Below are 62,900 nucleotides of genomic sequence, written 5' to 3' on the forward strand. Positions count from 1 at the left end.
GAGACAAGATTGTGTCGAACACAGATCTGGGGAAGGGTACCAAAAAAGGTCTGCAGCATTGAAGGTCCCCAAGAACACAGTGGCCTCCATCAATCTTAAATGGAAGAAGTTTAGAACCACCAAGACTCTTCCTAGAGCTGGCCACCCGGCCAAACTGAGCAATCGGGGGAGAACGGCCTTCGTCTAGAGTTCCTCTGTGGATATGGGAGAACCTTCCAGAAGGACAACCATCTCTGCAACACTTCACCAATCAGGCCTTTGTGGTAGAGTGGCCAGATGGAGGCCACTCCTCAGTGAAAAGCACATGACAGCCCACTTGGAGTGTGCCAAAAGGCACCTAAAGACTTTCAGATCATGAGAAACAAGATTCTCGTGTATGATGAAACCAAGATTAAACTCTTTRGCCTGAATGCCAAGCATCACGYCTGGAGGAAACCTGGCACCATCCCTACGGTGAATTATGGCAGTGGCAGCATCATGCTGTGGTGATGTTTTTCAGTGGCAGGRACTGGGRGACTAGTCAGGATYGAGGCAATGATGAGCGGAGCAAAGTACAGAGAGATCCTTGATGAAAACCTGCTCCAGAGCACTCAGGACCTTAGACTGGGGKCGAAGGTTTGTCTTCCTACATGWCAATGACCCTAAGCAAACAGCCAAGACAACRCAAGAGTGGCTTCGGGACAARTCTCTGAATGTCCTTGAGTGGCCCAGCCAGAGCCCGGACTTGAACCCGATCTAACATCTCTGGAGAGACCTGAGAATAGCTGTRCAGCTACGCTCCCAATCCACCCTGACAGAGCTTGAGAGGATCTGCAGAGAGGAATGGGAGAAACTCCCCAAATACAGGTGTGCCAAGCTTGTAGAATCATACCCAAGAAGACTTAAGGCTGTAATYGTTGCCAAAGGCACTACAACAAAGTACTGAGTAACGGATCTGAATACTTATGTAAATGTAATATTTCTTTTATTTTTTTATGAATTAGCAAAAAATTCTAAAACCTGTTTTTGCTTTGTCATTATGGGGTCTTGTGTGTAGATTGATGAGGGGGGGAAACKATTTAATACATTGTAGAATAAGGCTGTAACCTAACAAAATTTGGAAAAAGTCAAGGGGGCTGAATACTTTCCGATGGCACTATATGTCCTTCATCCATTCAAAACCTTGACTTGACTATTTTCCAGCAGTTGGTGCAGCTTCAGCAGCAGCCTGCTCTTCACCGCTGCCTTAGCTTGAAAGGGGTGCGTCCTTACATCTTACAGACCTGTAGAAACAGAGAGACAATTCCACTTGCTCTTAGCTTTCTTTCCTTGGGTGCACATATACTGTATGTCTACATATTGTGAAACAGACAGACATGCAGACATTTTAGGTGTGTATTTTTGGATTTCAGTTTCCTCRCTGACATGACAATGACTTACAGAGGGGTTGGGGTCCGCCAGCCTGGCCTGCCCAGAGCTCTGCAAAAAAGAATATAAATCAAGTTCAGTTCTTCAGTCTAAATGGTCCTAATATAATGTATGTCTTAAAGTAACTGTCCAAATAAAATCTAGTATTTGTATTTATTTATTCTGTTGAATTGACTCTTACCCAAATAACGTTGTTAACTTTTATTAAGTCATATATAATATCAATATAGTCCACCACCAAATGCATATTTCAAAGTTATTGCCTCATTATTACTTTGACCATAATAGTAATGCCTTCACTTAATCAGACTTGCAGGTRGCTGTTTGGACTCCATCTCTTTGCCCTGTGTAGAGGCTTCCTGTGCTGCTCRCTGGAAAAACACTTTWATTAYAGACTTCCCTCTCACAAATGAGATTGCTTGRAATTGCCCAAATCACATTTTTCAATTCAATCCCATTCTGAAAAGCCATTTAAAATGTGCAGGGCAATGGCTTTATTAAAGTTTTGTAATTTAGCTCAGCGGATGTAATAGGGCTACCTTTTTTGTTCTTAATGGTTGAGAAACAAAGATTTTTATAAAAGTATTAGCTGTTTATTTTTTAAAGCTATTTATTTAGGTAATTTCTGATATGTAGCCTAAAGRTCAAAGGTCAAAAGGTTAGTTGCCACGAACATAAGCTTTCCAATGATATATGATGAATGAATGTGTAATAACTGTTTCTCTACTGCCATCATTTGTCCTAGGGTAAAATCCTATGTGAAAATGAATGGGATGGAGGGATGAAAGAAAGAGTGATAACACACAGAGAGCTACCACTGCTGAAATACTAGGACACATTTTCCATTTCTAGGGACATAGACCTTCAAAAGAATCACTATGAGACATTGCTCCAGATGGTACTGACGGTAGTAAGTTAGTGGTAAGTTAGTAGTCTGTTGATATCCCTTTGGTGGTGTGGGGGCTGTGCTTTGGCGAAGTGGSTGGGGTTATATCCTTCCTGGTTGGCCCTATCCGGGGCTAACTTTGGACGGGCCACAGTGTCCTTTTCTGGGTCTGGTCTGAGCTCAAACAGGGTTGACACTAGCTTCTATTGCCACAAARTCATAAAACCCGCCCATTTCTACAATTTATCTTCTTAAAATGTGATTTTAACCCTAACCGTAACCATAACCTTAACCACACTGCTAACCTTATGCCTTAACCTTAAATTAAGTCCAAAAAGCAMATTTTGGTTGCCAATTTTGACATTGTGACTGTGGAATGTGACTTTGTGGCAACATAAAACCTACTGAAGAAACACCTGTGTGAAACTAGCCACAAACAAGGATGATCCACAATAGTGGAATTTGCTGTTCAACTTCAAAATAAAAGTTGCCAAATGAAACTCATCCAAACGGATACAAATAGTGGAATAATGCCATATTTGGACTAGATAATGCCAAGCAAGGTTGGAATGTGATTATGTAAATTGTTCTAATCCCACTGTGGATGTATTAGACTGCATAATTGCATTGGGAACATAAAGATCCAGTGCAATCGGAAAGCATTCAGACCCCTTCACTTTTTCCAAAAACAGGTTTTTAGAAATTTTTGCTAAAGTATAAAAAAWYTAAAATATCACATATCGATCCTGATTARTCTCCCAGTCCCTGCCGCTGAAAACCATCCCCACAGCATGAGGCTGCCACCACCATGCTTCACCGTAGGGATGGTATTGTCCAGGTGATGAGCAGTGCCTGGTTTCATCCACACGTGACCCATGGCATTCAGGCCAAAGAGCTCAATCTCTAATTTCATCAGACCAGGGAATCTTGTATAAAAAATGTGGCACATGACAGCCCGCTTGTAGTTTGCCAAAACTAGACCATGAGCTAGTTTTGGCAAACTACAAGCGGGCTGTCATGTGCCTTTTATTGAGGAGAGGCTTCCGTCTGGCCACTCTACCATAAAGGCCTGATTGGTGGAGTGCCGCAGAGATGGTTGTCCTTTTGGAAGGKTCTCCCATCTCCACAGAGGAACACTGGWGCTCTGTCAGAGTGAACATCGGGTTCTCGGTCACCACAATGGCTTGGTTTTTGCTCTGACATGCACAGTCMACTGTGGGACCTTATATAGACAGGTGTTAAAAAGCCATCACTAGCACATAGAGGCTGCTGCCTAWWTAMATAGACTGGCCACTTTAATAAATRKAACACTAGWCACTTTAATGTTTAATGTTTACATATCTTGCATTACTCATCTCATATGTATATAGTGTATTCTATACTATTCTACTGTATCTTACTCTATGCCGCTCTGACATTGCTCGTTCATATATGTATATATTATTCATTCCATTCCTTACTTAGATTTGTGTGTATTGGGTATATGTTGGGAAATTGTTAGATATTACTTGTTAGATATTACTGCACTGTCGTTGCTAGAAACACAAGCATTTCGCTACACCAGCAATAACATCTGCTAGACAGGTGTATGTAACCAATAACATTTTATTTTGATTTGATTCGTGTGCCTTTCCAAATCATGTCCAATCAATTGAATTTACCACAAGTGGACTCCAATCAAGTTGTTGAAACATCTCAAGGATGATCATTGGAAACAGTATTCACCTGAGCTCAATTTGGAGTCTCATAGCAAAGGGCCTGAAAACGTATGTACTTTAAATAAGGTGTTTCTGTTTTTTAAAACTTTTAATAGATTTGCAACATTTCTAAAATCCTGTTTTCACTTTGTCATTATGGGGTGTTGTGTGTAGATAGATTAGGATATWTTTTTTTTAATAAGGCTGTAACTTTTTTTTAAAGTGGGAAAATGAATGGGGTCTGAATACTTTCCGAATGCACTGTATTGGGTATCAGCCTACACAGTGACACCCACAGATTACATTTCCAAAGAATTTACACAAATATTATCGTCATAGCTCTTATTGCAGGACTTTGACTATGTGAAATCACCTCACCAGTCATTCAAATGTGTGTATTGGATAACAATTGAAACATGGATTGTGTATGTGTGCCATTCAGAGGGGTGAATGGGAAAGACAAAATATTTAAGTGCCTTTGAAAGGGGTATGGTAGTAGGTGCCAGGTGCACCGGCTTGAGTGTGTCAAAAACTGCAATGCTGCTAGGTTTTTCACGCTCAACAGTTTCCTGTGTGTTTCAAGAATGGTCCACCAYCAAAAGGACAATCAGACAACTTGACACAACTGTGGGAAGCATTGGAATCAACATGGGCCAGCATCCCCATGGAACACCTTTGACACGTTGTAGAGTCCATGCCTGATGAATTGAAGCTGTTCTGAGAGCAAAAGGGATGGAACTCAATATTAGGAAGGTGTTCCTAATGTTTTATACACTCAGTGTATGTATGCCCCGAATGCAAGTATGCAGTCTAATACATACACAGTGCTATTTGAACTGTTGTTTCTTTGTTTACTGTTTGTCAAATTAATTAATTATGTATTGTATTTATTTTTAAGTTATATAACAACATTCCAACCTTGTTTAGAATGATCTAGTAATATTCCACTATTTGTATCCGTTTGGATCAGTTTCAGTGGGGAACTTTTATTTTGAATACGAACTGCAAATTCCACTGACGTCCTTATTAYGGGTAGCTTCACACAGGCCAGGGGCACCAGGGACCCAATGGGCGCTGAAATACATTTTATACAGTGAGTAAGTAGTAAGCTAGCTATATTTTCTTCACAAATCCCGGGAGYGGAACCTTTTGCACCAAGAAACACAGAGATAAAGGTCCAGGACAAAAGCTGCAGGTACATTTACTGAACATTATTAGTTGCATATTTAAGTTTTTCAGCACAACAACAAGCAGTCAAGCTAACTAGCTAAGTTTAGCTAACTAGCTTTAGCTAGCAGTGACGGTCTATGACCGTGTCATGTGACTTAGCTAGCTTTTTTAATTTAACCTTTATTTAACTAGGCAAGTCAGTTAAGAACAATTGTTCTTTACAATGACGRCCTACCCGGCCAAACCCTCCCCTAACTCGGACGACGCTGGGCCAATTATGCACCGTTCTATGGGATTACCAATGACATTTGTGTATAGAAAGCTAGTAACGTTACCGTGATKAGTTCTAAAAGTTAGTTCTCGTGTTTCCGCGTTTGGTGATCACTCAGCTGGACAAATGCCAACGTTAAGCAACAAGTTAGTTACGTTCTTCTGACTGACAGTGTCGACATTGTCATTCATAGTTAACAGTAACGTTACAGCTAACAGGCAACCGTTTCGGTATCTGCTATCTAGCAAGCTACGTTAATGTTTTAACTAAGAAATATTATAACGTTCGCTAGGTAGCGGTTAGTTACTATTTTACATCCAAAGTGAGTTTTGCTTTGTTATAATGGAATGCTAGGGTAGCAGCGAAGCCAGACCATTTTTCAGGGTTTAGCTCGCAATCAACTAAAAGTTAGCCAATAGTTTTATTTTCATTCGATAAATTAGAACGTTATAGATGGCTTCTAATTAACATGTCCTCTTTTTTTAAGATAGCAAACTACTGAACTGACTACCGTTTACGTGTCCATTATGACATTTAGTCCGGTGGGTTTTGCATGTTTTGCAAAAATCTCCACCCACCCGGGGCAACGGGGCATGCCAAACGAAATTTCCCTGTTGCTTACATTATTATCTATATGGGCCTACATATCACTAAAGTCAGACATTTATGTCAACAACACCCCCTGTTATGGAATAAAGTGTAAAACATGAAATGTAATTTACATTAATCAATTCKGATCACACTTGAATTGGTTGATGACATAGCCAAATAACAACCATATCCGTGCTTCTACACCTGCATTGTTTGGGGTTTTAGGCTGGGTTTCTGTACAACACTTTGTGACATCAGCTGATGTAAGAAGGGCTTTATAAATACATTTGATTGATATCCAACATAACCAGCTGTTTCCCTCATCCCCTCATTTGGATATATTTGCTTCATGTCATCATGACAATCGCTTCCTTCACTGAACAGGATTCATCAGCGCCCTCATTTTAAAGTAAAACATTACTTCAATGTTATGAGTAAAATGTTGAAGAGTAATGTTCTCTGTTCAGAGGTCTAAATGGTCATATTTTTTGCCACCTTAAATCTGTTTTTTTAACTTTAACTTTTTTTTAAACTTTAAATCTGTTTTCCATGACATGTATATGGTCTAATATCTGGTCATCTACAGGAAGCACTGTTTTACAGTTGGAGCCACAATSTTGTGGTATTACCAGGAGATCAGAGAGAACAATTATGTTTGCCTACAAAGCAGGCATGGTCAAAGTCATAGATTAGTAGGCCTATACATTGAGTGTACAAAACATTTTGGAACACCTACCTAATATTGAGTTGACCCCCTTTTGCCCTCAGAACAGCCTTAATCTGTCGGGGCATGGACTCTACAAGGTGTCAAGCGTTCCACAGGGATGCTCGCCCATGTTGACTCCAATGCTTCCTACAAGTTGGCTGGAAGTCTTTTGGGTGGTGGACCATTCCTGATACACACGGGAAACTGTTGAGCCTGAAAAACCCAGCCGCGTTGCAGTTCTTGACACCCTCTAGAGTCACTTAAATAATTTGTCTTGCCCATTCACTCTCTGAATGGCACACATACACAATCCTTGTCTCAATTGTCTCAAGTCTTAAAAATCCTTTAACCTGTCTCCTCGCCTTTTCTACACTGATTTGAAGTGGATTTAACAAGTAAAATCCATAAGGAATCATGGCTTTGACCTTGTCAGTCTGTCATGAAAAGAGCAGGTGTTCCTAATATTTTGTATACTACAAGTGCACTTAAGATTAAAATTACTTTGTTTCCTCCACCAGGAAGAGCGATTATGTTTAACAGTCATAAAAAGTCATAAAGTTGTGACAGAAAATAATCAGCAAGACCCTCTAGTCCTTCAAGTTTTCTTGAATGTCAGAGTGGGCTGGCTCTAGCCATTTGGGGGCTCTACATGAGATTTGGTTGAGGGGCCCCGCACCTCAACTTTTTAGTGGCCTTCCTCTTGACTGAAGAGAGACATTTTAGTTTTAAAGTTCGTGACCTGCAATTCTACACATTTTGCCATTCGGCGTAGAGAAAAAGTTGCAGTTTTAAAACAATGTTTCTGCAATTCTACACATTTTGCAATGGGGTCCGGTGGAGAACATTGCAATTTTATAACCAGTTTCGCATTTTCAGTTCTACAGCTAATTTCCTGCAATTCTGCCACTTTTTCCAATGGGGTGGAAAGACATTTTTGCATTTTTAAAGGTAATTTCCTGCAATTATACACATTTTGTAATGACTTATGCCATGTTGTGATATCTGAGTGAAAATGACTAACAAAATCAATCTGGGCCCCCTGGCAGCTGGGGGCCCTAAGCGATCACTTATGTCGCTTTTGCCTGGAATCGCCCCTGCAGACATTGGTCAAGATCCCTGCACAAACAATGATTGTGTGGTGATGAACTAGCCTATCCAGCAGCATAGCTATTCACCTAATTTGTCAATTGCCATTGAATGCAAGAATGTGCATTGACATTTGTCTCTTTGGAATAGTGGCCCAGGTTCTTTATGCCACTCTTTGGAGTTGCATTTAAAATAGTCCTAGTATTTCTTCTTAACAATAGTCAGCCTGTGTAATATCGTCACACTTATTTACTCCTTGTTAAGTCTTAGTAAAACAGAATCACCGGACAAGCAAGCSTGCCATGAGTTTAGGCTGCATTCTTTCCCCCCAGAAAATCAATAACTTGAAAGGACGGTTATCTTGTGTCTTGTGGTGTTGGCCTCCAATGCAGCTGCCTGGATCGATGCCCTCTACGTTATTAAATGTGGTGGCTGGCAGGGACCTATTCATGCCCTCCTATGTTTGTTTTCAGGAATGTCCAAAGTCAGTGTTGAGGCTGAGTCCAGGAAGGCTCCAGCCCAGGACATGCAAGTGGGTTCATCTATGGAGGCTGAGAATACTGAGGACTTTCGAAGCGAGAGCAAGGAGGATGCTCACAGCTTTGATTGTACTGACTATGTACTGAACAATGATGAAATTCCTCATGATGACAGAGCTGAAAACGACAGTGATGTTCAAAATGACAACAATAATGCTGACGACAGCGATGGCGCTCAAAAYGATCATGTTCAGAGCGACAATGAAATTACGCAAAACAGTGTGAATGCTGAGCATGATGATGATGATCCAAACACTAGTGGCAATGCACATTCTGACAATGCCGGTGCTAAAAGGGAAAACTGCCATACAGTGACTACTGATAATGATACACCAAAGGAACAAAAGAAAAATGAAGATACTCATACAAAGGTGATATTTATCTTCAATGCAGAGAACAGCTCTGGGAATCATTAATTTCAGCACTCTGGTTCATGTTGCTATATGTCACGGATATTGGGATATTGTTATTTTTATGATATCCAATGCTGATATAGCTTATGAACCATTTCTTAACAACATACAACATGAACTCGAGTTAAAGCTCTGAATCAATAATTATTGATTTTAAATTTCCTTTAATAGTTAATCCCTTTTTTGTGCCTACCCCTTACCTTTCAAATTTGTCTGCTTGGTGCAACTCTAGTAGGTGTATGGGCTAGTGCATTTGTGTTGTTGGTTTAAATTTTGCGTAACCATCTTAGTTTTATGGGGTATACTGTCTGGTTAGTTGTTGTACTGTGGTGTCTGGTAGCACCAGTGAAAATGCTGGTGATGGCCTATGCTTCCTGTGAATTCCCCTGCATGCATTCTCCGCCTAATGCCAATACAATTGTTTCATTAAATTTGTATTTTAATTGAATAACTTTAATTGAGTTGTGTTTACAGGTACAAGCCATGATGTTATGTTTGCCTTCAAGTCTCAGCATACCAGCAGYCACCTTTATGCAGTAGTGACACTATTGTCCCATCCTTGCCATGGTGTGGCCTGTACGTGTGACTGATCCGAGCAATCGTAACACGGAACCCAAACCGGCTCCACGCGTACGCCATCGTGCGCGCATTTATTTTGTCCCCCTRCACCAAACGCGCTGACGACACACAGGTTAAAATATCAAAACAAACTCTGAACCAATTACATTAATTTGGGACAGGTCGAAAACTATTAAACCTTTATGGCAATTTAGCTAGTTAGCTTGCACTTGCTAGCTAATTTGTCCTATTTAGCCAGCTTGCTGTTGCTAGCTAATTTGTCCTGGGATATTAACATTGAGTTGTTATTTTACCTGAAATGCAAAAGGTCCTCTACTCTGACAATTAATCCACACATAAAATGGTCAAACTAATCGTTTCTAGTCATCTCTCCTCCTTCCAGGCTTTTTCATCTTTGAACTTATATGGTGATTGGCATCTAAACTTTCATAGTATTACTACACCGACCGGCAACACAGTTCGTCTTTCAATCACCCACATGGTTATAACCAATGAGGAGATGGGAGAGGCAGGACTTGCGCTGCGTCAGAAATAGAAAGGAGTTCTATTTTAGCCCTTGGCAACACAGACGCTCATTGGCGTGTGGGTGCAATGATTGAATAACATAGATTTCTAAATGTATTTTGCAACGCTCAYGCACACGACGCGAGTGGTGTAGTCAGCCTATWAGAATCACACCCAGTGTTTCCTGTGTGTGTGGATACAGCACCCTGCATTTAATAGGCCTGTCACATGGCTGGGTAATTGCTGTAGGCAGTGATTTGGACTGCTGCCTCGATGTTCCCAGTCACTGTCAGATCCCCTGCTGTTGTGTTCGACCACTCCAAGCTGTTAGTTCGATGCAGATTCACTTGGGTCCTTGCCAACGTCAAATGAGTAATTGTGCATCATTAATGGAGTGTGCTTCAGGTGGTGATGCCCTCCGGAAGTGTCGTGGATTCATAATAACTGCCTCTTTTTTTTGGATAGAAAGGCTATCTTTTATGCACTCGATCTCTGTAATGGGCTGCATGAAGTAGTCACATACTATGCAATCACTTTACCAGTCTCGCTAGTAAGCCCCGGTTGCCTTACGTTCTGCCCTGCTCTTTAAGAAGCAAGCCTTGGTTTCCTCCCTCAGCTCAGCTGATCAGGAGGCTGCTGTTGTTATCCTTCCCTCCCCCCACTTGTTAGCTAGTTTCCAGGCTACTGAACTCCAGGGGCCTGAGCTCTGTCTCTCTGATATGCCAAACCTTGCCCCCATGTTCACCCTTTCAGTACCTTAGAACCATTTCTGTGTCTTTTAACCAGTCTTTGTTCTTCAGGAATTGGTACAGCTATATTGGCTTGTTACAACTCGTACTCTGGGAGGACAAGATGGATAGGAGTCTGTCTTATCTACCTCAACAGTTAGACAAGCCTACCTGTGGATGTCTCTGTTGCCTGCCTGCATGTGGGCACCTTGTGGCCTTTTTCACGTTGTGTGTTCTCTGATACCTGGTTCTCTCTGCACCGTTGGCACACTCCACTGCCAAAGCAGTCCAAATCATTTCACGAAGCTCGTTGTTTCTTATGGAGCTGGTTTTTGGCTATGTTTAAAACAAGTCCAATGACAGAGAATATCTTCATACACTGAATCCTATTGAACTATTGGAAATGCATTAGGACCTATGCTTTGTCCTAATGCAACGGAATAAGGAGAAAGTATACTGGCTTACTACTTCCCCGGATGAGCTTCCAAAATATTATTTGTCTTTATTAGGTTTTGTCTTCTGGAGCGGTTCATGCACTCATGCACATACCAAATGACACACACATAAACAAAGCAGTGCTCTGTGTTTGCGCTTGTTTATAGTGTATTTTCCCATTTGTGTGGAGTGCGAAATAATAGTAATATTTAGGCAGCAACACATTTTATGTGTATCCTCCAGATAGCCTACTCTTGGTTCATGAACTTGATCTCATCTGGTTCCAATGAAGCAGACCTGTCCCATTCGCCGGTTGATTTTGGCTCACTCTGKGATGCCATTTTAAATCTTCTTAAGGGCTTGGCTCATCCTCTCATTTTGATGTTCGCATTAGCACTGCTTGATCTCGTTAGYATGGTCTGTGAACGGAGCAGTTAAGCTTACCTGCACTTCACACAAGCATTTACGCTAGTGCTAGCCTTTCTTGGCTAGCTATCTAGTGGCGGCTATCTGCATTATTTAGACAACAGTCCAAGGCAACTGAGGGGCGGAGTTCATGTTCGACTTTGGTATTTCCAAGTAATAATAAACCCTTGACAATGCCAGGGGACCATGCCAAGTGCCAACCTCCTATCCTACCACGTTGGTTTCAGAAATGCAGATAATATAGTTGCTATGAGTTAGCTTTATACTGACTGGGTGCTATAAAAGTGCTAGCCTTCCACCGTAGCTATGCCAAGTTTGGTATCCTGGCCCTAAAAATGCAAAGTTTTTGTCATTCAGGCTTTTGTTTAAGTGTGTGTGAACACCATTCTACTGTGTCCAACTTGCAAGAGGAAGTTATGGTAGTGTTTTAATCCAATGTGTCAAAGCCTGACTTACTGACGTAATACAGCTGCCTATGCCATTAACATTTTATAGCCGGCATCAAAAAGCCAATTATTAACCACCRTTCCAGTAATTCCTTATGGGTCAATGATGACAATGTCACAAGGTTTTCTACCTACAGACTATAGCCTAATAATAATTTATTTCCTATAGAGAATTTGGAATTGATGAATCTTTGAAGTGTTTCAATGAATAGTTATTTAAAATTGTAGCTGTCCTTGACCCATGCTKTAAGCAAAGCCTTTAAACACACAGATTCATGCTTAATTGACCAACACAATTCCTGCATGAACAGGGTTGGTGTTGCTGCTTTAGCAAGTACGCCCATCTGTATTTTTAGCCTTTTCAGACGGTGACTCAGACAGTCAGTGTGGTTCTGTGGGAAAAGGTGTGAATGTTCTGCTTTTCACAGTCCTACATATTCTCCCTATGGGTGACGACATGTGACTGAAGTATCTAAATGGCTTGAAAGGTTGCCCTTTGACTCTCTTCTTAACAATATCATACCAGACATTTAGCCTTATCTGTTTTGACAACTGGAACTTTTGTTTGGTCTGGTATGTGGACATTTTTTTGTATATTTACTGACAGTGGCTTCACCCTTGTGTTTGTTGAATTTGCCTTGCCCAGATTCCATAGAGGAGTCCTATTTCATAAATGTGAAGCAGTACAATAACTCTGCTTGACCCAGATAGTTCTGCTTTGTCTGAGGTAATGAGGCAATTTGAGAATCTGTTACTCAGTCATAACACAAACTTCTTATGGCTGTAATCCTGGTAAYGGGATCGATATGACAACAGCCAGTGAAAGTGCAGGGCGCCAAATTCAAGCAACAGAAATCTCATAATTAAAATTCCTCAAACATACATGTGTCTTATACCATTTTTAAAGGTAATCTTGTTGTTAATCCCACCAAAGTGTCCGATTTCAAATAGGCTTTTCAGCGAAAGCACCACAAACGATTATTAGGTCACCACCAACTCAAAGATAAATTCAGCCATTTTTCCAGCCAAAGAGAGGAGTCACAAATAGCACAAATAGAGAGAAAATGAATCACTAACCTTTGATCTTCATCAGATGACAMTCATAGGACTTCATATTACACAATACATATGTCTTGTTCGATTAAGTTCATATTTATATCCAAAAACCTCCGTTTACATTGGCGCCATGTTCAGAAATGCCTCAAATATCCGGAGAAATTGCAGAGCCACGTCAAATAACAGAAATACTCATCATAAACTTTGATGAAAGATACATGTTTTACATAGAATTAAAGATACACTTGTTCTTAATGCAACCGCTGTGTCAGATTTCAAAAAGCTTTACGGCAAATCACAATATTCAATAATCTGAAAACAGCGTTCATCCACAAAAGCAAGCAATACAGTTACCCGCCCAAATTGTGCAGTCAACAAAACTCATAAAAAGCATTATAAATCTTCACTTACCTTTGCTGAACTTCGTCGTAATGCACTAACAGGACTCCCACTTCCACAAGAAATTTGTTTTTTTCGGTAATGTCCATCATTTATGTCCAAATAGATATTTTTCTCGCGTGTTTGGTATACAAATCCAACTTCAGAAGAGCGCATTCACTAAAACCTGACAATGTCCAAAAGTTCCGTAACAGTCCGTAGAAACATGTCAAACGATGTATTGAATCAATCTTTAGAATGTTTTCATAATAAATCTTGAATAACGTTCCAACCGGAGAATTACATTGACTTCAGATGAGCGATGGAACGAAGCTCCCTCTCATGTGAATGCGCATGGTCACCTCATGGCAGTGGTGACTCATTCCTGTCTCCTTCGGCCCCCCTTCACAGTAGAGTCATCAGACAAAGTTCTACAGACTGTTGACATCTAGTGGAAGCCGTAGGAAGTGAAAACTCATCCATATCTCGCTGTAATTTCAATGGGATCTTTCGACCAGCCTCAGAATTTCCACTTCCTGTTTGGATTTTTTCTCAGGTTTTTGCCTGCCATATGAGTTCTGTTATACTCACAGACATAATTCAAACAGTTTTAGAAACTTCAGAGTGTTTTCTATCCAATAATAATAATACTATGCATATATGAGCAACTATGACTGAGGAGCAGGTCGTTTACTCTGGGCACCTCTGTGCACCTTTCATCCAAGCTACTCAATACTGCCCCTGCAGCATAAGAAGTTAATCAAGCTCAAACCAAGTTTATTCACCCACTGGGTCATACAGCTGCATAAGACAATGGGTGAATAAATATATCCCAATTTGGGTGGAGTCTCCTTCTCTCTAAACATTACATCTTTATTGCTAGGCAGTAAATTAAGTGATGTGGGCAATAAACTGTTCCTTCTCCCCTAACCTGACCTCRGCCCYCTTCCTCACTAAACCACATCTCTCAATCCKTATCAGTGCTCTAAAAAACATTTGAAGTTTTCCTATTATTCTTGCTCTATGAAGTGGTCAGGTGAGCTTGCATGTGAGGTAACTTGTGAATTCTCTGAAAGTTGACTGATCTCCTTTTATGCAATAACTCAGCTTGAGACTCTGTTTAAAAACCATTCTAATAAGATAACATCTTGCAGTATTGTTCATCACTTCTRGYGGCAGTGACCACAAGATGGCAGCCCATAGTCATCCAATTCTGTTGAGAGCCCTCTACTTACTCTTCTAGACAAACTTTAGGTTAAAAGCGTAGGCCTACAGCTTCACTCGTGCACACTTGGAAGAGGAAATTGAGCTAAGTCTCATGCAATGTATGAAACACTGTGTTTAATRTCTTACCATATCTGTTTGTGATTGCAGGACAGCACTATGGATGAGGAGGTCCACAGGAGCCCTGCGGCAGAGATWTCGGTCACCAGCAATGGAGACTTGGAGGAGAGCCACGAGGATGTGTTCAGGGTAAAGGCTGGAAAGAGCATCCCCTTTGGCACTGCACTCACTCACTACACATAATTACATGCACGCACTGCTTCTCAAAACTGAGTTTGTACTTTAGTTTTTTTATTTGAAAGGGAACCGCATTATTGCGACATAATAACGAGGACAGAATGAATAGGTAGGCTTAAGCAACTTTGCAATCAGAGCCAGTGGGACAATGCACTGCTYGATTGGGCAAGTGGATACACAATGTTACTTCCTGGAACATGTCGAAATCAGCAGTTTGCCCAAGTCAGAGCCACACCAGCCTCCACATAATGAATAGCCCTGCACTGACTGGCATAATTTCTATAGTCATTCGTAAGGCACAGATGGCTTGGCTTCCATTGTTCTTGTTATAAATAAAAAAATCCACAAATGTAATGATGGATAAATTGGGCAAGAAAATACCTTGACACCCAGCGTCATAGTCATAATATGGTCATAACGCATATATTTGGACCTGCTGTGACATATGGTATGTTGTTATTTTATGGCTGGTTATGCCACMTACATGAGTGTCAAAACCCACAAAAGCTACCATACAAGGCAAACCATTACATTACACCATAGCCTAAGTATCAACAGTGCAGTCGTGGCCAAAAGTTTGGAGAATGACACAAATATTGATTTTCACTAAGTCTGCTGCATCAGTTTGTATGATGGCAATTTGCATGTGATCAGATGAATTGCAATTAATTGCAAAGTCCCTCTTTGCCATGCAAATAAACTGAATCCCACCCCCAAAAAAATTCCACTGCATTTCAGCCCTGTCACAAAAGGACCAGCTGACATCATGTCAGTGATTCTCTCGTTAACACAGGTGTGAGTGTTGACGAGGACTTGGCTGAAGATCACTCGGTCATGCTGATTGAGTTCGAATAACAGACTGGAAGCTTCAAAAGGAGGGTGGTGCTTGGAATCATTGTTCTTCCTCTGTCAACCATGGTTACCTGTAAGGAAAATGGGCCGTCATCAATGCTTTGCACAAAAAGGGCTTCACAGGCAAAGATATTGCTCCCAGTAAGATTGCACCTAAATCAACCATTTATCGGATCATCAAGAACTCCAAGGAGAGCGTTCAAATGTTGTGAAGAAGGCTTCAGGGCGCCCAAGAAAGTCCAGCAAGCGCCAGGACCGTCTCCTAAAGTTGATTCAGCTGCGGGATCGGCACCACCAGTACAGAGCTTCTCAGGAATGGCAGAGGCAGGTGTGAGTGCGTCTGCACACAGAGGTGAGCGAAGACTTTTGGGGATGGCAGCAAAGAAGCCACTTCTCTCCAGGAAAAACACAGGGACAGACTGATATTCTGCAAAAGGTACAGGGATTGGACTGCTGAGGACTGGGGTAAAGTCATTTTCTCTGATAATCCCCTTTCCGATTGTTTGGGGTATCCGGAAAAAAGCTTGTGAGAAGACAAGGTGAGCGCTACCATCAGTCCTGTGTCATGCCAACAGTAAAGCATCCTGAGACCGTTCATGTGTGGGGTTGCTTCTCAGCCAAGGGAGTGGGCTCCCAATTTTGCCTAAGAACGCAGCCATGAATAAAGAATGGTACCAACACATCCTCCGAGAGCAATTTCTCCCAACCATCCAGGAACAGTTTGGTGACGAACAATGCCTTTTCCAGCATGATGGAGCCCTTGCCATAAGGCAAAAGTGATAACTAAGTGGCTCGGGGAACAAAACATTGATATTTTGGGTCCATGGCCGAGCTCCCCAGACTTAATCCCATAGAACTTGTCGTCAATCCTCAAGAGGCGGGTGGACAAACAAAAACCCACAAATTCGGACAAATCCAACATTGATTATGCATGAATGGGCTGCCATCAGTCAGGATGTGGCCCAGAAGTTAATTGACAGCATACCAGGCGGGATTGCAGAGTCTTGAAAAAGAAGGGTCAACACTGCAAATATTGACTCTTTGCATCAACTTCATGTAATTGTTAATAAAAGCCTTTGAACTTATGAAATGCTTGTAATTATACTTCAGTATTCCATAGTAACATCTGAAAAATATCTAAAGACACTGAAGCAGCAAACTTTGGAAAGTTATATTTGTCTGTCATCTCAAAACTTTTGGCCATGACTATGTTTGTTGTAAAATTATCAATGTTATTGCGCACACATTGATGTCAGACATGTACCTACCCCAATGCGCTGTTGCTGATGACTGGGATGAATGCAAGAGCAGATTTCAGGAGCAGGATAAAACACCCTCTTTTTGACTAATGACAGATTTAAAGACATCTGGCTTATATGATTGATGGTCATAATGCTTCTTGACATTGTTAGGGTATTTTCTTAGTCCAAGTAAAGTGACACATGATGGTCATAATGCTTCATGACGGTGTCATAAAGTATATTAAAGTAAAAGTATATTGTTATTTAAAAAATGATGAAAAAACATGACCGTAAAGAGTTCATTACAACAACAACAAAGGATTTAAGATTCAAACCAAAGGAAACTACTTGGCTGAAAAAATATATAATATGAATAAATGTGGGGTTTGACACTTATGTAGGTTTCATAACCAGCCATAACATAACGCAATATATGTCACAACACTTGTAAATATAGGGGTCATGACCGTATAACTTGTCATAACCTGTCATAATATCAGCTGTCATGACATATGACATGGTTATGACCATGACACTGGKTGTCAAGTAAAGAGTTACCAAATTATCTCCCCAGCAATGATAGTCTAGGCCTATTTGTCAAAGATAGTCTAACCCTATTCCTAGTGCCATACAATTATTCAATAAAGGATTTAATTTCATATAGCTTGCCACTTTAGCTACATGATTGTAGTTGTAATCAGTAGGATCAGGCAGCAGGTATTCTCCTCCACTCTCTGAGGAGGATAATTGGTTGTCAGTTGTGATGCACCGATATGACATTTTTGGCTAATATCTGTATCACAACCGTCCGTGATTGGTTGCAATTTCAGTTTAATTCACCAGAGAAGACAAAACAAATAATACAAAGTATTATTATGTATCACATCCGACCGTAATTGGGAGTCCCATAGGGCGGCGCACAATTGGCCCAGCGTTTCTCTCCCTCTAAAAATGTTTTGGGCCTTTACAAATATTATTTTGACACAAATTATTATTCAGATTACAAATGCTCACTTTAATTTTTTGGAAAATGAAATAACCTCCAAAATATCATTATATATTATCAAGTTGATGGCACAGTCATATAGCCTGGCACCTACATAAAGTTGAGTGATTCACTCATTCATGGCTTTGGATCAAAAGAAATAAGTACCAACATTCTTTCTGAAAGTCTTTTAATAAAGAAATGTTTTGGTTATCCTGACCTGGACACCATGTACAATATTATAATAGCCCATTATGTGCTATTAGCAGGACAATATACCTTTACCAACACCTCTCTGTATTTTGATACTTTGTGGATTGGGCCTCCCCAGTGGTGCAGCTGTCTAAGTCATCGCAGTGCAAAATGCGTGTTACCCGTGCCGGCTGCCACCTGGAGACCCATGAGGCTGCGTTTGGTTTTAATTGAGAATCCTCCAATCCTCTATGTAATTATTGGCGGAGAGTCACGTCATATTTTTCGATATACTGTAGGCGACATGAGTCTCACTAGTGTTGAGTAATGTGCTGTTATTAAGTGGTGTAGGTCTTATTTATTTAAAGAGCATATTGAAGTTAGAAGCAAAAGGATTTGAAGCAATAGCCTACTACTATTTTAGCACCGTTTCACGCTGTTCTGAGACAGGCATGGAGACTGGTCTTGATAAATCAATGATTTTTATTTTCACTTAATCTCCGGTTGGGTATTGGTCAGACTACAATTAGGGTGTAGAAATGTAATGCTCTTAGTGTAACCTTTTTATTTAACTAGGCAAGTCAGTTAACAAATTCTTATTTACAAGGACATCCTAGTCCTTCCTCCCCGTCGGGGAATTGAACCCGGGTCTCACAGGGATTCTTTAGCTAAATGGCCAAGTACTGTAGCCTACTCCCGACCGTCACGTTGTACAGCGCCATATTTTCCGTTCCAACSTAACGGAAACTGAGAGGGTTTTTCTTGGTATAGAAACACCATAATATTAATTATGCAAGTACCAGTCAAAAGTTTGGACACCTACTCATTCCAGGGTTTTTCTAGGTTTTTTACTATTTTAACAGTTTTGGAAACTTTTTAGAGTTTTCTATCCAAATCTACCAGTTATATGCATATCATATCTTCTGGGCCCGAGAAGCAGGCAGTTTAGTTTGGGCATGCTTTTCATCCAAAATTCCGAATGCTGCCCCCTACCCTAGAGAAGTTAAAGGGAAAATCTATGCTCATAAAATCTGTGCAGGACACTTATTTCTTGAAGTCCTTCAGTTGTAAGGAGTATTTTTAATCTTTAGTGATGATTGTAGTTACATTTCGTGACAGTCTATGACACTTTTGATGTTGTCTGTGTATAGGCACATTTTTGATCATTTCAATTCTGCATTTGTTCAGTKTCTGTAAACCGTGAGAATGCGTCAAACTCATGAGCGTATTCCTGTGGTGGAAAAAGTATTCGATTTTCATACTTGAGTAAAARTAAAGATACATTTTTTAATATAAAATGCCCCAGTAAAATACTACTTGAGTAAAAGTATTAGTTTTTAAATATACTTAAGTATCAAAAGTAAAAGTTTGAATAATTTAAAATTCCTTATATTAAGCAAACCAGGCGGCACAATTAAATGTTTATTTTATTTTGGCATAGACAGGGTCACACTAACATCCAGACATAATTTACAAACAAAGCATTTGTGTTGAGTAGGGATGACCAGGGATGTCCTCTTGATAAATGTGCGAATTGGACCAYTTTCTGTCCTGCTAGCATTCAAAATGTAACGAATACTTTTGGGTGTCAGGGAAAAATATATATGGAGTAAAAAAGTACAGAATTTTCTTTAGGACTGTAGTGAAGTAAAAGTTKTATATAATTATAAATTCCGCAAAAAACGACTTTAGTACTTTAAAATATTTGGACTTAAGTACTTTACACCACTGGGGTATTATTCCATGTGAACCCCTATCCTCTGACCGATGCATTTTTCCTTCTTGACTTTAGGACCCTTCTTACGGTGACCTGAACCTGTCAGAAAGCCACATCAGCTCCGGCAACTTTGCCTCAATGACAGAGGGCATCATTGAATCAGGACCATACAAAGGTACAGTAACCAGACTATCAAGAAATGTCGTGCAGCAAATTGAATGTAAAGACTATCCGTTCTTTTCCTTTTCTACAGTTTTTTTCCTTTTCTAGGTAGATCAGCTTTAATATTGCAGATTGTGGCTTCCATCAGTGTAATTGTCTGCATCATTTCCAATCCCATAAATATATACAGTTGAAGTGGAAAGTTTACATACACTAAATTGACTGTGCCTTTAAACAGCTTGGAAAATTCCAGAAAATGATGTCATGGCTTTAAAAGCTTCTGATAGGCTAATTGACATCATTTGAGTCAATTGGAGGTGTACCTGGGGATGTATTTCAAGGCCTACCTTCAAACCCAGTGCCTCTTTGCATGACATGGGAAAATCAAAAGAAAATCAGCACAAGACCTCAGGGGGGAAAAAATGGTAGACCCTCGCACAGAGTCTGGGTTGCATTCTGGGAGGCAGTTTCCAAATGCCATGCAAGGTACGCCCACGTTCGTTCTGTACAAACAATAGTTGCGTCTGAATGTATACACACTCATGGGGACCCGAGCCGTCATATCGCTCACAGGAAGGAGAAGCATTCTGTTTCCTAAGGATGAACGTACTGTTGTGCTAGCGGAAATAAGTGCCACACTGAGATCCCAGAACGAACAGCATGAACGAACCTTGTGAAGAATCGCTGGCGAGAAACGGAGGTAAAAAAGTAATAATATCCAGAGTAAAGTACGAGTCCTAATAATCAGAGCATAACCGCTGAGACAAGCGCGAGCTCAGCCAAGGAGGCAAGTGCCACTGCTCCAAGAACACGCCATAAAAAGAGCCAGAACTAGCCGGTTTGCACACCGTGGCACAGTCGAGGAAAAAGATACGTGTAACTTTTTGAGGGAATGTCCCTCTGGGTCTGGAATGAAACCAAAAATAGAACTGTTTGCCATAAATGACCATCGTTTTTTTTGGGAGGAAAAAGGGGGAGGCTTGGCAAGCCGAAGAACATCGAATACCCACCTGTGAAGCAAACGGGGGTGGCAGCTATTTGGTGTGGGGGTGTCTTGCTGCGGAGGGACCTGGATGTCACTTTTATCCAAAATAGGATGGCATCAGATGAGGAATAGATAAAATAATGTGGTATATAAGTTGAAAGCAGACAAGATCAAGACATCAGTCAGGAGAAGTTAAAAGTATGGTCGCAAATGGGTACATCTCCAAATGGACAGTTGACCCCACCGTCCTAAAGTTGTGTGGCAAAGATGTCTTAAGGACAACAAAGTCAAGGTATTGGGAGTTTCTGATTAACAACAGACCCTGACCTCAATTCCTATAGAAGACACTTTGTCGGGCAGACCACTGAAAAAAGCGTGTGCGAGCATAGGAGGCCTGCCAAACCTGGAACTACGTTACAACCACCACTCTGTCAGGAGGAATGGGCCAAAAATTCACCCAACTATATGTGTGGACAGCTATGTGTGAAGGCGGTTGTTGCGACAAAGTTTAACTTGACCCATCAGTTTAGAACAATATTAGAAACTAGGCAATGCTACAAAATACTAATTGAGTGGATTTCTGACCCACTGGGAATGTGAATGAAAATATAAATAATCTCTTTATTTATTCCTGGGACATTTTCAGCATTAAACATAAAGTCGGTGGACAAAACTGACTAAAACAGGGGGAATTTTTAACTAGGATTATAATGTCATGGAATTCATATTGGTGTAAAAACAGATTTAAAATGTATTTGGGCTACCGGTGTTTAATCACTCTGTCCGACTTCAACTCTCTTGTGTGTGTGTGTGTGTGCTGTGTGTGTGTGTGGTGGAAACCGGCTGATTTTTTATGGAATTATCTGCCATAGGCATACACGAGGCCCGGTTACTGCAGCAACCAGTCACTTCTGTGTTCCAATGGCACATTGTGTTAGCTAATCCAAGTTTATCATTTTAAAAGGCTAATTAAATAGTAGCCGCAAAACACCAGTCTCAACGTCAACAGTGAAGAGGCGACTCTGGGATGCTGGCCTTCTAGGCAGAGTTGCAAGGAAAAAGCTATATCTCAGACTGGCCAATAAAAAGAAAAGATAGGCAAAAGTAAACACACTGGACAGAGGAACTCTGCCTAGAAGGCCAGCATCCCCGAGTCGCCTCTTCACTGTAGAGACTGGTGTTTTGCAGGTACTATTTAATGAAGCTGCCAGTTGAGGACTTGTGAGGCGTCTGTTTCTCAAACTAGCCACAAATGTACTTGTCCTCTTGCTCAGTTGTGAACCGGGGCCTCCCACTCTTTCTATTCTAGTTAGAGCCAGTTTGTGCTGTTCTGTGAATGGAGTAGTACACAGCATTGTACGATATCTCCAGTTTCTTGGCAATTTCTTTCATGGAATGACTGACGAGTTTCAGAAGAAAGGTCTTTGTTTCTGGTCATTTTGAGCCTGTAATCGAACCCACAAATACTGATGCTCCAGATACTCAACTAGTCGAAAGAAGGCCAGTTTTTTTTATTGCTTCTTTAATCAGGACAAGAGTTTTCAGCTGTGCTAACATAATTGCAAAAGGGTTTTCTAACAATTGGTGCTCTCATGCATGCTTCAGTGTTGCTTGCCTCAAAGCAAATAGAAAAGGCGTTTACCCTGTCTGGTAGACTCGCGTCACTGGGCAGCTCGCGGCTGGTTTTCCCTTTTGTAGTCCGTAATAGTTTGCAAGCCCTTGCACTTCCAAAGAGCATAAGAGCCGGTGTAGTAGGACTCAATCTTAGTCCTGTATTGACGCTTTGCCTGTTTGATGGTTCGTCGGAGGGCATAGCGGGATTTCTTATAAGTGTACGGATTAGTGTCCCGCTCATTGATAGTGGATGTTGCCTGTAATCCATGGCTTCTGATTGGGATATGTAGGTAGGGTCACTATGAGGGCTGCGGCGTCGATGCACTTATTGATGAAGCCGGTGACAGGTGGTATACTCCTCAATGCCGTTGGATGAATCCCGGAACATATTCCAGTCTGTGCTAGCAAAACAGTTGTGTAGCGTAGCATCCGCGTCATCTGACCACTTCCATATTGAGTGTTCCATACATACTGTTACTTCCTGCTTTAGTTTTTGCTTTTTGTCCTGTTGTAAAACAAATGATAGTCCCATTTAAGCGCAAACCAGATGGGATGGCGTATCGCTGCAGAATGCAGTGATAGCCATGCTGGTTACGTCTGCCTTGAATTCTAAATAAATCACTGACAGTGTCACCAGAAAGCACCCCCCCACCATCACATCTCCTCCATGCTTCACGGTGGGAATCAAACATGCGGCGATCATCCGTTCACCTACTCTGCATCTCACAAAGACACGGCAGTTGGAACCAAAAATCTCAAATTTGGACTCATCAGACCAAAAGGACGATTTCACCGGTTAATGTCCCTTGCTCGTGTTTCTTGCCCAAGCAAGTCTCTTCTTTTATTGGTGCTCCTTTAGTAGTGGTTTCTTGCAGCATCGATCCATGATGCTGATTCCACACGTTCCTCTGAACAGTTGGATGTTGATGTGTCTGTTACTTGAACTCTGAAGCAATTTATTTGGCTGCAATTTCTGAGGCTGGTACTCCTAATGAACTTATCCTTTGCAGCAGAGGTTACTCTGGGTCTTCCTTCCTGTGGCAGGTCCTCATGAGAGCCAATTTCGTCGTTTAGCGGGTTTGATGGGTTTTGCGCCACTGGCAACTTTGGAAGAAACTTCAACTATCTTCAACCCCGGTTGTTCCAGTTCAGGTTGCAAATGCTAAGTACTTTGTCTTTGGTGTCGCCCTCACAAGCTGCACCCATCTGTACCATGGCACCTGCGTATATGGATAGATGGAGTCGAAACATTATTATAGGTGGTTTTAATGAATCGCCTCTGATCGTCAGTTTTTATACATCCTGCAGCACCCTCTTCTCATCAGGCATCCTCGTTACAACATGAAAATAAATTAACTCCTAACCCACCTTGTGCAACCCGGAGTAGGGATTTGGAGGGCTGGCGTCCCGGGAGGTTGCCGTGGACTCTTGAGTGGTCGTTTCCCGTCCTCTCAAGTCATGTAGATAAATTTTATCACTCCTACACAAAGAGGACTTGATGTTTGCATCGATTACTCGTGACGTGTTAATTAACAGAACCAAAAAGTTCTTCACTCAATGATACATTATCTAATGCAACAATGTTCAACTCGACTGCCCTTTTTCAGAAGTTGTCCAGGTCACGTAATGTCTTTATGATCGGTGATATTTTTTCTCTCATTTTTTTCATCTATTTGTCAATTTAAATGTTTACACTTCGAACGTTTTTCAGTTTAAATTACTATATCAATGCTTGCAACCAATATATTTATTTATTTATTATTTATTGGGGATACAACCATCCCAGCTCTGCAATTTTGCTATGAAAGTGTCAGATCATTAGATGATCACTTGTTTAGTACTGCCCATATGTACCTTTGTTTTTGGTCGCAGTTCAGGAATGGCTGAAATATTACCGGTACGCTCCCACCTGGACCAACATCCGGTGAAATTGGCAGAGCGTGAAATCAAACTTAAGTATTATTATAAATTTAATCTTTCATAAAATCACAAGTGTAAGTACATCAAATAAAAGCTTAACTTCTTGTTAATCCAGCCGCGTGTCAGTTTTCAAAAAGGCTTTTACGGGAAGCAAACCATGCGATTATCTGAGGACAGCCGCCCGCATACAACCACATGAAAAACATATTTCAACCAGGCAGGTGCGACACAAAGTCAGAAATAGGGATATAAAAAAATGCCTTAACCTTTAATGATGATCTCTGTTGCCACTCACAAAGGTCCCAAGTTACATCACAAATGTTCCTTTTGTTCGATAAATGTCCTTCATATCCATAAAACTCGCGCCTTCAGTCAATAATCCACAGTTCCCTCCATCAAAAATGCAATCCAAAATGAATCCCAAACGTTAACTAATAAACTTTTCCAAACAAGTCAAACAACATTTATAATCAAACTTTAGGTACCCTAATACGTAAATAAATGCTCAACTTAAGACGATAATCGTTATTGTCTTTCCCGGAGAAAAGTACCAAAGAACGCGCTCTCTTCCATGCGCTTGGAAACACTACAGCCAAAAATTGGAGCCACCTAGAAAAACTACAATTTCTGGCAAATTTTCAAAAAAAACCAGCTTGAACTCTTTCTGTTGACATCTAGTGGAAGCCCTAGGAACTGCAATCTGGGAGAACATAGCCTTATAATTAAAGTAATAGCCATTTGAAAATAGAGGTAGCTGAATATTTTTTGGGGGGGGGGTGGTTTGTCCTCGGGTTTTGCCTGCCATTTCAGTTCTGTTATACTCACAGACATAATTTTAACAGTTTTAGAAACTTTAGAGTGTTTCTATCCAAATTACATATATGCATATCCTAGCTTTGGGCCTGAGTAACAGGCAGTTTACTTTGGGCAGCTTTTCATCCGGATGTCAAAATACTGCCCCTACACCAAGAGAGGTTAACAAAACATTTTCATTTACAATCTGTAGAAACTATGAGAATAGAAAGGTTCATGACTTTTATGAAACAGCACAGTTGAAAAATTACATGGGCATTAATAATCATAATGAAGTGGGTACACTTTGAAAGGGGTAGTCCTTTCTGACATGGCTAGCAGATATGGTAGCATACAGTAGTGTTGGTTGATAGTAGTAACATACTTAGCATSTGCTTTAACRCCCAGTMATCACCAGCAAGGCGGCKTTGGGTCRAACCAACTTTTAACTCTGCTGTTTGTTGTATACCTGCCTGTCTGTGTGTTTTGTGGGTATGTGGTGTTCATGAGGACACATCAACACGCGGAGAATGTTCCTGACCTGACCTGGGCCAGTGTTCAGTGTCTGATCTAGGAGTGCTGATCTAGGATCTGTYTGTATGATATTTCATTCCTTATGATCTAAAAGGCTAAACTTATCTTAGATCAGCACTCCTACTCTGAGACMCTATGAATACAGGCCCCAACCTGATCTGTCACATCAACTGGCTAACCCATAAAAGCGTCCAAAGGCAAGTCTATGAAGACAGTAAGGCCATAATGATAGAACACTGTCATTTTACAGCAACATCTCAGTGCTTTTCATTAAAAGTCAAGCATAGGCTTACCCCATGGAGTTTTCACTGAGAAGTAACATCAAACCAAATATCAAGGTGCCGGTATAGTACATTGTTCAATGTGATGTCAGGTAGTCCAATTGCTCTAGGAGTCTTTACTTGGTACAATATGAACCTAGTTGCGCCACTGAACCCATTGGATCCCATTTTAGTCCAGTGGTACTGTTATGAGCCTGTCATCTCCAGATTACACCCCTTATTTGGTCTTAGTGGTGTGCCGCCACATTTATAGTGCCATTTTAAAGGAACACCCAAGGAGGACCTATGGGAGGTTCCATTTGACAGCTCTAGATAGGGGGGTGTTGATGAATTGACTCACGAATCAATCGCCACTGTTGCCTGCTGTTTCCAGTGTCGGCAAGCCAGCCCACGTCTCCCGTGGCACCTGTAGCTCCCAGCTCGGCCGTGGCTAGCCGCCTGGCGCGACCCATCAGCGATAGTCAGACTGAGATACAGAAAGGTACCTACAGCAACAGAGATKCGAAATACGGACCTGCTTTCTGCTCCCTCTCTTCTTTCTGGTTGGGATTTTCTCTCCSTCTTTTATCAAGGCTCTGTCATTCCTTCAAAATCCATCGTCCACGTCCTTCATCGACTTCTACTGCYGTTTCTCTTCTGTCTTCGCGTCCTTCCCCTCTCTCTCCCTATTCGTTMAATTTCACCTTTGGCTTCTAGCTGTGAAGGATGTGACTACCTGAAAGCTTGACGGTGGTCCCTGGTTCGTAACAGCTGAGGTTAGGCTACTGGCAACTAATTCTGACGGTTGTCTGCATTTCTCCCATAGCTGGCTGTAAGGGTCCTCGTCTTGTTTCAACATTTCACAAACACACACTTGGTAGTACCAACCAAGCCTTACACAGCTTCACCCGAGTTTTAATCAGCATCCCTGCTTAACTCCTGTATCCTCCTTGCATCACTGGGCTCCCGTAGTTCCTTGCAGGTTGTCCCTTCTATTCTAAATGAAACTCCTTGCAGTTGCTTGTATTTTCCCTGCAGGTAAGCGTATATACTTGTGGTATTTTAGCTGAAGATGATAATTGTCAAAGTATCATAGTCAGCATCTAACTTTGACTCAGTGTCTCCATGTTCCAGTCTGACACRACTGGAAATTGCATATCAATCCTATGATTGATTCACCATAGTYTCACATCTACATTTTATATTCTCTTAACACTTTATGATATCTTACCAGAGCTCCAAGCTAACAGATACAGCCTCTCTCAACATTCATGACAGTCGCCTTCCTCTTCAGGCACTATGCAAGGGCAGCCACATAGCGGGCCGGTGGTCCTGGCAGATGACCTGAAGAACCCGGCCATGGAGAAACTGGACCTAGTGAGGAAGTGGAGCATCAACACATACAAAGTAATACTTGCCACCAGCACCTACTGCCCCCTCCTTCTCACTCACATATTCTCAACCTTGCTTTTTCCTTAGTCCCTCCCTCCCTCCCACAATCCATTTCCGACTTGGACAGGTAAACTACCCCTTTTCCTTTCATTTTTCAAACTGGCTTGCATCTGCAGCTGGCATCGCAACAGACACACACAGCTTTTCATAGCCATAGTTGGATTGGTGAGCTACTCATCTGTCCATAATTCCCCATTGTGCTGTGAATGTTTACCGATGGCTCCCCTGCTTTATTGTACCCTTACAAAAGAACGAGACAAAAGGGTTGCTGTAGAACATCTGATGCAGCCAAACTGTTTCTCAGTGATAATACACAACACTACATACACATTTCTAATATCCATTTAAAGATATTGCCTTGAATGTGATCACAGCTTTAGATAACCGTTAAATAAAATCTGTCTGCTCCCAGAGCCAACACACAGGCTTTAGCTTGGAGGGCTAACATGGTCTTGAGACAAGYCGATGACCTGGGTTTGAKACCTGKGGTTGGTTACACTAGGATTCTGACTGTGTATCTGATGTTGGGTTCTCAATGCTAACAATGTTAGTGCTAACTCGTTTGAAACCAAGATCAGCTACTCTCGGATGCTAACGATGCTAACACTTAGTCGTTCGAAACCCCAGGTCAGTTACACTGGGATAATATATGCTAACGCTAACTTGTTTGAAACGCAAGGTCCGTTATTTTAGAATGCTAATGCTAAATCGTTCCATTTCTTTTGTCAGTTACATTAGGAATGCTAACACTTCTCTCCCCGCAGTGCACCAGGCAGATCTTGTCGGAGAAACTGGGCCGCGGCTCACGGACGGTGGACCTGGAGCTGGAGGGGCAGATYGAAGTGCTGCGCGACAACAAGCTCAAGTACGAGCACGTGGTCAAGCTGACCCAGACTCTGGCCAACCAGCTCACCCAGATGATGCAGACTCAGCGGCAGCTGGGCGACGCTTTCGCTGACCTCGGCCTCAAGTCGCCGGAGCTCCATGTGAGTCAGACACTCTTTTTTATTATTATTTATTTTTTTACTTTGACCTTACCGAGCAAAGTGAAGCTGGAGTAGGTTGAAGTAGTTGACACTAACCACTGATATAGGACTTTTTTTTCTTCTCATAACCACTGATTTRATTTGATTTGGATCTCTTTTAGTCCCCATTTGGACTAATCTTCCAAGAGTCCTTAAACATTAAAATACAATTTATAATACAAACACATTTTCATTTTCTATGTATTATATTTAAATCGTTTTAAAATAATGTTTAAATTTATATATTGAAAGGGTTCTAGTTTGCTCAGTTAATTTATGCAATTTATTTATTGCTCTAAATCGAAATGTTCTTTTGCCTATTTCTCTTTTCTGTCTGGATAACGCATAGATGGTGGACAATCTATTCCTAGTATTTACTGAATGTCTGTCTCTTACCAACTGAATACCGTTGTGAATAAAACTTGGCCTTTTTAAATGATGTATATTATGAAATAAAATAAGCATGTTTTTTACCTTTTCTTTTACCTTTTCTTGGTTGGTCGATTGATGACCAACCAAGAACACTGCGCATGACTGCAACAGAAGAACCATATCTCCACCTTAAAACAATCCTTGCTGCTTTGTTCTGTGCATTCTGCAGCCTCCTAACTTCACTTGATGATGCATTTCCCCAGACCACAGAACAGTAGTTCACCTGACTCCCAATTAATGCTTGTGTTATTTGCTGAATATATTTTTTTAAACAGAAGCTGTTTTAATATTTTTTCTACATAGATTAGTTATTTGAGACGACCATGATAAGCAGTTGTCTAGCTGCACTCTCAATARTTTGGTTTCTGCCACTTCTTCAATTTGTACTCCTCCCATACTTAATTGTATCCCATGCTGTTTTGGCCTTTTTCTAGTTGAACAGACCAACATAACTTTGGTTTTCTTGGTGTTTAAAACAAGTTTGTTTTGGCAAACCCACTCACTGATATTCTCCAAATCTCCTTGTAAAGCCTGCTGTGCCTGTTGAACCGATTGTCTTGCTGCATAAATTGTAGTATCATCTGCAAATATAGTAGCTTGAGTTTCAACTAAGGCATAGGGAAGGTCGTTGGTATATATTAAATAAGAAGTGGCCCAAGGCACTGCCCTGCAATTTAAAACATGAGGGGAAGAAAGAAAACCATTGATATAGGTGGACTGTTTCCTCAGTTAGATATGACTGTACCCAATTCAATGCTACCTCCTTAAAACCATAATGCTTAATTTTGTCAAAATTATTTCATGATCCACTAAATCAAATGCTACACTGAAATCTAAAATAGTACACCCACAAACTTGCCATTATCCATAGCATTGAGCCACTGTCAGTCATGTCAACCAATGCAGTGGAATGGTTTTTGCGGAAAAGCATGCTGATTGGCTGTAATCAGATCATTCTTTTCCATGTACTCCCACATTTGTCTACTCACAATACCCTCCGATACTTACTGAGTGTAGGAGTATACTAATTGGTTGACTATTGGCAGGAGGTAATGGGTTCTTTGCAGTCTTTCGGAATAGGACACAGTTTCGCATGCTTCCATACATTTGCAAACATCCCCTTTCCAGTGACCAATTAAATATGTATCTCAGTGGAACTGCAATCTGGGAGCAGCACAGCGAAGCAAAAAATTGTCCATAAGAACATAACCTGTAGATTACCATCAGGTAATGACTTCAATAGGTTTAACACCTCCTCCACTGACACTGTTTGCAGACTAAAAGAGCAGATCTTGTTGCTCATAATATGATCATCAATCCATTGACAATAGCTTATTGGAAGAATGTATGTTTAGATTGTTGCTCAGTAATTAATTTTCTTTGTAAAAAAAATCTGCAAAATGATGTGGCGATGATTCAACTGGTTTTGTTATTATTCTCCTGTCAACCTCCACACTAGATGGGCATGATGAGATAGATGTACCAAGTAAGCCCTTAACTGTGTTCCATTTCTTTTTTTAGATCATTTTTACAATCAATAAAAGCATTGTTGTAAAATAACTATTTTTTCTTTCGATTCAATTTAACTGCATAATTACGTAATGTTCTATAATTCGGTTCATCAATTTCTAATTTTGACTTGGCTGCTAAGACTTTTGCCATATTTTTTTGAGAAAAAGCCTCATCAATCCATGGAGATGGACGGGCACCAACTGTACTCTTTCTTATAGGGGCATGATGGTCCATTACCTCAGTGAGTAAATCAATCAAACATTCTGTAGCGTGATTTAAATCATCCTCTAGATAAATCAGCTCCCAGGGTACAGCAGCCAAATCATTTAGAAATAGCTCATGATTAAATGTTTTAAAATGTATTTTGACCACAATTCTAGAGGGTTTCTTTGGAACCTTGGTGTTCATGGTTATGGTCACAATATTATGGTCTGTCCAGCCCACTGGCATTGATCTGGCTTTTAAGCCTTGCAATGGTATATTACAGAAAATCAGATCAATGCATTTGTCTGAACGATGACCCAACTTAATTGAAGATGTAGTAGTATCATTAACCATTTGTTTCAAACCACAGTTATTGGCATATCTCATCAATTTTGTTCTATTCAAATTATTGTGATCCTTCCAATTTATATTAAAATCACTCAAGATAAATACATCTCTGTTGCTATCTGTGTCCTGGTCAAACCCAGTACATAAGTCATCCAGATAGGACACCTTAGAGCTAGGAGGTCTATACACACATCCTACCAATATGGGTGCCTGGTGAGGCAGATGTACTTGAGCCCATAGTGCCTCTATTTGACATACATTAAGGTCATCCCTCCTCTTAAAAGGTATATGATTCTGAATATCCAGTGCTACACCCCCACCATTCCTATTCCTGTCCCTTCTCAGTAGACTATATCCTTGAATGTTAATTTACCCATCATTTACAGATGCATCTAAATGCGTTTCGGTCAAAGCCAAAATATGAATATTATTTATGTTGATCAAGTTAAAAACCTCATGTATTTTGTTAGGAAGGCTCCATACATTAACCTGAGCTATATGCAACCCTTTCCTTGTCAAGTGGAGATCAATAGAGCATGTATTCGTTATAGTTGAAGTTGTCATGATACACTACAACACACAAACTCAGATTTGAACATTAAATTAAAATAGCCAGGGATTTACTCTAGAGTCCTGATACAATTGCCCGTTGATATAAAGTTTATCCATCACCATGGAGACTCATTGATTCAGGCAACGCTTTTCCTTCATGATGGGATATCGTTTTTTTCTCCTTTCATTGATCTCGGTGGGAAAGTGATCATTCATCCCAAAATCAGTGTTTCTGAGTTCTCTTCCCGTGTTCTTCGTCATTTCCTTTTGCTTAAATTTGTCAAAACATGCAATAATGGCCCGTGGCCTATTTCCAGAGGCCTTACCTATTCTATGGACTCTGGAGAAAGTGGCATTAAGCACAACATCAGTGGGCAGTTTTAGTTGAGTTGACATAAAGTCTCGGACTGTCCTCACAGCCTCTGCTGTTGTCATTCTCCAGTATCCCTGAGAATATTAGATTGTTCCGCWTTGATCGACACTGTACATCAAGCAAGGTTTCTTTAAGTTGTTTGTTCTCCCTTTGCACCACCTCCACCTTGCTATGAATAGAGTCTACAGTACCTTTCAGCGCCGTGTTCTCTTTCCTTAGATCATCAATCTGATGTTGGCTGAATTCTAGACTAGCACATAATGCATATATGTCCTCTCGTAATATATCCAAGATATCAAGTTTGGCAAGCCTTTCATTGATGGATTTTAACAAGTCAACATCCATATCAGTAAACCTCTCCCCACTCGCCCATCACTAGGTGATGGTTTGGTTCCATCGTTGATACCTATTGGCCAACCTGGTTTTGGTTTGTTTTGTTGGTTGTCCTTAACAATGCTTGAATCCTCCGAAACCAGCGACATGTTTCTTTGAGTTCGTAAGTATCTCTCGTCAATGAATCGTACAAGCTCTTCAGTGGATTCTGAATCATCCAGCGTGTTTACAAGCAGAGTTAAACACACAAACAAACTGTTCAGCCGCAACTAATGGAGTTACATGTTCAAAACGGGGGACTGATCTGTCATGCCCGCCAGCATTTCTTGAGGAGGAAGACAAAAAAAGAAAAGCTGATAGCTAGGTGAAAGAACTGGATAGGTTTCCACTATTTTGCATTCACCTGTCAGATCAGTCAGTGATTTTCTCCCTTTTCTTTTTTTACTTGAGCTGCATCAGGTTGCCTCAGTGCGGCTGATTCTGAGTGGGTTCACTTGTGTTGAATTCTCAAACGCACTAAAAGCCTTTGATAAATTGGTTTCATTTGTCTCTATATAAAAAGGGTTTAAAAGACAGACCGCTCAATGCAAAGCCAGACCTATTATGTGACTTAGCTGTTTCATACATGATGCATCATTTTATTTATTTATTTATTATTTGTAGTAAATGCGTTGATGTACACTGAAATAGTATGAAATACAAAAAAAAAAAAAATCCCCCCCCTGCACTGACTCTCTTGAACTGACTCTATGCACACTCACACATACTACACTGGCACTCCAACACACACACACACACACTGCATACGCTCATACACACAAAACACGCCTACATGCATATTGACGCTACACTCACAAATACACACTTCCACACTCTTCACATACACTGCTGCTACTCTGTTTTATCTATCCATCCTGACAAGGGGTTGGAACCAAAATGATTTCCCAATCGTTTTGTTCCCGAACAGAACTGTGTTTTCTTTTGTTCCACTGTTCCAACCAGCAAAATGAAGTTATGAACCGGTTCGAACCCCCAAAAAGTAATGGTTTATATAGTTTCTTTCTGTTCCTTTTTAAACCTCTGAAATCATTGTCTTTTTTTTTTACATTAAATTACTTCGAGTGGATAGAGCAGCTTGCTATGGAGGGGGCAAGATATGTAAATGCTTTGGACAGACAAGTGTAGTGAAGGGCGAGGAGAGCGCTGGGCATGAAGCAATGGGCATGTTGTTATGACATGCATGATCTGAATTAGACCCACATAATTATATCTATACGAAGGAGCGGCGTCTTTGAAGAAAGTTTGAATGTCTTTGAACTTCAGAGTTGGCTTAACTAACGTTGGACCAGAGCTAGCCCTTGATCATGACTCTCAGTTCCATTACACATCATGTGGCCTAGAGTTTTCAAGCGCTAGACCAGAGCTAGCTAGTGTGTGTGGAGTGGCACCAGAATTTAAATTTAAAAAATACTTTTGTAGTTAATAAATCCAATGTGAAACGTGATATCGGTAGTATCCTTAACCAGAATTGAAAAAGTGAATCCATTGTTCCCTAATTTGAAAATCCCCTTCCCTAATTTTTGAATCACGCCTGTAACTACAGTAGACTGCATGAAGCATGCAGGAGCATGCAGGAGGGAGGGGAGGTAGCCTACACACACTGGCAAAGATTTTCAGCTGGCAGGCAGACACTATAATAAGTTTGCAAAGCCCTCACTGTCACTCATAGGTGCTTTGTTGCATTTTTTTTTTGTGGGACTGGGAAAAAATGCCCGGAATATAAAATAAGGTTATTAACCAGTTTCCATGCTTTTAAAATAGCGTTTCTGTTCCCGGCAACTGTATAGATCACTTTCGTTCTGGTTCTGTGCCTCCCAAACATTTAGTTATTTTACGGTTCTCAGTTATGTTCCCAGAACTGGTTCCAACCCCTGATCCAGATTCAGAACTGGTTCCAACCCCTGATCCAGATTGCCTAGTCACTTTTATCCCTACTTGCATGTACACATTACCTCAACTACCTCGTACCCCTGCAAATTGACTCGGTACCGGTACTCCTTGTAYATAGTCTTCTTGTTGTTATTTTGTGTTAATATTTCCTTATTCTTGTGCACATTTTTCTTACTTTTTAACTTTGCATGGTTGGGAAATGGCTTGTTATCAAGCATTTCATGGTAAATTCCACACCYGTTTAATTCGGCACATTTAATCGAAATACATGTTTTTAAGTATTTGCTTATGCGTAAATGATAGCAACCTAAAACCCTTGTCAGATTTAAAGGCAATTGTGAACAGTAAACTGGGTGGATCCTGAACTTCATGATCTTTCTTTATTGTAATGGGATTTATGCACATCCCCAACTGCTGCCAAATTAAAGGTGTGTGTGTGTTTCAATGTTCTGTTTTTAAGATGGTAGCACTGCCATGTTTCATCTAAGATTTAACAGCCTTCTGTTGTATAATGAGTAAGTCTGTCATTGTTTATTTGCTGTGACATTTAGGCCAAAACGTTTGTGGTTTGTTAAGACTTCCATTTGTATGAAAGGTTTAAATAAACATGTTTCTAGRTTTAAGAAAGCACAACTCATGGTTGGAAGTTAAATGTGACTGTCTGAATTGTTATTTGATCTATGAGCTCTCAATTGGAAACCCTTGAAGGGAATTCTATAATGATTAAATGTACACTACACTCAAAAGTTTGGTCACCTAGAAATGTCCATGTCCATTTTTAAAATAAAAAATCAAATTGATCAGAAATACAGTGTAGACATTTAATGTTGTAAATGACTATTGCAGATTTTTAATGTAATATCTACATAGGCGTACAGAGGTTCATTATCAGCCACCATCACTCCTGTGTTCCAATGGCACGTTGTGTAAGCTAATCCAAGTTTTAATCATTTTAAAAGGCTAATTGATCATTAGAAAACCCTTTTTGCAATTATGTTAGCACAGCTGAAAACGTGTTCCTGATTTAAAGAGCAATAAAACTGGCCTTCTTTAGACTAGTTGAGTATCTGGAGCATCAGTCTGGTGGGTTCGATTACAGGCCAAAAATGGCAAGAAACAAGACCTTTCTTCTGAAACTCGTCAGTCTATTATTCTGAGAAATGAAGGCTTATTCATGCGAGAAATTGCCAAGAAACTGAAGATCTGCGTACAACACTGTGTACTACTCCCTTCACAGAACAGCACAAACTGGCTCTAACTAGAATAGAAAGAGTGGGAGGCCCCGGTTCACAACTGAGCAAGAGGACAAGTACATTTGTGGCTAGTTTGAGAAACACGCCTCACAGTCCTCAACTGGCAGCTTCTTAAATAGTACCCGCAAAACACCAATCTCAACGTCAACAGTGAAGAGGCGACTCTGGGATGCTGGCCTTCTAGGCAAGTTGCAAAGTAAAAACCATATCTCAGACTGGACAATAATGTGCACCGGGGCCTCCCACTCCTTTCTATTCAGGTTAGAGACAGTTTGCACTGTCCTGTGAAGAGAGTAGTAACCACATTACCAACAAACTAACATGGTCCAAGCACACCAAGACAGTCATGACGAGGGCACAACAAAACCTATTCTCCCTCAGGAGACTGAAAAGATTTAGCAAGGGTCCTTAGATCCTCAAAAGGTCTACAGCTGCACCATTGAGAGCATCCTGACTGGTTCCATCACTGCCTGGTATGGCAACTGCTCGGTCTCTGACCGTAAGGCACTACAGAGGGTAGTGTGTATGGCCAGTACATCACTGGCCAAACTTCCTGCCATCCAGGTCCTCTATACCAGGCGGTGTCAGAGGAAGGCCCTAAAAATTGTCAAAGACTCTAGCCACCCTAGTCATAGAATGTTCTCTCTGCTACTGCATGGCAAGCGGTACCGGAGTGCCAAGTCTAGGTCCAAAAGGCTTCTACCCCCAAGCCATAACGCTGAACATCTAATAAAGTGGCTACCCAGACTATTTGCATTGCTCCCCCCCCCCCCTTTACGCTGCTGCTACTCTGTGTTATTATCTATGGCGTAAGTCACTTTAATTACTCTACCCACATGCATATATTACCTCGACTAACCGGTGCCCCCGCACATTGATACTGTACCAATACCCCCTGTATATAGCCTCGTTATTGTTATTTTACAGCTGCTCTTTAATTATGTTACTTTTATTTGTTACTTGTTAAATTTGTTTTCTTAACTGCATTGTTGGTTAAGGGCTTGTAAGTAAGCATTTCACTGTATGGTCTACACCTGTTGTATTCGGCGCATGTGGCAAATACAATTTTATTTGATTGAGGGTTCACTCAATATCCATTAATCTCTTTAGGAAATGCTTCATTTTAGGGAATTAGTATTTTGATCATATTCAACRATACTATGCTTGCTCAGATAATACAATTGCTCTATGATAGTTGATATCTTATTGAATTGTCTAACGTGTGTGATGCAATCTTGTCTTTCAGGAGGAGTTTGGCTACAATGCTGACACTCTCAAACTTTTGTCCAAAAATGGGGAGAGCCTACTGGGAGCAATCAACTTCTTCATTGCGAGTGTGAACACACTGGTGGACAAAACAATTGAGGACACTATGATTAACATCAAACAGTATGAAATTGCCAGGTAATATGAGAATATTAGTTTAAATTGGTTTACTGTTACTCGTTGACTGACTTGCATCCTCTTTTTGAACATTTTGACAGCATACGTTATTCCTAGGCAGTTTAGGAAATTGCTATGTCCAAGTTAGTGATTTGGGGAGGTTTCATCAATGTTTTGTAGGATTTTGTTTGACTGTTGGTCGTGTTACTACCCCTAGCTTGGTCCCAGATCTGTTTGTGTTGTATAACCAACTCCTCGTTGTCTGGAAAAACGTTGACCGTTGGCAAGTGAAAAAAAAGAGTATGTAGTTGACCTTCGTCTGTTTTTTGACACCACCTGTAGGGTTGAGTTCGACGCGTACCGCACAGACCTGGAGGAATTGAACCTGGGCCTGCGGGATGCCACCACGCTGCCCAAGATAGAACACTCCCAGCAACAGTTCCAGATCCACCGCGAGAAGTACGAGAAGATGCGCAACGACGTCTCCGTCAAGCTCAAATTCCTGGAAGAGAATAAGGTACTTCAGAAGCTAGTTTTTGCTGYCATTTTCAGGAGACATGAGTATTCTTAGTCTTTTTTTTCAGCATCAAGGGCTAGTACAGAAGACATGTGAGCAGATTTTGCGTCCTTACTAGGATGTAATTGTCTTGGAACCTTTGCTGTCAACTAGGGATTAACATGGGTAACCAGGATCCCGGGACTGTCTCGGGAACACTTCACATTTCCCGAAATAATAACCTAGGAAATTACAATATTTTTCCCCCAATGTGGCACTAATGTAATTCCTTAAAATACACGACATGCGCATCGGCAGATTAGCAAAAAATCAAATATCACATTATCCAAGCAGGTTGTCGCATGGAAGCTTTCTTTAGCCTGGCGTATTTTTTSACACAAAGTCATCATAAATTCAAAGCACATGCCTAATTGACACTGCTGGACCGCACATGCAACCCGAATGCAGTTAATAAACACAAGTATAGCCTATRAAATGAGTGCTGCTTTGAGCTGTCATTGTGAATCTTCAGACAGTCACAAATGTTATAGGCCTATGCCCAATTTACGACATTAAGTCTGCTAACAATTCAGAGAGGCATGACGGGGAATTATATTTTCACCTAGAGCCTAGGCTATTTTCCTATTCATTCCCACTGAAACCAAAATCCTGACTCCTGTCTCGCATGAAAATTCCTAACTTTATTCTGTAATTCATAGGTTGTATTGTCAAAGCACGTCTCTTCACTGTGTGTCAAAATACCGCTATAACATTTCCTCCGCTTCTCTGCGCTGTCTTGTGCTTGCTGACTATATGAAAGCTTCGGTTGAGAATGTGTGATCAACAAACAATATGAGAGTAGATATGGATATTCTTAAAACAGATTTGTCACATACACATGGTTAGCAGATGTTAATGCGAGTGTAGCGAAATGCTTGTGCTTCTAGTTCCGACAATGCAGTAATAACCAACGAGTAATCTAACCTATCAATTTCACAACAACTACCGTATACACACAAGTGTAAAGGAATGAAGAATATGTACATAAGAATATATGAATGAATGACTGGTACAGAACGGTATAGGCAAGATGCAGTAGATGGTATCGAGTACAGTATATACATATGAGATGAGTAATGTAGGGTATGTAAACATTATATGAAGTGGCATTGTTTAAATTGGCTAGTGATACATTTCTCCATCAATTTTTACATTGTTAAAGTGGCTCGAGTTGAGTCAGTATGTTGGCAGCAGCCACTCAATGTTAGTGGTGGCTGTTTAACAGTCTGATGGCCTTGAGATAGAAGCTGTTTTTTAGTCTCTTGGTCCCTGATTTGATGCACCTGTACTGACCTCGCCTTCTGGATGATAGCGGGGTGAACAGGCAGTGGCTCGGGTGGTTGTTGTCCTTGATGATCTTTATGGCCTTCCTGTGACATCGGGTGGTGTAGGTGTCCTGGAGGGCAGGTAGTTTGCCCCCGGTGATGCGTTGTGCAGACCTCACTACCCTCTGGAGAGCCTTACGGTTGTGGGCGGAGCAGTTGCCGTACCAGGCGGTGATACAGCCCRACAGGATGCTCTCGATTGTGCATCTGTAAWAGTTTGTGAGTGCTTTTGGTGACAAGCYGAATTTCTTCAGCCTCCTGAGGTTGAAGAGGCGCTGTTGCGCCTTCTTCACCACGCTGTCTGTGTGGGTGGACCATTTCATTTTGTCCGTGATGTGTACGCCGAGGAACTGAAAACTTTCCACCTTCTCCACTACTGTCCCGTCGATGTGGATAGGGGGGGTGCTCCCTCTGCTGTTTCCTGAAGTCCACGATCATCTCCTTTGTTTTGTTGACGTTGAGTGAGAGGTTATTTTCCTGACTCCGAGGGCTCTCACCTCCTCCCTGTAGGCCGTCTCGTCGTTGTTGGTAATCAAGCCTACCACTGTAGTGTCGTCTGCAAACTTGATGATTGAGTTGGAGGCGTGCATGGCCACGCAGTCGTGGAGGAACAGGAGAGGGCTCAGAACGCACTCTTGTGGGGCCCCAGTGTTGAGGATCAGCGGAGTGGAGATGTTGTTACCTACCCTCACCACCTGGGGGCGGCCCGTCAGGAAGTCCAGTACCCAGTTGCACAGCAGACTGGGATAAGGATTGATTGAATATGTCCGTAAACACACCAGCCAGCTGGTCTGCGCATGCTCTTACGTRGTGGCGTAGCAGAGCCCCTCTTATTTAGGGAGAACCCTGGCACAGTGACCATATCTTGGTTTTAAATGTGCACCTTCAATTTTTGCAGTWTTTCCTGGGATTCTCTGAATAAATATGAATTATTCCCGCTATTAAAACTTGATACATTTTCAGAAAAATATTCATCATTACTGCCAAGTCAGCCTGGTCTCATTGACTAGACCTAACATAGTAAAATCAAATCCGGGACACTCAAATTGTAAGATATATTACGTTTGGTATGGTTACTTAAGGTAAAAACGAAAATTGTAATGCGTAACATATCAAACGAAATGGGTAATGGACAGCCACAAATTAATACATACCGTAYGTGACATGTCATATTAAATGGAGTGTCTCTGATTTACGTACAGAATAATACAAAATGCTCTGAGACCAGGTTGGCCAAATYTAAAACTGACCTGTGTTGCTGTTTGAAAAGACTGCTGGGATATTTGCTGAATCAAAACAAACCTGTCCATTACACAGTTCTTCAACAGGCATTAAATGCGAGTATGTGTTTGTTTACTCTGGTGTGAGTGCTCATGTCCTCTTTCTGTTCTTTCTCCTCCTTCCGACCCCTTTCCCAGGTGAAAGTGTTGCACAACCAGCTGATCCTCTTCCACAATGCCATCGCGGCATACTATGCAGGAAACCAGCAGCAGCTGGATCAGACGCTCAAGCAGTTCCACATCAAGTTGAAAATGCCYGGCGGGGATACACCATCTTGGCTGGAGGAGCACTAATCAACCGACCCACCCCTCCCAAAAAATCCACTGTGGTTTGGTCTGGAGAGGCTCCAGAATTATTGTGAAACGGGAAACGCTCTCCGCTCCCTGTCTGCCTCTGTTCCTCCCACTTTTCTTCAGGATTGTAAAAGGTTTTTAGGCAAAGCAACACTAAGACAAAGAATTAATTAAAAAACAAAAATATTTGTCAATCTCTTGGTTGATAAACTGTAAGTTCTGTTTTCTACTATGCTCTTGTTCTTCCTGTACAAGGAAATCCATTGAMCTTTGTTCTAATCGTGAAGTGGCAATCTCTCTTTTTCTCTCGTTCCCTTCTTTTTTACTTGGAACTGTTGCAGTTCTTTTCGAATCATKGGAAATTCACTTTTTGGGGTTGATTTGACAAATCTAGTGAGAAGCACGGAGATGTTAAATACATTTTGAAAAGTGTATGGACTTTTTACTCCAGCTTATTAATGTTGTAGATCGATACCGCAGAGACATTTTGGAATAAAATGGCCGTCKTCTATTTGGCTCTGCATCCAGTTGGATAATTTATCTCCACTTTTTGTAAAAGTCTGGCCACCCATTGATGAAGTAACACTAATGATAGGCATCATTACATTTACATGATGTATCATAAGCTTGATGTGACACCTGTTATACCCAGTGTATGACTGTAGGAAATGGATTACCGCCACCTTGGAATTCGATACAGTAGATTAGATGGTTGGTTTTCACTGTTTGTCATTGTACTGTAATGAATAGCGCCGCTGAGCATTTTATAACGCGCGTCAATGTCATGTTTACGGTGCTATTATGTTGCAGTAATGATGTTCAAGTAGTGTTAACCATTTGTGTTTGTATTTGACTTTAATCATGGGTATATGATGGACAATATTAATTATTRAATWGAAWTTTTTTGTAATTCCAGAGAAATTGAAGGACCAGCCTTACCACGTGAACTTGATGTGCCTTGTTTTATGTCTGTACAACTCTCTCGCTCTGTCTGGTGTTTCAGCTAAACACAGACCCCTCACACTGCCAGCTTCAGGACCACATAGCAGTAGATGGATAAAKAATGGACCAAACATACCTACATTACATACACTCCAAACCAACATAAACCACTCAATTGTCCTATTTCACTATTACCTCRCCGTGTGAGTAGAATCCTTTTTGCCGCATTTGAGAAGCGGGGTAAATACGAGTAAACAGCTAGCGATTTAGCTGCTAATTAAAGAATGAGACTTATCTGCTTTAAAACTAACCTATATGCTAAACGAGAACATAAATGTTTGCATTTTGGAATCAGAAGTTCACTCTTGGCATTGTACAACGACAATCTCTATGCTAGTTATAGTGAAATAGGGTGATTCCCTTGACTTTCCAATTGCAGTCACTTTTTTTAAAACGTTATCCTCCTCTCAAGTATATAATATCGCACATTTATGTACTATGAGACAACAACAAAAAACACTTGTGTGTGAACTGTGTATATGAGATGAAACCTAAATGAAAGTGGACTTGAAAAATGTTTTGTACATAGGAAAGACCAGCATCCTTTTCCTAAGCTTGTAACCTTTTGAATAGTTATTTTCTGAATACTATAGTTATTTCCTTCGAAAGGACCACAGTTATTCTAGCCAGCTGTCTCGTCCCTGCGGGCAAAATATGGCATGGGATTTCATAATGACCTCATATTCTGGTTGTTGAAATGTTAGATAGCCAGATGACAACCAGGTGAAGACCTCTTTTTCATGACGCCATATTTTGGTTATCTGGTCAAATTATATCTAAACACCTTCCCTTTAGAACCTGACCATAATGTTCACAAAAGACATCATAATGACGTTATTGCAACCACTTTTGCCCACTGGGGTTCCTGTCTTCTACTTGTACCTACAGTACTGTTCCTGCTGTACAACAGCATGTGTGTATTGTACATCAATCTGTTGTTCAATGACATGATGTAAGCATAGATAAATATATATATTTGTWATTTCCTCTTTTACCTTAGATATATTATAGGGTATATGAATGAAGCCATGGGGCATTTTTCTCATGCTGATTTAACAGGTKTTGAGTTCAAAAACAGGTTTCTGAATGTTGTGCAATGTCTTTTGGGGKAAAAAATAATAAAATGTTTTCTTCATAAATGGCTCMTTTTGGTGTTTTTGTWTGTTTGCAATAATCGAGCGCAGGMATTTTATATTTTCACAATGTCTTTGCATTTGGTGCCTTTGTATGATTTGTGTGTGTACATTTGGATGATTTAGCTTCATGTGGTGCWGCYACCAGGGGCWGGTATTGAGAAGRCTTAGCTACAGTATATAAATAAAGAAATCATTTTCTGGTGTCACCTTTCTTAAGAACCTCAAATGCACATTGGCGTAGCTTGTTTTCTATTGATAAAGGTAATAATTCATTAAGGAAGCATCTTCTATATAACTAAAGCACATCTTAAAACTGAGTGGAATATTTGTTCTTTTTTAACAATTCCAATTCCACTTTTGAATTGAGGCTTTTCCAAGTGGAAAGCGTTTTATTTTAGAATCACCTACCTGCAACACCCAAAGGTCTGAAGCGTCACAGGATCTAACTGATTCGTTAAAAAACAGAATGGTTGTGAAGTTTAACGACGGTCTTCTCAAAGCCATTACAAAAGTAAAAGCAAGTGCTTGTGGAACTGATTTGTGCTTAATTATTTGCTGTCGCTCTGCAATTTGTCAGCAATTCAACTTTTCTCRCTCCTGGTCAGTTTAACTATTTCAATCCTCAGATTCTATAGTTTGTCCTTTTTTTGATTGTACAATTTCAGAAAGTCAAAGCCTATCAGTTTTAAACAGTCCTTTTGTGGTCATCAGACATTAACAGTGTTAAGTGCTCACTCACYGGATCTATTATTCATAAGCATAGACTGTCTGTATGGCATATGTTCTTTTTTTGCCTGGATGATATGTTACTGTAATTATAGAATGATCCATTCTGTGTAACTGTTTGGCATGTTAAACACCAGCATGAAGTCATAAGTGTGCCTCGAGGTGTGACGCAAACACGTATACTAGCTCATCCCAGGACTAAACACCAATAACAGTAACCATAAAACCTTGACACCAACAACACATCTGTCACTACAGTGAGGGTGACAAAGTGGCGCCCCCCCCCACCCTTTCCCTCTCTRWCACCCCAGGCCACACGGCCCTCTCTTGAGAGAGTGGTGAATTCTGGAAGGGCTCTAAATGGTTTATGTGCCCCAAATAAGCATGTGGAAACCGATCGGATTAGCCATTTACACAACAGCCACCAGTCATCAGCCTAGCCAGGCGCATTAGTGWATTAGCATAGCGTCCAGTACCGCATTGTCCTGATGGCTAGGCTAAGTGTCCCCAAGTCTTTATGGGGGACTTATGTGAACGGTAGGATCAAACTTCAACTTTTTAAATCGACATTATGTGTGTGTGTACGTATGTGTTGACATTTTGTGCCGCTATAACACATGGGTCAAAGGCCCATTTAGCAAAAGGTTCACTTAGCAATTACACAGCACACTCACAAAACGTCTGCCTCCCAGAGGGTGTCATAGCAATTGATTGGTATTTGTCATTAAGACTAACACCACCAGCWGCTGATGTGTATCAGGTGTTTTATGGTCACCTTTGATTTATGTTTGCTAAGTCTAGATTTTTTTTAAATTGCACTGAGTAAAGGTTAAAACATTTTTTTTWAACTAATCAGTGAGTTTTTTTATTACTTTTGTACCAGGTATACTGTAGATCCCTGTGTATACTTGTTGCAAATCACTTCTTCAACACGTGTGCCGAATTTCTMAGGKTAATTGAATTAAGAAATCCGCTACAGGTACACTTTTCATCAACTAATGCATATAACAATGTCATCCAGTTCTGTCTCAGGACAATTCAAGTTTATGCATCTTCTCCACTTTACATAATTGTTCCAAATCTCTAGTTGAGTAAAATTATAATATGCTCATCCTCAAACTAGTTGAGCCGCCACCTCAGCAAGAGACATATAGCTTGAGGGAAGAGGGAGGAGAGTGGATGTATTTCATTTAGAAATGGGTCCTTGYATGGAAGGACTGAGAACTAGTTAATGTGTTTATTAATTAATCTCCTTGACAGTAGGTTCTAATTTATTTATCAACCTCTGTCTAGGCTATGAGACTGGGAAAATTGTCTATCACTGCGGAAAAAAAATGTAATAGCCATATGATTTAAAATATGGCGGATATGAAGATTTGAGCCAGTTTGCTACAGCAGGAAAACAATCCCGCAGCAACAGTAAATGTCAATTATAATCCATGGACATTTTTGTAAGAGCTGATACATTTTTCATATGGGAAAATCAGGTCTGAAATTGTAGCGCCTTATACTGTAGTAGCAGTTCATTTGATCTAAGATGGTTACAGTATAAGCAGAAAGCTTACTATCACGTCAATAATTCAGCATTTAGGGCTTTAAGACTATGGGCTGGTCAGTGCCGTTAGATATGGGATCTGTAGCGTTGCATGACATTCATCTTGAAGTAGCAAATAAGTGTAAATGTTGTTCACCATCGCATAGCAGCTCCTTTGCAGCAAAGACTGTGGCACTTTAATAAAACATATAAGGCTGGTTTCCCGGACACAGRTTACGTCCTCAACTATTAAACTCTCAATGCTTTTTTGTCCTGGACAAGGCTTAATCTGTGTCTGGGAAACCCAGTCCCAAATACAGTATAACCAACCTTTACCTGCTTCCTATCAGTTTTGATCTCTTTTTTTCTTCTCTCTCTCTCTCTCTCTCTCTCTCTCGCTCTCTCCTCTCTCCTCTCTCTCTCTCTCTCTCTCTCTCTCTCTCTCTCTCTCTCTCCTCTCTATATATATATATAATTATAATTGGATGTATGGGGTAGCCTACCTTTTGCCTGTGAACTTAAAATTGGGGGTCCAGCCTTCAAGGTGGCTTACCCTTAGGGACCAAACAGAGGTCCAGTGACAGCCCATAGTCATTGGGAAGCAAAAAAAAAAACAGGACATACAGTAGGGGAGATAGGGTTCATCTTCGGGTCAAAGGTGAGGGGTCTAATGGAAATGTCCAGGTGAACAGAAAGGAGAGCTGTCAAATCAATCAGAATCATCATCTTTAATTACAGGTTGCAACAGGGAGACACCCCCAGCACAGAAGCAGAGAAAATGTCTAGTTTGGCCTTAGCAGAGAAGGCCCTTAAATCCTAATTACATAGCACCAAATGTCCTATAAACAACAGCCTGGGAGGCTTGTAGGAAGTCAAAACAACTTTGTCAGCTGCTACAGAATCACACAGTGTTTCACAGAATACAACAAAAATCAGTGTCCTTGGTCCTTCAAACACCAGTCTGGAGTCAATCACTATCAACAGATACAGTATGAGTTTAATCCATAACATACAGCATCAAGAACATCAACCCATACCTTGCACAACCAGAAYACTGGAAATCATGTGTATTATAGAAAGAGAAAACATATAAATATGCTARGCAKTGTGTTAATCCCTCTAAACTGAATAACAACTTTATTCATCTTAAATATTCCCCATTACAAGGGGTCAGGGTCATGATTGAACGATTAATAGTTCTAGAAATGTTCTACCCCTGACCTTAAATGCTCCCAAGCATCTGTCACCTTTCTGTACTATTCTCTACTATCTTACTCACCATCCTCTTTCTCTTCAGGTCCTCTCTCTTCCTCTCCAGTCTCCAGGCACTCCCTTCATCTTCGTGRCCTCCACCAAAATAGTCACCTTCAAAGACATCAGTAGCTAACCTATAATATGTTTGCCCACAGGTAGCGAAAAAAAACAATTATTCAAGAAAAGCTGACTAATACAATTGCAGAGGCCTGTTTGCAAACTACATATACGTAGTTTGGAAAACGAAAGTGTATAGGTAACAAATATGGTGTCAAAATGTTGCCGTTCAACATATGCTTATTACATTGTAATAAGACATCAATAACCGCAACAAGACGCGTTGCACCAAATTGTAATAACATTTCTCACCGGCGGTGTGTGTCGCGAGCCTCACAGAGCAAGATACGGGTGGACACACCGCGTGTACCTGAGCCAATCACGTTTGAGATTGTGCATGCGTTGGCTTTGCTGCCCGGTGGCTGCTGCTGCTGTCGTCTCTGCCGCCCTTCAATAGATTCTCGTCCCTCAACGCAGCCGCAACGAACAGAGGAAACGGTCGCTGCTCTAACAACCAAATAATAACAATACACATRTTTTCTGTCTCTGAAAAGTACACCTAACTACCTGAAACGTTATCCGTGCAGATGACCTAGTATGCATTTTACCCTCCTCTCTCTCTCGGTAAGTGATTCATCAGTAAATTGTTTGCTTTTTTAGTCTGCAATTAAGTAGGYAACTCACTGCAACTGTGAAGATGTGTGAAATGACATCATGCACGTCAGTGCTTCTAAACAGTTATTCTTAYGTACAGTTTATTCGCTCTTTGTATAGATGTCTGCGCGTAAGGTTGTTTTAGCCTTCATGTACTTGCCAGCCTAAATTCGTTCCTTCGTTTTTAGGGTTATTTTACAACATGTTGTAGCCTACTATGTGAAAGGTACAGCATAGGCCATTCCATCCAACACTGATTCCTAATTCTATGGATAGGACATGTCACAGGATATAGATATTGTAGCTTAGTATCTTTGCTAACAATGCACATTTCATGTCATGTGTGAGCATACCATATTGTATATTAATTTATTTGTTGTCAGAAAATAATACAAGTGGTTACATTTTTGCCAAATATCTATATGTTAAAATAATCAATATGCTTGTATTTGGCTTTAACATGACACAATTAATTCACATGTCCTTAATTGAATACAATAAACAGTGATTATTCAACGTTCTAATTGATTCAGCTTTGCCACCAATTGATCATGTAAGTTTGCCAAATGCCATCAATGGATTTTGTTGGCTTGCCTTGAATTTATTGTAAACTGTGTAAAGTCTACTAAACTACATGAGCCCATCTAAGATTTAAGGTATTGTGTTGTGTGAAAATAGTATTACCATACAAAAACAACTATATTTCTTCCACTAAAACACCTGCCCAATCTCTCTGAAAACACATTCATTGCTGTATACATACAGTACAGTATGTTTGCATTTGGCAACAATGTTGCATGTTGCAGTTTACCCAATCGTCTTAAAACAAGAGTGAAAATGACAACTTCTTCAAAAGCAATTCCAATGTTRTTGTGGATGTTCGGAAGTCAACTAGTTGCTCTGTGACCCCTCAACCTACGAGGCTACATGTAAAGGCTTTTGCAACTCTGCCTGCGTTGGTCTAATCCCAAGACCCTTGCTCTTCCTTGGCCTTTGTATGCCATTTYTCATGCTGAGATGAATTAGAGGCAATCCATTCAAGTGAAGGGAACAATGCCCAAGAAAAGAAAAGGTGCTCCCCTCACCGGGTCTGGTCAAGGGGGTGGGTTGGTATCACCCCCGTTACCGTGGATATCGGGAAAAACTACATTTTGTGACGCCATCTTATAGCAGAAAGGGTCTTGGAGGAGGCTTGATTGATTTGTTTGGGAGCAGGGGCAGGATAATAAAAAAGAGTGGGAAGTTGGGATCTACTTTAAGTTCTACAGTTCTGTTTTCTTAAATCATGTCTATGAATGTGTTACAGCTTAGATTGTTGTAAAAGCTTCCGTTTCCCCATGCTTATTGCACAAAAACAAAAAAAACTTCCTCGGATTTGAATTGGAATGTGATTCTGATGTGATTCTGAAAGGAGGTCGCCAAAACATTGTATCCTCTTCACTTCGTGCGCTGCACTGTCGTGGACATGGAAAAGGTCAGAGCGCTGTAAAGTTCAGGAGTGGAAAATGCAATGTCTTAATCTACAACACTGACGGATTACAAGCCACAATATGCATCGGAAGGAGAATAATGAGACTTGTAAAAAAGTCTGTATAACTCGCGGTGACGATATACTTCAAACACAAACCGTATCAGGTTTGAGGTTTCAATAAAGTAAATCTTCAGGATTCATATTACATATTTACTCTGTGAGTTAGATGAACGTTAATATTTTTGAACTGTTTAGGATTGGCCTTGGCAATACAAAAACAACTTTATTATTAAGAGGGTGCGTAGTATCATTAAGCACTCTTGTAATTTAAACCGCACACATGGGTCACCTATAATCAGTCTTACAAGGGCCTGGGGTATTTGTCTTGCTCTGAGCTATTGCCCTGGGCACCTTGTTTTTCCCCTCTCAAGGAAACACCAGGTGTTTTTCAGTTCCTCTCTGCTTCCCCCTCCTGTTATCTCTATGGTAACCTCAACAGCGTCCCTTCCTCATCTGTCTAGGGCCTAGGCCAATCCCCGCTTTCTGTGTCAGAGTTGAACATTTTGATCAAACTGAAGAAGCCATTTTGAAATGTCATTTAAATTTAAAATGTTATTTTGAATAAAGACAGATACAATGACACCATTGACACATTGAATACACAACAGTCACACACTTTAACCCACACTCATTTCCAGTGCTTGTCCCTAGATGAGCATTAAAGTATATTTAAAAAATCAAATCTGGTTATACGGTGCCATAAAAAGGGGTTAWTCGAGCAAAAATTCTAGATAGCAACACTAGAGGCTCAGTTAGTAGAACTCAGTGTTCCATCATAGCCGGGCTAGACAGTCACCACCTGTTAACTGGAACAAAGGGGACGGATTCAAACCTCTGTTTTGATGCTTATCTCAATTCACTGTGTTTCCCTGTTCTGTGTGTTCCCTTCTCTGATCTGACTTACCTTTCCCAATGAACATCCCCACTTTTCTTAACTCTCGATAGGCTTGGTGATTTAGAGCCAGTTTCTTTGTGATGTAATGTTTTTCATTTGTGCTCTCAGAATGGCTTTCAACACGCAGTGATTAGCCTCCACCTCTCTYGGGGCTCTCATTCTATACTGAACAAAAATATAAACGCAACATGTAAAGTGTTGGGTCCCATATTTCATAAGCTGAAATAAAAGATCTCAGAAATTATCCATACGCACAAAACATGTATTTCTCTAAAAATGTGTTTACATCCCTGTTAGTGAGCGTTTCTCCTTTGCCAAGATAATCAATCCATCTGACAGGTGTGGCATATCAAGAAGCTGATTATTACACAGGTGCACCTTGTGCTGGGGCCAATAAAAGGCCACTCTAAAATGTGCAGGCATGCTAACTGCAGGAATGTCCACCAGAGCTGTTGCCAGAGAATGTAATGTTAATTTCTCTACCATAAGCCGCCTCCAAGGTCTTTTTAAAGAATTTGGCAGTATTTCCAACCAGCCTCACAGCCGCAGACCATGTGTAACCACGCCAGCCCAGGACCTCCACATCTGGCTTCTTCATCTGCGGGATCGGCTGAGACCAGCCACCCGGACAGCTATGAAACTGTGGGTTTGCACAACCAAAGAATTTCTACACAAACTGTCAGAAACTGTCACTGGGAAGCTCATCTGCGTGCTCGTCGTCCTCACTAGGGTCTTGACGTGACTGCAGTTCGGYGTCGTAACCGACTTCAGTAGGCAAATGCTCACCTTCGATGGCCACTGGCACGATGTAGAATTGTGCTCTTCACTGAGGAATCCCAGTTTCAACTGTATGGCAGACAGCGTGTATGGCGTTGTGTCGGTGAGTGGTTTGCTGATGTCAACGTTGTGAAARGAGTGCCCTATGGTGGYAGTGGGGTTCTGGTATGGGAAGGCATAAGCTACGGACRACGAACACAATTGCATTTTATCAATTGCAATTCACAGTCGTGAAGAGGGCACAAAAAAGGCCTTAAAAATTGTTAAAGACTCCAGCCACYCAAGTCATAGACTGTTTTCTATGCTGTTATATTCAGCGCTTGTGACAACTAAAAATGTACTTGATTTATTGTAGTATACTGTAGAATACTGTAGTATTCACATTTAACACTAGTATAAATACTATAGTAAAAGAAAACTGYAGTATATACTGTAGTGTTTTTGCAGGCTGTCTTATACTGTGTATTTACTATAGTGTTTCTGCAGACATTACTGTAGTATTTACTATAGTGTTTTTGTTTTATTATATTTGACATGGAAGTGGAGCCCTCAGAAGGTAGGCAGGAAGGAGGTCTGAACGGATAGTTCAGAGCTTCTGCTCTTTTCTATAACCTGTAGGGTCTATACTTGGCATGTACTGTAGGTTTTCACTTATGGCTGGCACAAATTKCGATATGGGTTAGGAGAATGAGAAGGGGTATATGCTAATTAAATACATTCTATATGAAGTACTACACATGATCAAGGGGTAGTACAGTGTGTAGTATAGTATTCTACAGTATACTACAGTTACTATAGAATTCTATGTGGGACTTGAGAGCTCCCGTATTAGTTGCATTAGGCTAGATCTTATGACTACAGTGCCTTCAGTAAGTATTCACATTTTGACTTATGTGAATATTCCACATTTTGTTGTGTTACAGCCTGAATTCAAAATGTATTAAATATTTGTTTTTCTCACCCATTTACACACAATACCCCATRATGACAAAGTGGAAACATGGTTTTAGACATTTTTGCAAATTGATTGAAAATCAAATACARAAATATCCAGTTTACATAAGTATTCACACCACTGAGTCAATAATTTGTAGAAGCACCTTTGGCAGTGATTAAAGCTGTGAGTCTTTCTTGGTAAGTCTCTAAGAGCTTTCCACACCTAGATTGTGCAACATTTTCCCGTTATTCTTCTTCTTCAACYTCTGTCAAATTGGTTATTGATCATTTGCTAAACAACCATTTTCAGGTCTTGCCATAGATTTTCAAGTAGATGTAAGTCAAAACGGTAACTCGGCCACTTAGGAACATTCCCTGTCTTCTTGGTAAGCAACTCCAATGTAGATTTGGCCTTACGTTCTAAATTATTGTCCTGCTGAAAGTGGATTTAATCTCCCAGTGTCTGGTGGAAAGCAGACTGATTTTAATGTGTTTAGCTCCATTCYATTTCTTTTTTATTCTGAAAAACTCAACAGTCCTTAACAATTACAAGCATACCCATAACATGTTGCAGCCACCACTATCCTTGCAAATATGGAGAGTGGTACTCAGTAATGTGTTGTGTTAGACATGCCCCAAACATAACACTTTGTATTCAGGACAAAAAGTGAATTGCTTTGCAACATTTTTTGCAGTATTACTTTAGTGCCTTGTTGCAAACAGGATGCATGTTTTGGAATATTTKTATTCTGTACAGGCTTTCTTCTTTTCWCTCTGTCAATTAGGTTAGTATTGTAGAGTAACTATAATGTTGATGATCCATCCTCAGTTTTCTCCTATCATAGCCATTAAACTCTGTAACTATTTTAAAGTCACCATTGGCYTCATGGTGAAATCCCTGAGCAGTTTCCTTCCTCTCCAGCAACTGAGTTAGGAAGGACGCATGTATCTTTGTAGTGATCGGGTGTATTGATACACCATCCAAAGTGTAATTAAGAACTTTGCCATGCTCAAAGGAAAATTCATTGTCTGCTTTTGTTTTACACATCTACCAATAGGTCCCCTTCTTTGCGAGGCATTGGAAAACCTCCCTGGTCTTTGTGGTTGAATTTATGTTTGAAATTCACTGCTCGACTACAGATAATTGTATGTGTGGGGTACAGAGATGAGGTAGTTATGAATAAATTATGTTAATCACTATTATTGCACACAGAGTAAGTCYATGCAACTTTAATTATTTAGGCTTGCCATAACAAAGGGGTTGAATACTTATTGACTCAAGACAWTTCAGCTTTTCATTTTGAATTAGTTTGTTAAAATAAATCGAAATTCATAATGCCACTTTGACATTATGTGGTATTGAGTGTAGGCCAGTGACAAACAAATCTACATTTAATTCAGGCTGKAACACAACAAAACGTGGAAAAATTCAAGGGGTGTGAATACTTTCTGAAGGCACTGTATGTCCCAAATCGCACCTTATTCTCTATATAGTTCCCTATATAATTTCCTATAGCCCCTTCGGGCCCTGATCAAAAGTAGGGAATAGGATGCCATTTGGGATGCTGCTTATAAGTTATAGCTTCTATATAGCTTTTTGCTGTACATTAGGCCCTTTGAATGCAAAAATGACAGAGCAAATCTTCCAGAATTGAATCTCTCCATTCTGAAACGCTTTGTCTCAGACTCCCAKGCTGTGATTAAAGGATGGATCCTAARCTCTGGGATTTGTTATATGCTGCTGTGTTGGAAGTCTATAGCACGAAAAGCCTGGAATAAAAATGAGATTGCAGGTGTTTGTGCTGCTATCGGGGCTATGCGCTAGAGGACATTGGTACAGTACTGCAGGTTCCATAGAGAGATATGTGATTCAACTATTCGCACTGAGATTTGACGGTACTTTTTTTTTAATGAGATCTGGAATCCTATTTCCTTGGCAATGCCTTGTGTCTTTCTATCTACATTTCCATGACAGCATTTATGTAGATCAATGTAGGCTGTCCATGTGTATGATTTGTGAACGAGTTATGCAATCAATCCTTCCTCGTATGCAATTACAGTATGTTCTAGGGACCCTCAATAAAATATCCCATTTCATTAATAATTTCCTTATACTGTCAGGTTGTACACTCTGTAAGAAAGTACATGAATGACCAAGTTGCATTAAGGAGAACYCAGATTCTGTCTGCCTCAGCATCATTTGCAAGATACAGTATGTCTTTGAGCTCCGTAGTTGATACATTTTCTGGGTTTTATATATGTTTTGACACTAATGACACTTTCATGAAGTAGATCCAGAAGTGACACTGTTAATGATTGTGAGATCAGAGAGATGCTTTCATGTACCTCACTAGTTGTTGTATTGTATGCACTATAGCAGCGTTGTAGTACTCAAGACTGGTCTCAGTCACAAATCCGGTCTTGAGACTGCTTTTTTATTGTTTCGGACTTGGATAACGTTGTATTCAGTCTTCACTCGGTCTCGAAGCAAATACACAGATTACTTGATATTACTGTCGAGCCCCAGACCAGCCTTTATTGCTATATTTTCATATCAACATTTTTGATAATGACTATAGTACACAAAGTACAGTATRGCAATGTGTTCAAAGTGGATGCYGAARATTTTGGACAAGACAGGTAACAAGATGCTGCCTAAAGTTACACATCTGACAACAGAGRAAGACTTCTACTTTGTAGTACGAAGAGTTTCATACGTAATCAGCTTCCTCGATACCCAYATAACTCCCTTTTTCATYTGAATTGTAGTCTAMGACAATGCCTCAAATAGACAGTGGTTTGGTTTTACAACGTGGACTACCTAACCCAGAAACCCACTTACTGTGCCTTATTGGTTTAATCATCTGTCCAGCCACTCCCGGGAATGGATGGCCAGCTGTAGGCCTCCCTATTAGTGTGTTTGAAGAGATCAGTTTGAGTAAGGTGATCTTGATCACATAATGAGTCGTTCCTTGGGATGCAATGTGATTTGTCGATCACGTGATTCTGAGCACTGCATGGGCAGTCGGACTGCAATGTAGTCAATCTCAAACACACACTTTGTTTCCCCAGATTTACCTTCTCTAATGACTCAGAGGATCAATGGTGAAACCCAGACAGAAAATATGGGGTAGTGATTAGCTCCCACACACTCACTGACTGGCTTCCACTGAAGWCCAACGGTCTGGATCTGGCATTAGAGGTGTTTTTGTACTACATCATATAAGCGACAGATGGATGAGAAGAAGTGAGCAAAATCATTAACAAAATGTAGAAAAGCTGTAGTAGATATTAAGGCCATTTTTGTTTTGGAGGGTTTGTTATTGTAGTGATGCCAGTGTGTGTGTGCGTGTGTGTGAAAAGAAAGAGAGTGAAAGGATAGAAGATGGTTCGGGCAGGTTTATTTCTGTAAGACATAATCATGTCCTAAAATCTTTCGCTATAGTGGCATTWATCCAACCAGTCCTTTGACCATCTGCTTCACCTTCTGAGCTCCATTTTGTTAGATTGATCGAGATTAGATTAGAGATTAGAGAGTTTAATAGTCACATGTACAGGGTTGCAGATGTAATTACAGGGTACAGTGTGGGTGGGTGGGGGGGGGCAAGTAGCTGACTAGTGGTGGCTAATCAGCTACCAAAAAATTTAAACAAATCAAAAATCAAAATGTTAATTGTGGAGAGCGTGTAGGGGTAGAACCTATTGGCGAGTCTTACGTTTTGCCGTGACGCTCCTATACTGACAAGAACTGTAAGACTGGATGTTGTACAGACAAAATRAAGGCTATCAGTCATGAATTCTGAAGGCATGTCAAAGTTGGAGAGAAATTTGCATGGTTGCACGACATTCGAATGGCCAGTGGCCTTCTCTTACTTACAGTGTATCTTACCAATGTTCACCTCTGTAAGAGTGTGTAGGTATCCTTTTTATTGTTTAATCTGTCTGTCTGTCTGACTTCTGAACGACACCATCACACGGTGTGACAAATATGGAGGTGGCCATCCGTGTCTTCCGTATCCCCAATTTCCTTTACTCAATTACAAAACAACTGGAGGAGGAAGAAATAATTGGAGCACGCAGAGAAAATTGAATAGAGATATGATTTAAGTGTAATTAGTCACCTTCAGCCGTACTCTCCCGGACCGTGAAAAGAGATTATGATGCAGAGAAAATTAATAGCAGTGTATTTATAGCAGCGTTTAAAAAAAACAATTATTCTGTAGGCCACTTTTGAGTCAGAGCAGGGAGACATGGGGACAGTTTGGAGGATGAATGATGATCATTTTGGTGATCCCAGAGATTTGAAAATCACTCTACCTTCATGTTTTTGATTGTCATTTGTTATGACTGCTTTCCAAACCATAAAGTGCATGCACATAAAATTGTGTAGCTTAATCGATTACCACATAATGTTTAGTCTGGATAAATGTTTYGTCTGAATATTGTGAGGTGAACTTCTATATTATTCACAAAGAATGTATTTGATTAGTATAACTACTTTAGTCTGATCACCCATTGCAAAGTCCACCGTGGCCTTATCATCTGTGTCCATTATTCCAGTGTCCATAATTGCTAGTACACCAACAACAAACTGTGATAATCTGCTGAAAGCTCATTAACAGCCAGGAGATTTGTAATAAACTCTTGAGTTCTGTTACACCCTTACACCCAGTATAATGACCTGTCCCATACACAGTTTGGTGTCACGTTCCTGACCTTATTTCCTTTGTTAGTCTTGTTTAGTTGGTCAGGACGTGAGCTGGGTGGGCATTCTATGTTATGTGTTTCTATGTTTGGTTTAGGGTTGTCAACTAGCCTGATATGGTTCTCAATCAGGGGCAGGTGTTTTACGTTTCCTCTGATTGGGAACCATATTTAGGTAGGCTGTTCTCACTGTTTGTTTGTGGGTGATTGTTCCTGTTCATTGCGTCTTCGTTGTCTGTATGTTCAGGTCTGTAGCGTCGTTAGTTTCATTTTCTGTTTATTGTTTTGTTCGTGTTGTTAAGTGTTTCCAATAAATATGGAAACATACCACGCTGCGCTTTGGTCCTCCTCTCTTCCACCTAACGACGAGCGTTACATTTGGTTGTTGTTTGTTTGTATCCTTGATCATTTAGAATATGCCTAACCAGCCAGCCTTGTCTCATAGACTAGATGTAAGATAGTAAACGCAAAGTAGTATGATATGTTACGTTTGGTATGGTTACGTAAGAAAGAAGGTTACTTAAGGCAAAAACAAAAGTAAAGTTGTTGGTCAGGCGTATGACAAGAACATCTAGCAACCCAAAGGTTGCGTGTTCGAATCTCATCACGGACAACTTTAGCATTTTTGCTAATTAGCAACTTTGCAACTATTACTATTTTTTATCTGATTTGCAATTACTTAGCATGTCAGCTAATCCTTACCCTAACGTTAACCCTTTAACCTAACTCCTAGCCCTAGCCCTAACCTTGACCCTAACCGCTAACCATAACCTCTAGCCTAGCTAATATTAGCCACAAGCTAATGTTAGAGTTAGCTTCCTACATAGCGTTAGCCACAACAAATTGGAATTTGTAACATATCATATGTTTTGCAAATTTTTAACATTGTACGAATTGCAATTCGTAAAATATTGTACGGATTTCAAATCGTAACATATCATACGAAATGATTGATAGACATCCACAAATTAATACACTCCTATACGAAACATAACATATCATACTAATTGGAGGGTCCCGGATTTACATTTACTATATTATGTCTACCCCTAAGTCCAGCTTGAACCAGCAGCAGATCCTATAGTCTGATAATGTACAGTTTGCATTTTATTATTTGGGATGCTACGGAATAGAGGTTATCTTAAAAATCCCTTATCTTAAAATTTTCCAGCAAAAGTAGAAGTTTAGACGCTAGTATCCTTCATTGGATATATTTTATTGGCCCTAAATTATCACAGCCATCCCAATAGGGAGGGACATACTCGTACCATAAAACAATGTAGTGTTTGAACACCTCAGTCAAGAGATGAGATAGGGGGAAAGCGGGAGAGAAGGTATGTGTGTGTGTGTGTGTGTGTGTGGAGAGGGCTTTCACTTGATAAGGAGCTCATTTGACAGAGTAGATAAGATACAATGTTTCCTCAGCAAGAGTCTAAATGGTGAGTTGTTTGTCTCTAGGGATGAGGTTCAAAGCTGGGAGGTTTTAACCCAGGGAAGGGACTTGGTGTACTGTTATTTCATGTTTTAACGTTAGTAGAAAGTCTAAAGACGGTATGGAACCCACTTTCCCTCTGTTAGCAATTGATGTCATTCTTCAATAACACAAACTCCAAAGCAAATCAGAGGGAGAAAAATAGKTTTATTTGAGAAGGGCAAATCAAGATGTTACGCTGGGAGGTAGATGTTCAGATGTTCAGTCTCCCCTCTCCTCAGCTTTTCTCCACCGAACAAAGGAACAAGATGCCATTTATAACCCCTCRCCCTAGCCTGGGGTTGACCAATCAGARGTCCTTGCAGTACAACTGGCCAATGGCCAAATAACAAGTATGCTGCTCCCGACTCAATGTACAGAACGTAGCACACATAGCACACGCAGCACACGTAGCTCAGGAGTGTTCAGCAGTGACATTCCACAGATTCTCAACAGATTTTGAACTGAAAACCAACTCCTATTGAGCGTTAACTCTAGTCCTCTCGTCCTCTGCGTTGTGTATTTATCTTCAAAATATTCCTATTTGATTCCCAGTGCATCTAGGCCTATCTGTGTKTAGCATAATCCAACTGTATTTCTGTAATGATTTGTTTGTTTGAATTAGTTTGATTCATAATAGAAAATGTATAATCGAAGATACCCCATGAAATGCGCAGTGACATCTTATGAAGTATCTTGGTAGAAATGGCTCAAACTTTCAAAGGAAAAGCTCCTTTGAGAATCATGAATTCATAATATATTTGCATAGGAGCAAGTACATGTTGCTTTCGCTGTGTTGAATATTGCATTGACTCAGAAGCTTATGTAAGCTGTCTGTCTGGTTGTATTCCAAATGGCATCCTATTCCCTGTATAGTGCACTAGTTTTGACCAGGGTCCATAGTGCTCTGGTCAAAAGCTCTGGTCAAAAGTACAGTGGTTCTTCCTTTAAAAGTTTTGAGCTTATGCTGCGACCGTTAGTGGTAGATGGTGGTATTCTGTTATTGCACCACACTATCACAAGGGGGAGTTTGAACGCTGATCTATCGGTATAAGTGTTTTCAGTCCGAGTCTCTCTTCCCTGGCACTAGAGTCCAGCATCAGGCAACAACAAAAAATGCTGGTGGTGGTCCTGGAGTTGAGAGAGACTTGGGTAAATACAATGGAGGAATTACACTTGACATGTGGACTGACGATTTTCAAAAAATAGGCACTGTGGGCTTTTGGTTTCTCTCCCTCGAAAAAATGAAATAAATCATTCTACATAATAAACTGGATTTATTTACGTGTGTGAAAGAGTGATAGCTCCTCTATATGAAGTGAGTTTCTGAAACACGGAGTCCTTCTTTGCTGATGTGAAGAAGAAACGGAATGAAAGAGAGTCCAGCGAGGATTTGTCAGCATAAAGTTGAGAGACTCACTCATTCATGGCTTTGGATCAGAATAAATAAGTACCAACATTCTTTCTGATAGTCTTTAATAAAGAAATGTTTTGAATGTTTTGACCAAGTTAATCTGCTCATGTTGTGTTCAATTATTTGTGACATTGTGGTTACAATGAAGAAATAAATCCTATTCATAATGAATAATCAGATGCGTGTTGCAAGCTTGATTTTTTAAACTTGCTATATTATGTATAGGATCACAAAAAAGATATAACTTTTACATTACCGTGTCACGTTCCTGACCTGTTTTCCTTTGTCTTGTATTTATTTTAGTTGGTCAGGGCGTGAGTTGGGTGGGTTTGTCTATGGTTGATTTTCTATGTTGGGATTTTTGTGTTCGGCCTGGTATGATTCTCAATCAGAGGCAGCTGTCAATCGTTGTCCCTGATTGAGAATCATCAGGGAGCCGGGGTTTCACGTGTGTTTTGTGGGTGTTTGTTTCCGTGTTTGTGTTTTTCACCACACGGTACTGTATAGGTTTCTGCACTTCGTTTATTTGTTTTGTAATTCAGTGTTCAGTTTTTCCGTTATAATAAATAATTATGAACACTAACCACTCCGCGGATCGGTCCGATCCTTCTCGCCTCTCCTCGTCCGAGGAGGAGGAATATGACGATAGCCGTTACATACCGTGTAGTTTACCAATAAAATGGACTGACGGTGATGTGGACATACTCGGTATACATATCCCGAAAGAAAATCTCACTCCAATACATTTTAATAGAAAGTTAGCAAAAATAGTTAAGATCTTACTACCATGGAAAGAAAAATACCTGTCTTTTTGTTGAAAAATCACCCCGATTAACTCTTTACATTTACATTTACATTTAAGTCATTTAGCAGACGCTCTTATCCAGAGCGACTTACAAGTTGGTGCAACTGAGTCAGGTTTGTAGGCCTCCTTGCTCGCACACACTTTTCAGTTCTGCACAAAAATGTTCTAGAGGATTGAGGTCAGGCTTTGTGATGGCCCCTCCAATACCTGGACTTTGTTGTCCTTAAGTCATTTTGCCACAACTTTGGAAGTATGCTTGGGGTCATTGTCCATTTGTAAGACCCATTTGCGACCAACTGATGTCTTGAGATGTTGCTTCAATATATCCACATAATATTCCTTCCTCATGGTGCCATCTATTTTGTGAAGTGCACCAGTCCCTCCTGCAGCAAAGCACCCCACAGCATGATGCTGCCATCCCCATGCTTCACGGTTGGGATAGTGTTCTTCAGCTAACAAGCATCCCCCTTTTTCCTCCAAACATAACGATGGTCATTATGGCCAAACTGTTCTATTTTTGTTTCATCAGACCAGAGGACATTTCTCCAAAAAGTACAATCTTTGTCCCCATGTGCAGTTGCAAACCGTAACTTGGCTTTTTTATGGCGGTTTTGGAGCAGTAGCTTCTTCCTTGCTGAGCGGCCTTTCAGGTTATGACGATATACGGACTCGTTTTACTGTTGAATATAGATACTTTTGTACCTGTTTCCTCCAGCATTTCACAAGGTCCCTTTGCTGTTGTTCTGGATTGATTTGCACTTTTTCGCACCAAGTACGTTCATCTCTAGGAGACAGAAACGCGTCTCCTTCCTGAGCGGGTATGACGGCTGCATGGTCCCATGGTGTTTATACTTGCGTACTATTGTTTGTACAGATGAACGTGCCTTCAGGATCCCAAAGATTAACCAGTCTTGTGGAGGTCTACAAATATTTTCTGAGGTCTTGGCTGATTTCTTTTGATTTTCCCATGATGTCAAGCAAAGACGCACTGAGTTTGAAGGTAGGCCTTCAAATACATCCACAGGTACACCTCCAATTGACTCAAATGATGTCAATTAGCCTATCAGAAGCTTCTAAAGCCATTACATAATTTCTTGGAGTTGTTCAAGCTGTTTAAAGGCACAGTCAACTTAGTGTATGTAAACTTCTGACCCACTGGAATTGTGATACAGTGAATTATAAGTGAAATAATCTGTATGTTAGCAATTGTTGGAATAATTACTTGTGTCATGCACAAAGTAGATATCCTAACGACTTGCCAAAACTATAGTTTGTTAAGAAGAAATTTGTGGAGTGGTTGAAAAATGAGTTAATGACTCCAACCTAAGTGTATGTAAACATCCGACTTCAACTGTAACTCCACCAGTCCTATTTATGAAATAATTTACAAAGATTATACTTATTTTTTTTTATTTTTTTAATGTTATCGAAAAATACGTTTTTTTTAAATCAATTTGTCAATTATCAATTTGTCAATTATATCAATTAATTATCAATTAGTCAATTATCAATACATTTGAGTTTAACACACAATATTTGTTGTATTAATTTGTTCTGTCATTTCTGGTGGATTAAACTGAATTGTGGAACCAACTTTCTATGGCTTGTTTAAATAACAATATTTTGAAGATCATTTTGTTTTCAAATCACCCCAAAGTGAGTAGTTTGTAATCTGAATAAAGGGAAAAAGGCCATTCTTGAACATGGGGTGAGACATTCTGACTAATTTGCTATAGAACCAGTTCGGATTTAAGTATAACTTTTGTTTGACTGAACGTCTATAGTGAGAGGTCTAATGCTTTAATATTGAATAATTTCTGCCCTCTGAATTCAAAATCATTATATAAATAGGCCCTTTTAATTTTGTCTGGCATGCCATTCCAAATAAAATTGAATCTTTTTTGCTCATAATATTTAAAAGGTCGCTAGGTGTAGGCAAAACCATAAGCAAATAGCTAAACCTTAATATGACTAAAGAGTTAATCAGGGTGATTTTTCCACAAATAGACAAGTATTTTTCTTTCCATGGTAGTAAGATCTTAACTATTTTTGCTAACTTTCTATTAAAATGTATTGGAGTGAGATATTTCTTTCTTTCGGGATATGTATACCTGTCACGTTCCTGACCTGTTTTCTGTTGTTTTGTATGTGTGTGATGGTCAGGGCGTGAGTTTTGGGTGGGCATTCTATGTTGTGTGTTTCTATGTTGGTTTAGGGTTGCCTGGTATGGCTCTTAATTAGAGGCAGGTGTTTTGCGTTCTCTAATTAAGAGTCATATTTAGGTAGGTTGTTTCACTGTGTTCGTTGTGGGTGGTTGTTCCTGTCTCTTGGTTTGTGTTCTGCACCAGATAGGTCTGTATTCGGTTTTCACGGTTTGTTGTTTTGTTTGTTGTTTGTAGTGTTCACTTGTCGTCAAATTAAACATGTTGAACACTAACCGCGCTGCACTTTGGTCCTCTCCTTCACCCCTGGAAGAAGCCGTTACAGAACCACCCACAAACCCGGACCAAGCAGCGTGGCAACAGGCAACGGCGGAAGCAGCAGCAAGCAGCGGGAGCTAGCAAGGCAGAGTGGCTGGAAGCCCGAGAGGCTCCCCAAAAAAATTATTGGGGGGGGGGGCACACGGGGAGTTATGGCTGGGTCAAGTGGGAGATTTGAGCCAGTTCCCCGTGCTTACCAGAAGGAGCAGTGGGCTAAAATTGAGGTACGAGTCGGAGAATGTGGAGGAGTTATTGGACAGATTGGAGGAAAGTGAAAGGATGGGAGATTACATGAGAACATTTGATGAGTTGTTGGTGATATTGGGGGAGGCGGAAGAGAGAGAGATGTTGGTTTGGCGTAGCATACACGGTACTCGCCCTGAGGTGTGTGATTCCGTGGAGAGCAGAGTACGGGCAGACACCGTTGTTATGCGGAAGAACGCACGGTGTCCCCAGTACGCGTGCTTAGCCCAGTGCGGGCTATTCCACCTTGCCGCACTGGGAGGGCTAGGTTGGGCCATCGAGCCGGATGCCATGAAGCCGGCCCAACGTATCTGGCCTCCAGTACGTCTCCTCGGGCCGGCGTAACATGGCACCAGCCTTACAGGTGGTGTCCCGGTTCGCCTGCATAGCCCAGTGCGGGCTATTCCACCTCGCCGCACTGGCAGGGCTACGGGGACCATTCAACCTGGTAAGGTTGGGGAGGCTCGGTGCTCAAGAGCACGTGTCCTCCTTCACGGTCCGGTATATCCGGCGCCACCTTCCCACCCCAGCTCAGTACCATCAGTGCCTACACCACGCACCAGGCTTCCAGTGTCATCTCCAGAGCCCTGTTCCTCCTCCACGCACTCTCCCTATGGTGCGTGTCTCCAGCCCCAGTGCCTCCAGTTCCGGCACCACGCACCAAGCCTCCTGTGCGTCTCCAGAGCCCGGTACGCACTGTTCTTCTCCCCGCAACTCGCCCTAAGGTGCGTGCCCTCAGCCCGGTACCTCCAGTTCCGGTACCACGCACACAGGCCTAGAGTGCGCCACGAGAGTCCGGGGTGCCCTGTTGTTGTTCCCGCACTAGCCTGAAGGTGCGTGTCCTTAGCCCGGTACCTCCAGTTCCGGTACCACGCACCAGGCCTACAGTGCGTCTCAGCCCGGCCAAAATCTTGCC

The 62,900-nt window shown here is 40.8% G+C and overlaps 1 protein-coding gene across 3 annotated transcripts; it reads left to right on the plus strand.

The window, feature by feature from the left end:
• Positions 1-5,013: 5,013 nt before the first annotated feature.
• Positions 5,014-40,880, plus strand: LOC112069913 (arfaptin-1). 3 transcript variants are annotated; one of them, XM_070438769.1, is made up of 10 exons: positions 5,033-5,185; positions 8,288-8,724; positions 14,693-14,791; positions 19,902-20,001; positions 26,488-26,595; positions 27,388-27,500; positions 28,310-28,531; positions 36,774-36,931; positions 37,253-37,427; positions 40,210-40,880. In XM_070438769.1, the coding sequence occupies exons 2-10, from the start codon at positions 8,290-8,292 to the stop codon at positions 40,363-40,365; spliced, it is 1,566 nt and encodes a 521-aa protein (XP_070294870.1). In that variant the 5' UTR covers positions 5,033-5,185; positions 8,288-8,289; the 3' UTR covers positions 40,366-40,880. The 3 variants fall into 3 exon arrangements, with proteins under 3 accessions (XP_023993077.1, XP_070294870.1, XP_023993076.1); XM_024137308.2 differs by lacking the exon at positions 26,488-26,595; XM_024137309.2 differs by lacking the exons at positions 8,288-8,724; positions 26,488-26,595 and having other exon boundaries at positions 5,014-5,185.
• Positions 40,881-62,900: the final 22,020 nt, after the last annotated feature.

Source organism: Salvelinus sp. IW2-2015, unplaced genomic scaffold, assembly GCF_002910315.2.
Source record: "Salvelinus sp. IW2-2015 unplaced genomic scaffold, ASM291031v2 Un_scaffold1150, whole genome shotgun sequence".
In the NCBI taxonomy this organism is placed as follows: domain Eukaryota; kingdom Metazoa; phylum Chordata; class Actinopteri; order Salmoniformes; family Salmonidae; genus Salvelinus; species Salvelinus sp. IW2-2015.